Genomic DNA, 72,089 nt, shown 5'->3' with positions numbered 1-72,089 from the left:
GATACATTCTTACTGTAATGTTGTCAAATATTGTTTTACTCTGTATGAAAACAAAAATAGCTTAAAATATGGTTGATCTCCTTTGTGCCAATAATAATAAAATTAACAATACTACACTTTTCAAATCTTAGTTTGGAGCAGTGAAACTGTCCAAAGAAATGTATTTACCTGCAGGGTGTCCTATAAGTTTGGGCTTCCTGCTAATTCGTTGGAAAGCTACTGCAAAGTCAAGTGTTGAAAAGTGACACAAGCGTTAATTTTAAAATTATGGGCACAAAGCAGGGGCGGATCCAGGACGGACTTCTGGGGGGGGGGGGCGGTCGGCGGTAATACTGCTACTTTTAAGAGCTCCAAACTTGTTATGGATGGGTTTATTTATATATAAAATAAGAAAGTTTCCTCTTGTGGGGGGGGGCGATCGCCCCGATCGCCCCCCTCTGGATCCGCCCCTGGCACAAAGGAGGTTAACCATATATTAAACTATTTTCGTTTCCATACAGAGTAAATCAATATGTGATATATTACTGTAAGAATTTATCATATGGTTTGCAGTTAAGTAGTTGCAGCACCTCAATAATAATGCAAAATGCACAGCCTTATACAATCCTATATTCAAACTCAAACAAGATTTACGTACAATCATTTATTAAGCTGTTATCATCCATTGCTTGTACGATATAAAGATTATTTTACCTCATTCTTTTCCTTAATAGTATCTTCTACTAAAGTGCAGTTGTTACCACAAGAGGCCTGAATAGAATTTTCCAGAAATAACTTCTCTGTACATTTTAATTAACAGTTTTTTTTTTTTTTTTAAATGTCGCAATAATTAAAAGTGTGGTGTCAGCCGGAAACGCATTCGCTTACAATATTATTCCTACTCAGTACTCGCCATTAAAAATGAAACACCAAGAAGGAGACTGGGTAGATGCGCCAAAGTTCCCAGGCCGATACCTAATAGTAAGTGCAGAATACTCTTAAACGTTCGCTGTATTCGCTGTGTGACAACGTGGTGACAGCGGAGGCGTTGTGCAGCCATCGACTAAACATATTTATTCTTCCCTGCTATAGACATTCTGCAAATTTGGACTTTCCTGGATGCATCCTTCTTAGTGCAACATTTTAAGGAAAGAGCAATTTAACAGTCTCATACATTGCTTAAAGAAAGAGCAATGATTCTCAGAATTACTCGGAAGATATATATACACAATAATTTAAAACGGTTATTTCAAACTTTGCAATTCAAAGCACGAAAAGAACTATAGATAAAGGAACACTGATTTTAGCCAAATAGTAATTAGTAAACTCAATCACACTCAGTACCATTAGTTGCTTGGTGTTATCCGTAAGTCAGAGATCACGGTATCTCATTTCGTATAGATTTTTGCATTTGTTTAACGCTAAAAATGTATTTTATCGCTAATTGAACCCAGTACCATATATATACCGACAGGACGTACCTTAGTCACAAGGTGACATGAGTGAAACACTAAACTATTCGATTGACACCTGCGGCCTTGTCAACACTAGAGAAAGTTACAAAGTGATTAAGTAAATACGGAACATAGTTCATACAAAGTATAGCGATGTATGAAGTCTCCGTTTCATACGACTTGGATAAAGGATACATCTGAAATAGCAACAAAGAAATATATAAAGATTTCTCTGGATAATTTGGATTAGTCCAGAATTCGAACACACACACGCTGGTAAGTCCAACATTTTTTTTTTTTTTTAACTTCTTTCTTCGGATTCCCAATAAAGTTGACTACTGAAAAGCTGAGTTATAGATTCTGTATTAAAACAACACCTTCGCTAGACATGTTCAGTATACACATTGTCTTACATACAGAACAATACATTAGTTATTAATGCATGTCTGAAATAATAGTGCTTCGTATAGAATTTTACTTCATCCAATCGCAATAGCACAAAGATAAAAAATATTGCTAGGGATAATGTTCTTATTACAGAGAAAAAGAATTAAAATGACTTAACATTAACAATCATTTTCTTTAAACAGAGATAATATTTTATTATAATTTATGGAAGAAAGAAATAATTTGTAGTACAGTATCTTTATTAGGGTTATATATTCGTACAAAATAATGTAAGTACAACTGAGTCTGTCTTCAGAAAGGGCGTACTTTTAGCCACAACCTACACTGCTTCTTTTGACTGTCTTTCAAGCAGAATCCTGGTTTGATGCACGAAATACCTGCAACAAAAATCAGAAAATATTTAAAATGTTATATTCAGTGTGCTTAATTTGGTTGTACTTAACAATACAAAGTATCTTAACATTTTTGAGATTAAATGGACAAAATCTGTTAGGTCAGGTATGGACTTTTGGGTTGCACGTAGAAAAACTATGAAGTGTTTATTGATGCTGAACAACAACTCAAAATGTATTACCATTCAAAAGTAAGTGGGTACCTCAATGGTGTTCGGGCTACCATGGGGTACCTAATGTCTGTATTTTCTAGATATATGAAAATATACGTCTCTAAAATGTAAGGAACTGACATCTGTTTACCGAAAACCTCAACTCGGTAAGCCTTATGGATATCGAGATATGGGAAAATAAAGAGCGACACTACAGAACTGTGGAGTTTGCGTACTAGATGGTGCAGTTTCGGAAACGTAATTACGAGGGCTTACAACAACCTCAAAAGTAGTTTCAATTAAATACACTACACACACGCCCTGATGGGGGTTTTCGGGTACCATGATATTCCCAGAACTCTCATTTCTAAATATTCTAAAATATGTCTTAATAACGTTTTAAAGAACGTTAGAGGTGTGTGTTTACCGAAACCGCAAGTCGGTACGCCTAACAGTTACCGAAATATGGTGAAATAAAAAGCGACACCATAGGTACGTGGAGCTTGCATATTAGACAGTACAATTTAGAAAATTAATTAAAATATGACTATCAAGATATTGTCAAATAAAGGGAGGATCCATATAGTTATGGGGTTTTCGTGTTAGGTGGTAAAATTTCCGAAACCGGTCATGTAAAGTTAATAAGCATCAGTAGCAATTTCATCTTAAAATAATTAGGTATTTCCATGGAGTTTAAGAACATCATGGGGTCTACCAAGATTAAATTTTAAAAGTTTTGTAAAATATATTTTGACATTTGTAAAGAGTATTAGAAATATGTATTTACCTAAAAGTTCCAGCTAGTACATCTAGCAGCTAGAGAGACACCCTACAATAAAAGCGTATTAGATCTTGAAATTTCAGAAAACAATTATTGATCCTAACAAAAGTTAAATAAGATGGTACTTATATGGGTTAAGTGAGAACCTCAGACTCGTCAGTACAATTTCGATCGAAAGATTAATTCAGCTCTAAATTTTCTTTGGACAATTCCAAGCGTTCATCGGGCTCTGAAATAAAGTGAACATTTTTTGTCAATATCTAATATAGCAAGCGAGATATAAGGAATTATGTATTTTATGACGTCGTAAAAATAGAGACCCACATGGATTTGTACTTTTGAGTATTTGCTGTAAGAAGAAGAAATTTCAGAAAACAACCGTATATACCTTAATAGACAATTAAATGGGCGGGGGCACAGTGGCTTAGTGGTAGAGTGCTTACCTCTGGTGTATTGGGTTCTTGGTTCGATCCACGGCCAAGTCAGTTTGTAGTGGACATCGTATTCGTGGGTTTTCTCGGGGTACTCTCCTTCCACCTTTGCATTCCATCAATTCTGTCAACAACATTCACTTGCTTTAATCATAATCTCCCTGAGACTAAAATGCATAATCGTGGGTCGCTACACTGAAATATTTCCTTTTATTTAATTTTAAAATTAAATAGGGAGTTAAGTATGATCGTATTTCTATGGGTTAAGTGAATACTCCAATAGTTTCTGCAAAAAAAAAAAAAAGATTAGTTAAATACCCTACCACTAAGCTACTGTGTCCCCGCCCACTGAATTGTCTATTAAGGTATATACAGTAGTTTTCTGAATTTTTTTCTTTTAGGAAAGACCCAAAAGTACAAATCCATAAAGATCTCTATTTTCACGTCATAAAATATATAATTCCTTATATCATATTTACTATCTTAGATATTGACAGCGAATTTTCATTCTTTTGCACAGCTCGATGAACCCTTGGAATTGCCTGAAGAAAACCTAGGACTGAACTAATCTTTCGATCGAAATTGTACTGAGGTACTGATTTAACCCATAGAAGTACCATCTTATTTAATTTTGTTGCGACCAATAATTGTTTCCGAAATTTCAAGCTTTTATTTCACAGTGTTTCTCCAGATGTTAGATGTACTAGCTGGAAGTTTTGGGTAAATACATATTTCAAATACTGTTTACAAATGTCAGATTATATTTTCAAAAGCTTTTAAAATTTAATTTTGGTAGACTCCATGATGTTCTAACACCCCATGAAGATATCTAATTACTTTAAGATGAAATTGCTACTGGTGTTTATTAACTTTCCATGACCGATTTCGGAAATTTTAGCATCTAACACGAAAACCCCTTAACTGTGTTGGTCCTCCCTTTATTTGACAACATCTTGATAGCCGTTAGTCATATTTTAATTCAATTTCCGAATTGTAGCGTCAAGTATGCAAGCCCCACATACCTATAGTTTATTTTCCCATACCTCGGTATCCATAAGGCTTACCGAGTTGCAGTTTTCAGTAAAAAAAAAAAAAATCAGTTCTTTACATTTTAGAGACATGTATTTCCATATATCTAAAACGCAGAAATTAAGTACCGCATTGGAACTCCATTGGAGTACTCACTTACTTTTGCATAGCAGGGTAAAAACGCCAGTGGTTCTCACTTTAAGGTTGAAAACATACTATTTTGTCTCTTCTCTGAGCATCGTGAATCTGTCGGAGCTGTACAATAGTTGGAAAGACTCACTGATCCTTCCTATAATGACCATGTAGTTAGAATTAAAAAAGGAGTAGCCGTTGGAGGAAAAACAATATTTTAAAATCCTTGCACCAGTAGTCGTCACCTTAAAATCAAAATGTTCCAGTAGTAGTCAGGATTTTCTACCAGTGTTCGTCACTCAAATAACTTGACATAATTTATTCAAAAACGCACTGTGTATCAGTTTAGGGTTAAGAATACAATATAAAGTAGTAAGCTTAATAACTTTGCATCACTTTTAGCACTCAAGAAATAAAATAAAAACGTTTTTACATACTTTTTAAAGCAATTTCAGAGAGAAAAATGTCAACTGAATTCAAAAGTTAACTGTATATCACTTCCACGTTAAGAGTACAATATTAAATACTATGTTTAATAACTACACGTCACTTTAAACTCTCAAGAATGAAAATAAACGTTTGTACATACATTTTAAAAACAATCTGAGAAACAAAATAAGTTAACTGAATTCAAAATTTAATTATACATCACCTTAAGCTTGAGAATACACTATAAAATACAGAGATTAATAAAAAATGAAATCTTTAAGTTTAACGTCCCACGATTATGCCGGTTAGGCTACAGGAGACGGAGATAATGAGAAATGAGTGAAATGGTGGAATGAAGAAAGTGGGAGGAAACGGGAGAACCCCGAGAAAACCCACGAGCACGGTGTTTGTCCACTACAAAGTCCACACGGCGCGAGTTGGGATCGAACCAGGGACCCCAAACACCGGAGGTTAACACTCTACCACTGAGCCACCGCGCCCCCCTGAGATTAATAATAATGCATTACTGAAGAATGAAAACAAAAATCTTTTAGCTACCTATATTGTATTTACATGTTACCGGTATTTCTCATTAACTTTTTTTTTTTTTTTTGATACCTCATGATCAAGTGTAGGGATGCGCAAGAGAAAAGATTTGAGATTGTCTCCTCTCGAAAAGGTGCCGCGAAAGTTATGTCTCGTCTCGAAAACTGGATCCGTTTCTATTGGAAGAGCTCTATCTCGTCTCGAATTTCGTAACAAAAATTCTGTCTCGTCTTGTCTCGTGCGCATCCCTAATCAGGTCCATAGCCAAAAACTTCATTTCGGAGGGGGTTCGATAGGGCTTTGGGATATCCGAATTTAGATATAGATAATCGATATTGACAAACTATCGAAACTTGTTCGAAATATCGAAAAATACAGCAATATCGAAATATAAACAATATCAAAAATCGAAAATATAGAAATATGAAAGAGATCAAAAATATGGATATATCGATCAAAAATGGATATATGATCTTGGAATACGATTTGGTGGAATAATGAGGGAGAAAAATAATCATTGATTAAATATTAAATTGAAAAGAAATAAGAGCCTGACGCTCAAATACTTATCTATCCGGCACCCATCTTGATCCCCATAAAATATCATGAAGTGCTTGATTGATTCTAAACCCAATAATAGTAATAGTAATTTAACAACAAACACAGAATATATAATTTACGCACCTTGAAATGTAGAAATTAATGATTGTAATCCCCAGCTTTCCAATAGACGTTTGATTTCTCCAAATGAAGATTCGGATATCTTGTTTCTTCTCAAGCAATAATGGGTTACAATAATCAGTTGCAGTCCAAAGCCAAGTCACTAAGTTAAGCATGAAAATAAAGAATTCATTAGTTAGATGCATACAAAATCCTACGCATATAAATCCGAATCTACTTGTATTAAATTGTAAATTTAAACAAACTAAATTATACTACTTTGGAAAGCGTCTCCAAATATAATGTTTTCATTCTAAAGTGAAGGAATTTTTAAAATCGGATGACCCGTTTGCGCTGTACACTCGCTATGCGTCCAATGTGAAATGAAAATGCAACATTGCCATTTACCTGGACCCACAACGTAAGTGAGTGAAGTTACTGTCTTTTACGCTAACATGTCGATGGCCAGCCCCCGTTTCAAACAGTAACTTCATTCACTTATGTTGTGGGTCCAGGTAAATGACAACGTTGCATTTTCATTTAAAATTGGGTGCATAAAGAGTATACAGCACAAACATCTCGTCCGATTTTTTTTAAAAAGTGTTCACTTTAGATTGAAAACGTCATATTTCGAGATGTTTTTCCTCTTACATTTTGTTGTAACTCTGATAATAACAGAGTTATCCTATGTCAGGGAACGTTTGAGACATCCTGTATACATCATAAGAAGTTCCTTTCTAAATTCTACACGGATGTGGTTTCATTGAATGTGAGGTGGGTGATACACATTAGGCCTTTTGGGAGTACGTCACACGGACGACCGTAATTTTGTGTTCAAAATTTTTATGAATTGATGGGATATGTGATACATATGGCCACGGACTAGAATTTTCTCAGTATGTCAAATATGCAATCAGATTTCATGCAGCTTAATTTGGTGAAAAGCTATTGCCAATTGAACGTTACATTTACCTCTTTCTTGCAGATGTTGAACCATGCCGTTAGCACGTGAGGAATGGATCGAAATAATCAAACTGTGGGGCGGGAGGAGTATATGTGCAGTGGTTGCCGATTGCAGTCATTCACAATGTGACTCTGTGTCACATGTTTCAGTGTAACAGTAATTAACTAAATTTGAGAAGACGGGGACATTCGTGAACATACATCGTAGCGGTTCAAACTCGCGGAACCTTTTTCCTTCCCCATTTTGAACCGGTACATGAAAATGCCATTTTCTCCATGTTTGCCTGCGCCGATTTTGAAAATTCCTTCACTAATCGATTTCTCTCGTCGAGTACTACAAGAAACAGTTAAAATCTCGCGGGCCCTTTTTTCTTCCCCATTTTGAACTGATACATGAAAATGCCATTTTCTTCATGCTTGCCTGCGCCGATTTTGACAATTCCTTCACTAGTCGATTTCTCTCGTCGAGTATTACAAGAATCAGTTAAAATCTTGCGGCCCTTTTTTCTTCCCCACTTTGAACCGGAAAATGAAAATGAGATTTTCTCTATGTTTGCCTGCGCCGATTTTGAAAATTCCTTCACTGATCGATTTCTCTCGACGAGTACTACAAGAATCAGTTAAAATCTCGCGGAACCTTTTTCCTTCCCCATTTTGAACGGGTACATGAAAATGCCATTTTCTCCATGTTTGCCTGCGCCGATTTTGAAAATTCCTTCACTAATCGATTTCTCTCGTCGAGTATTACAAGAATCAGTTAAAATCTTGCGGCCCTTTTTTCTTCCCCACTTTGAACCGGAAAATGAAAATGAGATTTTCTCTATGTTTGCCTGCGCCGATTTTGAAAATTCCTTCACTAATCGATTTCTCTCGACGAGTACTACAAGAATCAATTAAAATCTCGCGGTCGTCTTTTCTTCCCCATTTTGAACCGGTACATGAAAATGCGATTTTCTGCATGTTTACCTGCGCCGATTTTGAAAATTCTTTCAGTAATTTATTTCTGTTGTCGTTTACTATAAGAATCAGTTAAAATCTCGCGGGCCCTTTTTTCTTCCCCAAGCCAATATTTTTGTATATTTTGAATGTATTCAAGTATGGAACAAAAGTATTATATAATTCCCTTAGTAGGTTTCTCAACTTCATATTTTTCAACTTAAATTTTATTTATTTTAATTATTTATTTTCTTGTGACTCAATATTTAATTGCAATCGTTCATTGGGGAGAAGGGTGGCCATTCTCAAATATATAAATATAGTATTCTTAAAATTTATGTGTTCTCGTACTATTAGTTTCTTCCACTAGACCTGGAAATTGAAAAATTAATACCTGGAAAACCTGGAAAATTCAGGGAAATTGAGTTCCATATTTATATATGAACACTGCTATTTACAATTTTTTTTTTTCGAATAGGGAGAACTGTACAAAAGGGTGTTTTGGGAATGGTATAACAATAGGTTTCTGGGAGTGTTGTTCGAAATGAAATCTTTAAGTTTTACGTCCCACTATTATGCTGGCTAGGCTAAAGATAACGGGGTGTTGTTCGCAGTGTTGAATTCAGACATTTACACCCGGGGGGGAATGTCAACTGCTCGGGGGAGGGTTATTTTTCTGTATTTTTTTCAAGAAAGCAGCATATTTAACAATTCCATTCACATACACATCTTACCTAATATTGAGACTAATTGCTGATAAATATTCAATGAGATTATAATTTTAAGAAAACAATCGTTTGATTTCATCTAAAACATTAAATAAAGACTGGCAAAAATAGTTTAGACTAAACTTTAACTGCTATTTACAGTAACTATTTTTATTATTTCCTATATTCAGTAATTACTGTTTGTTACTAATGTAAAAATTTTTAAAAAGATTTAAATTAACTGAAATATTTTTTCTCCTAAAACAAACATACTTAGGAATATCTTAATAAAAAGTTATCATTCTTTCTCACACTTCTGATTCTAAATCAAACATATTAGCCTTGGTTTCTTCACTGCATATACATCAATAGTTTAGTTGACGAAATCTTCAGTAGGATTAGTGCCGTGTCGTGGAAAATCAGCGCTTGGCGCGAGAGTATACGACGGCATCCCCGTATATATGAGTGAGGTCGACAGACCAGCCGCCAAAGGTGGGAAAATTTTAAAAAGTAAACCCTGCTTTTCCTTGATTTTGAGCACTTTTCATTACTTTTTTCCTTTCATTTTATATATGTCCACATGTATTTCATTCCTCTGTTTTTCTTTCCTTCTTTTTTCTTTTTCCCTCCCGAATTTTTCACCCCTTACTTCGGCGCCCGGGGCCGTCGCCCCGCTTGCCCCTCCCCCATGGAACGGCACTGAGCAGGATCTTGGCCACCTTCAATAGCAATCTTTCACTTATATACTATTATCATATTGATAAATTCTATATAAGTCTCTAATCAAGGAGGGATAACTGTTCCTCCCTGATCCCTCTAAATGACGCCCACTGAATCTCACCCTTTAACTGAATTATTTTTAATTAAAGAAAGATGTGTTTACTTTAACAATCGTAAAACACATTTACGTCTGTTACTTCCGATGCGAGAAATGGGATTTAGGCGCCCTATTTCAAATAATGTAGGAACTGTATATTTTCAAGAACTGAAGTCTGCTGACATGAGAGATTATATGGAATGATCGAAAGATCTTCCCTATCTTTCCTTTCGTATCTCAACCTGTGCTAGTGCTACCTACTAATATATAATATAGGGCGAGAGTATAGTACCTACTAAAATACAAACCTTTCTTCAACAGTTAACAATTTCATGTTCTGCCAAACTCAGTCATAGCGTTAAGAAATACAAGTTTTATTCACTATTTGGTATTCTATCTTAGATGTTACATGTTAACATTTATATAGAATGGGTCTGCGTCATTTGTATGTATATTGAGAGATCGGATTTCGTCTGCATGTACACGGACAGAAAAGCAAATAATTGGGTGAAGTAATTTCTACATTTTGTGACTGAAATTTTGGGAGTTTCTCCGGGGGGGATGAATTTTCTTCGGGGGGGAGATTCCCCCCGGGCTACCCCCTGAATTCAACCCTGGTTGTTCGGTGGGGGTCAATGTTGCCAATTTTGGGTAAAGTCGCTAAATAAGGGGAATTCGACCTCAACGATAGCGTAGGTTGACCATAAAATTTTCAGTTAAAAACGGGACAGGTTCTTGCAACCCTAGACTTTTAGATCTACCTTTGTTCTTATCAGTGCCTTGATATCAGATTTCCTCCTCTCTCTCTTTGTTACAGAACGGGTACTTATGAAAAAGGAAAGACACGTTGAAATTTGTTCAACACACAACCAACTGCTAAAACCTCTGCTGCCTTTCGAGCAGTACTGCGAACTATAGAGTATGTTTAATATAGGGAATTTCAGTTCAATTTTTGCCTCTTTGTTATTATTAATTATTAATACTTTTAAAAGGAGTAAAGATACTGGGTTTGTTATTTACTTCTTTCATTTACATAGAACGGGACGAATACTACTTTTTCCATCTACTGACGGGACGGCCGGGACACGCCACTAAAACGGGACTGTCCCGGTCAAAACGGGACGTATGGTCGCCCTACGATAGCGACAAAAAATATTTTTTTCCGATTGGAGACTTTTTTGGGTGATTTTTAAATGACGATTTACCTACTTACACATTTAGCGACTTTCTGCTCCAAACAAAATGTTCATCTGTAGAGAAGCATTATTAGTTCAAAACAGTTTTTACGTTCTTTTTTTCTGTTTGTTTGTTTTAATCAGCGCAACTGATGAAGAGTTTGGAAATACAGCATACTCACTGCCCCACAATCCTGCATTGTTATGTTACCCTTGCCCTCTAACGAAGAACAACTACAAACTTGATGTCCTTTAGTTCGCAGAGTTTCCGTTGAGAAACACACGTAATACATCATTACCGATAGCAACAAGATTAGCTATAGATTGCGTGAATAAAGGCGAAGAAGATGTTTGTTATATTTGTCCTTTGGGGTCTTTTAATTATTCTGCACTTTTTCTTTTACAAAAAAATGATCCCTGAATTAAAGGATTGGTTGCGCCCTATTTACAAAGATGTGAGTAGAACCAGCGGCGCAAATCTGTCTTCAACATTGGGAGGGGGGGGGGGGTAAGACCGTTACCATACTTTTTTTTGACGATGTCCAAAATACTTATGAAGTTGAAAAACAATGTTGTGGAGGATCAGAGTTGTTTTCAGCGTTGGGAGGCTGCAGATTTGAGGCTTATTCTGGGGGACATCTATTTTATCTCACGTTCCTTTGTAGCAATCGGACAAAAATAATCAAATTTCTCCCAAAAAACACATTTCAAATCGGATTATTGGGGAGAAGTCCCCCTCAGTTCCAAGATTGGAGGGGACATGTATCCGTCATCCCCCCCCCCCACGGATTTGCGCCAGTGAGTAGAACATATTGTTTAGTTTACATCTACAACTTTAAAACAATGCTTATAGACAATGAATTTCTCTATTATTTTTTATAGCGACTTTTCACCCAAAATTGGAGTCGTCATATCCCGTTTCGCAAACTTATTGCCAACATTTTGGAAACTGGTTGCGAAGAGAGCTACAATGGATGAGTCGAGTTATTTCGTCGCTTCCGCTGTGAACCTAAGTACAAGATTCCAAAGAGATTAAGAAAAAATGAAATGAAACCTTTGAGTTTTACGTCCCACAGTTATGCCGGTTAGGCTAAAGGAGACGCTGATGATAAGCAATGAATGAAAGGTGGAATGAAGAAAGTGGAAGGAAACGGGAGAACCCCGAGGAAACCCACGCACAAGGTGTTTGTCCATCACAAAGTTCATTTGACGGGGGCTGGGATCGAACCCGGGACCCCAAGTACCGGAGGTGAACGCTCTACCACTGAGCCACCGCAGCTCTTAAGAGATTAAGAGTCACAAACATAGTCACTTTCAATTTTGTAATATATATAGGTCTATATATTGCATCACTGACTAATAACTAAAATCCTTGGATTGTATATATAAAAGTCGCCCCCTGCCCGTAAAAAGCTTCATTCGAACTCGGAATCGAACAATTGCATCTGTAAAACAGTGCTGATTTGATTTTAACGTTCCTTTCAGCAGCAAGGCTGTATGAGACGTGGACCTACAGATTAACGTGGAATCCGAACCACATAAGCTCCGGCCGGGAATCGAAAAAATGAAATGAAATCTTTGAGTTTTATGTCCTACGGTTATGATGGTTAGGCTAATGGAGACGGTGATGAGTAATGAATTAAATAGTGGAATGAAGAAAGTGGGAGGAAACGGGAGAACCCCGAGAAAACCCACGCACACGGTGTTTGTCCACCACAAGGTTCACTTGGCGGGGCTGGGATCGAACCCGGGACCCCAAGCACCAGAGGTGAACCTTCTACCACTGAGCCACCGCGGCCCCCGGCCGGGAATCGAACCCGGGTGTCCCACGCCAAAGGCGTGTTCACTAACCACTTAGCCACGAGGGAGCTCATCTATAAGGCAGTGTAAGCAAACAAAAAAACGCACACTGGATGTTTGCGCAACTGAGGATCAAAACATTCTCAATGGAGTATGAGAAATAGTTAACGCCAATCAAAGTGTGCTTTTGCTTATTTATTACTTCGTTAATACTTAATTCCTTCTAGAAATAGTGAAACTATACTATGAAGAAACACTAATAAACTAATAACAATTACGTTGTATTTCTTACCACACCACGACCATTTTTACCACCCATAGAATTTGAACCTAGTACTATACTGCATTAGTCACGCCGTAACGAAAGATGAACATCTGGCACTCGTAGCTGTTGAAGCTACCTGTATATCACGCGGCCTGCGTTGGTACTCCTCAACATAAATACCTCACAGCCCAAAGCCAGGAAACATCACAGACAGAAGACAGGGGCACAAGCAGTGCCTGACACTTCACGAACTCTAAACCCGCCAAGACTCAACTCAACATGACCTTCAATTACGTTGTAGAAACCAAACCAATGCTAAGGCACAAACTTACCAACTTCCTATATGAAAACACAAGAAAAAAAATCTAACTTTTTTGGTTCCAAAGTGATGACATAACAATAATACTAAAAAGGTTTTAATTTTCAGTAACCCAAACATTAATTAACTAGGGAACATAACAAAGCAAAAATAAATAAAAATAAAAATAAATTAAATTAAAAAATAAAAATCTGACAAGTAAACTCTCCCTGACTACTTTTTTTTTTTTTTTTAATTTCAGTGAGGCTGTAAAATATGTTAGTATCTTCGTAAAATATATATATTTCAATGTAAACAAGTTCTTTAAACAAAAGAAAGCTTTGTAGTAGAGCGCTTACCTCTGACGCGTTAGGTCCCTGGTTCGATTCCTGCTCCCGACAAATAGCCTTTTGGTGAACACTGTAGGTGTGGTTATTCTTAAGACTTTCCAGTTTCCTTACATTTTCTTGATTCCACCATTATCATGTATCTCATTGTCACCTTCTCTCTTACATTGATGTACAATCATGGGGCGTTAAACTAAAAGCAAAAAAAAAAAAAAAAAAAAAAAAAAAAAATTTTTGCAAATATCCTAGTAAAAATGAGTTTTCTAGACTACACAAGTGGCCCCGCGTAGGGTAGTCGCTAGCGCTCTCGCCTTCGGTGCGAACGGTTCCGGGTTCGATCCCGGGGGAGAACTCGGTCGAAAAAGTATCAAAAGATTTTAAGTCCAGCCATCCTGAATGAGGTTTCCTTGGGTTTTCCTCATTCACAGCAGGCAAATGCCGGAGTGGTACCTAACATATAGGTCCCGGCCGTTTTCTTCCTTCCCCAATCCTTTCTTCCCTTCCTTTCCCCGGATAGTGTACTCGCCGAGGAAAGTCATCCCTCATATGGGGTAACAAGGCCATTGATGCCGAAAGCCCAGAAATCTAAATCCTAAATCTTCACTACACAAGGAAATTTCCGCGCTGAAAACGGTTTATTAGCAATTATGTTAAGCAGTCCTGTAGTAAATCTGCACCAAGTAATAAATCGTCACATATAAAATGGAATGAATAAACACATAACATTCATTTTGCTACCTTGAAACATAATATGTTTCAAAACATTAATATTCAAAGTTTTTTCAAAATTCAGATTCACCCATTCCATTCTCCTCAATCATTTACGAGTTACAATAGTAAGAATTGTAGTCATAAACTACATTACTTACTTAGTACTATATTAAAGCAAGTTACACTAAAAGAATATATAATTAATGGGAATATTTAACTAAAGTAATAGTTAACTATTGTACTTACCCAGGCTTCCCAGGTTTCCTTCCTCTCTTCTGTTCCGTTTGTAAACAACCTCGTTTCGCAAGCAAAAGACGGTAGTTCAATGACGTCAGCCATGGCGAAAGAAAGAGTGTCTATAGGCGGTCTGGATCTTACACACAGATGGACGTATATAACGTATAGCTGAAGTATTTAACATACGTATACGTATGTAAAATACAGAAGATTGTTAGATATCAGACATCCTGCAGAGACATGATGTAATATCTAAGCGGGTAAAAGGCAGTACCTATGTAGTATATGGATAAAGTACGCTCCGTACAGATTTCCTTAGTAAACATAACGAATCCTTGTATTTGTACAATATACCGCTGTCCGGATAATGGATTTTTCTCAGTGTATTTGGGAGGGTTTTTTCTCAATAATGTTTGGATTTAAAAAAAAAAAAAAAATTGTAACATTTATTTAAGAGGAGCTTAAGTTTATGAGTACAGGCATAACAAATATTTCGTTTCGTTTGCATATTCAACTATAATCTTCCAGATACAACCTTGAAGACCATATTATACTGATAATCAGTGGCGGATTTAGAAAAGTATTTTGGAAGGGTTTCTTATTAATGCTTAGTTTTTCTAAAAATTCCTAATTTTTTATTTGAGGACAACTTGAAGTTTATGAGTAAAGGCAAAACAAATATTTAATTTGTTTTAGAAATTCTGTAATTTCGGAGCAGAGGCTTCAATCCGAAAATCATCCCCACCCTAACCCTCTTCGCAAATCCATCACTGCTGGTAATTAATAATAACAAAGATTTAAAAACGATTAGAAAGTAAGTCGGCCAGGACTCACAGTACACGCACTATCTCTACATTCACAGACGGAATTAATTAAGAAAAACTTTTGTCAAAATGGTCGAATGCGAGATTGAATCCCGGACTTCACGACAGAAGCGCGAAAGATAACCACTCACTCATGTTTGTTGTGCACTTGTGCTTAACTTAAATATATTCTCTCTCTCTTTCTCTATGGCCACAAAAGCTCTCCATTGACTTCTGTCCTTATCCAATTCAATCCAGTTTCTACTCTGTATTCCCATTTCTGCTAGGGCCTAGATTTTTCTAATGGACGTTTCCCGATTGTGTTTCCAGTTAAAACTTTGAAAGCGTTCCTACTTTCTTCCATTCTGGCTACATGACCTGCTCACCTGAGCCTCCTAGACTTGATGACTCTAACGTTGTTTGATAAACCGTATAAATTATGTAGTTCCTCCTTATGAAGTTTCCGCCATTCCCCATTCCCGTTCCTCTTGGGTCCAAATATTCGTCTCAGAATTTTATTCTCAAATAATTACAATCTGCGTTCTTCCTTCAGAGTAAGCGACCATGTTTCACAACCATAAAGCATAACAGACAGGAGTATCATTTTATATATTTTAAGACTTAACAGAATTCCTTGACAGAATTCGCGACGACAAAATATTTTGAACTGAATAATAACAAGAATATCCTGATTTTAGTTGACATTTAATTTCATTGTGGGTATGATTTTGGTCTGGCAATACTGATCCAAGATATTTGAAAGTATCCATTGTGTCAAAAGTATTAATTGACATTTTAACGCATTCATAATTTGCCGTAACTACCTTGTATGTAGATTTCTCTGCATTTACTCATGTCCCTGCAAGCGTTTAATAAGGCCTCTGCATTTCTTTCGATCGTTCTATCAGATTTACATCATCAGCATACACCATAACCTAGTGAATACCATTCAACTCTAGGCCCTGGTTCCTATCTTTAATTTTTCTTATAGCGAACAAAGCACAATAATAAGGGCTATAACGCATATCCATGTTTCAGGCCAATCTCGACGTGGAAGCTCGCATTTTTCTACTCGGACTTTACTCTGGAATTCATTTAAACATTTAATAAATCTAGCTCTTTCGGTATTTCAAATTCTGTAAGAATGTTGTACAACGTTTCCCTCCTTACCGAGTCGAAAGCCTTTCTAAAATCAATAAACAGTTAATGTACTGGTAATATATGTCCATTTCTTTTCAAGTATTTGTCGAATGGTAAATATCTGATCGATTTTGACTAAATTCACACTGATAATCTCCAATAATTTCATCTGCGTATGTGGTCAATCTTATTAATAGAATGTTAAGAGAAATACCTCGATAATTATTACAATCAATTTTGTCGTCTTTAAAATAAGATAAAATAAGAACAAATTCGTTTTATTCACAGGTACATTATGGTCATGTACCTTTGAACAGACCCTCTTGTACCTTTGAACAGTGATAATTACAATGTTTCTCTGGCAATAATATAAAAAGAAACCACAAATATTAACAGTTATAAATTGCAATAAAAGGTTTAGTTATAAAAAGCTCCCCAGAATTAAAATTTTATCAATTAAATTAAAAATTGAAGAGAAGTTCTAACAAAAACTTGTGAACAATAAAGTTGAGCATATACAAGTCTTAACATTATGTTATATAATAAGCAAATATATAGAAACTACTTAAAATTATAGTTAATAACTTTATGTCCTAACCTAACCTATATAAAATATATCAATTGTTTTAACTACTTACATTGTGTAGCTTTAAACAGTTATTTATCGTTCAAAGGAACACGATGCATTAATGTTTATAGGTACAAGAGGGTCACCATTACGAAAAAATGTTCTCCACTAGCTTAAATATTGAACAGAAGTTAAAACTAAAACTATTATTTATTCACCAATGATTCTACCCGAAGTTTGGACAAATAAATATTACAAGTTGCGAAAACCGAAGAGCACAAAACTCAAAAGGTAACTACAAAAAATCTTGGTTTTTGGGGTGATAAAATTAAAAGGAACATTACTCGACACAACACTCAGTAAACAACAGCCAAACGCGCTTGTAGTGCTTTTTTTCATTTAATCTTTTAAATGAATTTTAATCATTGCACCTAGATAGCTCTGAATTCGAGAAAAGCACAGATGTTCAAAGGTACATTGTTTCAAAGGTACAACGCCTTCCCCTAACTATATGTTGAATTTTCTTGTTAAAAATTTAGAAACCTTGAGCATTGGATAAACCGTGATGCTGGTTATACATTCTACAGCCTAGGAAACCATACTCTCAGATGAACCGTCTATTACGTATATGATCCATGAACAGAAAATTCGATACTTTCCTGATTCTGAACAAGCTTAAGGAGCAGTCAGTGCATTACAGAATTTGGATCTTTACCGATTTTGCAGATCCGAAGTACCTAATAGGTGGTAACAGATTATTACGTATGTGATCAATCAGTGAAAAATTTGTTCGAAATATTCATACAATGTATATGAAAGATAAAACTTAACTGAAAAATTTCAAGAATGTACAGAACCACCCGAAACGAAGCTCTTAATGTGCTGATTTCTCTCATGTTTTTCTTTATTGTGCTTCAAAAAGAGGGTGTGTGATATTTTGAAGTAAAAATACTACATACAATTTTGCTAGTTATTTGTTATCATTTTTTAAAGTACTTATTGTATATAAGAGGTTAAAATATTATTACATATATTGGCTAATCCCTTGGAATTCGTAATGTAAATATGTTAAGAATTTTAAAAAATCTTTTTGAAATTCACGGTTTATTTTCGAGGCTTCATATTATTAACTGCATCAGCCACTATTTAAATGAGGTTTTTGGTGTAGAGAAGCGAAACAAAGTCTGCTTTATCAGTTTAAAGCAAAATTTTCAAAAAAGCTCAAAATTTCCCAAGCAAAAAAGCGAAGCAGACAAAACCGAGTTTTTTTTTCCAAAAAATCCGTTTTTTTTCCGAGCCCTTGCATCTCTAACGAAAAGTATCGTAAACATTTCTAATTTTATCTCGATTCTCGAAATAGTGTATGTCCATTCTTTAAGTAACAATTGCTCTGTAGAGTGAATCTTATACGCTATTTTGTTACTTTGTATTTCAGAGATCATTGAATTATGGTCTGTGTAGGTATTTTTGTAGCAAAGCTTTTATAATTACCTCTGCATATCCTAAAAGCTAGTTTATTTTAGGCCTTATTGTTCAATAATTTTCAGTTATTTTCCTTAAAACGTACAGTAGAATATTTTCTACATAAAACTTTAATGGAACAATTTTCTTTGTAATTTGGGTTGTTGTAGATACGTGTTTTGTAGGTACGGCTCCCTTCTCCCCGAAATCCGAACTTTTCTGTAAGTTTTACCTAATTTGAGAGCAACTTTAAAAATTTTAATACCATTATTATTATTATCATTATCATTATTACTCAAGTGTTATGAATTTAATGGTACCACCCAGCTCCTGCCCAGTGGGCAATGTGCTTGACAAACGCCGTTTGTGTAGGTTTTCTCGGGGTTCTCCTTCCTCCCGCTTTCTTTATTCTAATATTTCATTCATTCTCACGAAGTCTTTTAGCCAGCATAACCATTACTTAAAAACAAAAGTAATTTTCTTAGGACTCTTGTGAGTTCAGTAGCCCTATTTTCTAGGTGAAATTTGACTGGAAAGTTTCCGTTTGACATTTAGGTAGTTGGAGCGAGGTACGCAGAGGTTATGTCCTGGTGGTCCGGACGCTTCTCTCCAATCCCGACTATATTATAACTTTTGCCTAATGTTATTGGCGATTTTACAGATTTTAATACGATCTGTCCTCATACGGAATTTATTATTATTATTATTATTATTATTATTATTATTATTATTATTATTATTATTATTATTATTATTACTGAAGTTTTGAGACATCAATATTACATCTTTTTCCAATGCAAATAAGTGTACTGAAGTTGATGATGTCCGGAACGAAAAAAGGGACAGTACAAATCATGCTTGTAGACATGTCACGTCATGTTCTTAGTATTTCCCCTGTGAAGAAAGTCGTTCTAACTCTAACTTGTATGACCGAGAGAAATTGAATATTTTAAATGTCATTATACATAAGAAATATCAACATTGTAATTGATAAAAATTTCCGTAATAACCTCAGCGGGAATTAAACCCAGGACCCCTAAATTACGAAATGAATGCTCGAGTCACTACCCTAAGACTGTCCTATTAAGTAAAATTTACAAAACACTCGTGTATATATGAAATTGCACACGTTCACGATTCCAATATATTATTGACGATGAAGCACTCTGATTTTGGTAATGATAAAATACTATAGTTCAGTGAATTTAAATTTAAATTTAAAAAAGACATACAAATACGTAAGAACATATACGGGTAAGTAGTCTTAAGAGTAATCCGAACCCTGAACTGGAACCCGGTGCCTCAGATCACTTTTTCTGATTTACCGAAAATATCTCCGTAACTTGTCTCTATTATACTCGGTTATACTCGTTTCTCAGTTATTTCGAGTAATATTGAACGACAGGGACACGAACACTGATACATCGAGGACATTTACAATTTCAAAGACTCTCCCATCGGGAATCGAACCCGGGAACTAGACCACGTAACTATCTGATAGGAAGGGTACCTGGCTCGTTCCCAAGGCAAATAATCTTGACACGGACAACATTGTGCTCGTGGGTTTTCTCGAAACACTCCCGTTTCCTCCCACTTTCTCATTCCACCAATCCATCCATCATAATTCACTTGCTTTAATAATGGTCTTTTTCAAAATAACAGGCATACTCATGGGATACTAAACGCAAAGATTTCATTTCATTTAATTTTCAAGCGGTTAACGGAAACCAATCGAATCGAAAAACAGTTGTATTTTCTATTTGTCATTAACGTATTCTCACAAAAATATATAGAGAAATAAACATGGAGAATCGTAGTTCTATTCAAAAGTGAAACAGTAGATTCATAATACCTCAGCCTAAAACGAAACCATTACACATCTCTCAGAACTTTTCCATTATATGTATAGATATTCTGGAAAGTGGCAATTTCGCTCAGTTTTGTTTGACAACCGACACTAAATTGCTGTGGACTAGTATCAGAATAAAAACGTTGACAAATTGAGAGAAGGGATGTTTGGAATTGATTCAACCTCCACAGAACATGTTCCATCTTCTCCTTTAACCTTAATTTCAAACCAAACGTAGTAGGAATTAACCATTTTCGGTTTCAACGTTGATGATCATAGGGCAGAAACACGGTTTCAAGTTCATGATCATAGAGCAGAAACGTAGTGTCAATGTTGATGACCATAGAGCAGAAACGCAGTTTCAGCGTTCATAATCATAGAGCAGAAACGCGGTTTGAACGTTGACGATCATAGAGCAGAAACGGTAATAGACAACGAGAAGCAGTTTTTGGTTCAGCGTTGCAAGAGTATATTCAATCTCTACTCTTATCTCTCTCTACTAAAACCGGAAGTGGTAGGAATTCCCTTCCACTTTCGATTTCATTATTGATCTCCACAGAGTGAAAACGGTAACAGATAGCGAGGAACAGTTATTTAAAATCGATTTACAGCCTCAAGAATAGGTTTCATGTTTGACATTTTTCTTCCATGGTAACACTGAGTAGAAATGATAAAAATCAAGTAGAAATTTCGGTTCCAATATACATTCTTATAAAGCAAAAATAGTAAAAGGGAGCAACAATGTTTTGATAAGGATTCAGGATCCTAAGAAAAGAGACTTTATCTGGAAAGAAACTGGAAATAGGAAAAACTTGCAAAATTCCGGTTTCAGTATTCATTCCGGATACGAGTAGTAACATGAGAGTTTCGTAGACGGCAAACGTCTTGTAGGCAACACTATCGGAGATGTTGATTTGAGTTGATTTTAGTTTAGCGTCCCGTTCAGCAGCGAGGCTATATGAGACGTGGACCTACTGATTAACGTGGAATCCGAACCACATGAACTCCCACCACTATCGGAGACGAATTGAGACGCCCAGGGTAAAAATGGATCTGTAGAGGTAAGGGGACGCTTGACGTTACGCCGTCCTCCTTGCCTATCTTTTCCCATTGTAATTTTTATTAAGTGGAGGGACGGCTTAGATAACTTTTAGAAGTGAGGAACGGGCTCCCTCACGATCTCCCTCACTTTTATCCCTGGAGACACCTATAATATAGGTCAGCTTCTTCTCAGGGAGTTTCTGAGAACAGTTGCAGTCTTGGTTTTAGAAACGGAAAATCACCTTTTTAAGCAGACTTAAATGCCAACAAGATATCTTTTGGAATTCAAACAACTACGATGGGGCACTCGATAGTTCGAATATGTAAATATCAACTGTAGTACGTACTAAATACACTAAAATTACACTGACATTACTCTGTAATAGGGGGACTTTTCGGAAATCATGTATGTACAAATACTTAAATTTAGATACAACTTTTTCGCCCATTCGGGAGTCAATATAGTGTTGTGTTATCGAGCTGAACTCTTCTCTCTTTGAACACCGTTTTATCTCTTTTCGTTATCAGAAAAGTCCCTTATTCCATCCAATACACTACTTCCCTGTATTTCCGTGTTTAAATGTTTCACATAAAAGAGTATTACTTTTTCATTTTCCTTAATCGTTCCACCATTTATTTTCGTGATTTTTAGATTAAGTACTAGCCTCGGAGTTCCTGACAGACCGATGGGAAGTTCTGTATATGTGGCACTTCTTTTTTGTTGTTTGCTGATTCCTTTTTATTCTGCTTTGATTAGTTTATTACTTTTCTTCTAATATTTCGTCAGATATTCCTCTTCTGAAAATGTGTTTACGGTATTAATTCAGGAACGTGTTTTAAAAGCTCGTAAGTACTTTTGGACCACAACGAGATACTGTAAGAGAATATAAGAGAAGAGTATCTGGGTCAAGTGTACCGGCACCCAGTATAAATAAAGCATTTCGAGGCACTGTGATGAATAACATATTCTGTGGCATAACTAAGAAAGATATCTTGCTAGAATATGGGCATGGCTCCTTCTCAGCGAAGAAAAGAAAACATTTGAACAAAAACATCTTATTCCAACAGTATTCTTGAAGGCCTGGCCACCTCTGGCTACCATCTAATTACAACTATGATGGCGATCGTCACTATTGTTTTGAATCACTTTTGTAAGTGCTTTTTTTAGTGTATTAACAGTTGGTTGTTTTAAGCCTTCTAACTATTATTGATCTTGGTTCCAGTTTATCAGAGTTCATAATTTAAGTAATTTAGATCTTTAGATGAATGATACGTATACTTAATGTATCTAGCCTACCTATTTTCGGTTTTTGAACTGCGAAGAAGACTCAAATGCAAAAATGACTACGTAATTGCTTTGTTCGACTTTATGTTATGAACGATGATGGTTTAATCAGGAGGGTCTGCATCAATGCTATTTGTATCCCTCACGATAAGACCAAACCCCGATAAATACGGTACATTAAATATTCACAATAACAGATGATATAGTTGAAGTAATAGTACTACAGACTACCCGAATACTTTTTAGGATTGTCGTGTTTCTATCATGAGAGCGGTATTTTACGACAATGTTGCATTATATTGTGATTTCTAGCATAAATTAAGTTCAAATTTCCCAGCCAACTCCAACATTTTATAGTTAAATTTAATTCTAATTTAATGAAAAAGAATTCCAGATTACTTGGATCGTATTTCGTATCTAAATATGGGTCATCTGTCGTTAAGTATTTGAAGTAACGTAGACGCTATTAAAAACCGGCCTCCTTTTTGCTGAATGCTTTGGTTTCGTTGCGTAACTTAATTTTCCTTTTACTAAGGCCAACAGCTAGAGAGTCCCCTATGGAGGGACTGATTAAGAATAATGGCTGTAACCTTCCACTTTCCGACCGTTGAATTTAGCGTTAGTTAACCTCACACGAGCGGAAACAGCAACCGACCTCGTGGCGTACTCGCGGGCTAATCATGGACGACAAACAAAGAGCTTTATGCCACAACCAATATTGTTCTCGAGACAATTGCTCTTCCAGAAAGAAAGGGTTATCGTTAAGAAAGTACTGCATGATGACGTCATAACCACAACACCACGGTTAATGATATCTGTAATCACTTTCAGAATTACCCACAAAACTTTGTTATGTCAAATTAATAACAGTTATTTTTGCTACAACGGCTTTGTCTCCTAAAGAGCACCTAAATGTGTCACGAGTCCTTTACTCAAATAGTAAAACATTGTTTTGATAGAATAGTTGGTGTGGCATTACTTTCACAAACTATTTTTTTCTTACCTTTCTTTTTTTTTCCTATATGTATGTATGGTAATTTTCTAATGTCCAGGTTATCCCTACAAACACCAATGCAATTAAAACTTTATAGAATTGTTAAAAACAAGACCGCACCCAGATAAGCTGAGTTACGAAATTTCTTTGTTTTAAAACAAACGAGTTTCGTTAAACCTGGTGAAACTACGTTAGACTTCAAATTATAAATGTAACCAGGAAGTTCTGTCGCTTTTTCACCCACCACCTTCGAACATCGATATGTCACCTAAGACGTATATGGAAGATCAAAAATAGTCCCCATCAACATCGACGACGTTTTGCCAAATTTCTGGAAGACCATGGTTTCCACTGCGGTAGAATTTCGTTGGTCGTGAACCGAAAAAGGTATCAAATCCATTTAGCACCTCTACTAGGGATCTGAACTGGCGTCCTCTAAGGTGATTCTCCAAGGAATGGATCAGGTGATAATCAGACGGCGCAATGTCCGGGGAGTATGGCGGATGTAATAGTGTTTCCCATCCAAGGCGCATAATGGTATCCCGAGTCATTCTAGCTACGTGGGACTTAACGTTGTCCTGTGCGATCCCTTTGTCATTCAGAAAAACTGGCTCCAGTGTTTTGAGTTTTTCTTTTACATGGCTCAACTGCTGACATTACAGAATTGCATGAATGCTCTGACCAGCTGCTAGCAGTTCCCGATGCACGATATCCCGAGCAGTCCACCAAACACACAGGAGTACCTGTAGTGTGTAGTTCTTTTCTGTAGTTCTGCTTTTGGCTTATTTGGGACCGGTTTATGGGGTGTTAACCAATGATGCTGCAGTTTGGCGTGTGTTTGTTCCACCCTTACTGACTTCTCTACTAGATCTCAGAGCTAGGATCTATCTTGAACAAGTCACACCTGACACGCAGAAGCAGGTTCAGTAAGAAATCAACTTCAGAGGAATGTGTTCCTTATCACCAATGCAAGCCAGAGTAAACCTCTTTAGTTATAAGATTTTTTTAAAAAAAACTGTATTTTGCAACAAAATTGCACCAAAATCATATTTGTAAACTAAATAAATAAATCAATATTTTTCAATATGAGTATGCATTATTAAATGCCAGATTGAATCTATTGTTGTTCCATTTATTCTAATAGTGACACCCATACGCCGACGTACATTCCCAGTAAGATTCACTACTTGTAATATAGAGTAAATGGAAATCAAAGATTTTTTAAAAAAAACATACATAAGGAACAATGTTAGAGCTAGAATGATTATGTGTTTGCATATGAATAAAACGACCCGGACTCAATCCCCAGTACGGCTGGGATTCATAATCCCATTCTACCCTCGTCTAAATGCTACTCTGGGATTCACCCATCATTTGCCAAATTAATAACTAGGAAACATCTGGATGGAAGAAGAGAAAGGAAGAGAAAGGCTGTAGCAGTATGCAGCAGATTAGTGCTTTTAATATTAATCGGCTAATTTTTCTGTTGATGTGCTAATATTCGAATACTAGAACATTTGTTTTCGAATGTTCATTGTTATTCATTATTAAAATTTACTTATTATTGTGACCATAATTAAAGTTGTTCGAATATTCATTTATCGAAAAAAAAAGTATTCGAATAACTTTTCTGCTGTTATTCTAATATTTGAATATTTGAATATTAGTTTCCAATATTCAAATAATTATTAGTTTTATAGTTGGTAATATTTGAATAATAAATTATTTCAATTTTAACAGCACTAACGTTTAACTTTATTAAATCATTCATATATTAAGGTTGTAGATGAAAGTATAGAGCCTTTTGTTTAAACCATAAGTGGGCCATATTGGCATACCTCTACTATTGTGGTGAGGTGGGCATATTGGTGTACATTTATTATTGTGCTAAGGAGGGCATATTGGCGTACGTTTAATATTGTGCTAAGGTGGGCATATTGGCGTACCTTTACTATTGTGCTGAGGTGGGCATATTGGCGTACCTTTACTATTGTGCTGAGGTGGGCATATTGGCATACCTTTACTATTGTGGTGAGGTGGGCATATTGGCATACCTTTACTATTGTGGTGAAATGGGCCATATTGGCGTACTATTGCCCATATTGGCGTATTTTTACTATTGTCGTGAGGTGGGTATATTGGCGTACCTTTAATATTGTGCTAAGATGGGCATATTGGCGTACCTTTACTATTGTGCTAAGGTTTGCATATTGGCGTACCTTTACTATTGTGCTGAGGTGGGCATATTGGCATACCTTTGCTATTGTGGTGAGGTGGGCATATTGGCATACCTTTACTATTGTGGTGAAATGGGCCATATTGGCGTACCTTTACTATTGTGCTGAGTTGCCCATATTGGCGTATTTTTACTATTGTCGTGAGGTGGATCATATTGGTGTACATTAACTATTGTGATGAAATGGATCGTATCGGCGTACCTTTACTATTGTGGTAAGGTGGGCATATTGGCGTACCTTTACTATTGTGCTGAGGTGTGCATATTGGTGTACCTTTTGCTAAGGTTTGCATATTGGCGTACCTTTACTATTGTGCTGAGGTGGTCATATTGGCATACCTTTACTATTGTGGTGAAATGGGCCATATTGGCGTACCTTTACTATCGTGCTGAGTTGCCCATATTGGCGTATTTTTACTATTGTCGTGAGGTGGGTATATTGGCGTACCTTTAATATTGTGCTAAGATGGGCATATTGGCGTACCTTTACTATTGTGCTGAAGTGGGCATATTGGCGTTCCTTTACCATTGTGCTGAGGTGGATCATATTGGTGTACATTAACTATTGTGATGAAATGGATTGTATCGGCGTACCTTTAGTATTGTGGTAAGGTGGGCATATTGGCGTATTTTTACTATTGTGCTGAGGTGTGCATATTGGTGTACCTTTACTATTTTGCTAAGGTTTGCATATTGGCGTACCTTTACTATTGTGGTGAGACGGCATATTGGTGTACTTTTATTATTGTGCTGAGGTGACCATATTGACGTACCTTTACTATTGTGCTAAGGTGGTCCATATTGGCGTACCTTTACTAATGTGCTCAGATTTAAAATAATAATGTGTGTTACTGGTACTATTGTGTGTATCCACTACTGTGAGGAGAGTATATGTCACAATTAGGAGAAATCGAAGAGCAATACATGCACTCTGGTACTTAAGAGTGTACATATTTCAAGTTCAGTATTTAAATAAATAGTATATTCCAGTAGAATAAATAAATAATATATTCCAGCAGTGTAAGTAAATAAATGCTATATCAATTACATCATACCGGCGACGAACGACATAGTTTCTTATTAGTTTTTTCTCGGTTTCTAATAAATTCCACATGAAAATTTAACAAAACAATTAATATTTAAAAGTTAATAATAATTTTGGACTAGAGACCTCTACTTGTATCTGTCCTCTTGCTATTATCATAATGAAAACAATGATTATTGTAGAAGTTAGTATCAGGCTTGGCTATCATACAACACTAAATTTTAGATTTACTAAAAAAATAATAGTCTTTTTAAAAATTCCCCAAAACTACAAAAGAGGTATACGAGGGCTCCTGGAAAAGTTTCTTCAAACTACTACTTACAGTGTCACTACTGTTCCACTATTGTAAAACTCGGAAGAATAGACTTCCATATGTTTTAGTTATCTTTGAGCATTTGTTTAAACCGATTCATTTATTCTTTACAGCAGTGTGAAGAAGAAGTTTTGTGTAAGAAATGGAAATGTTTCATGAGCAATGATTTAGTTAAGATTTCAAATGAAATTTAGCACCGAACGAATGCTTCGAGCGACTTTATTTGTTGCTCTTGTGGGTGAAGTACCATCTAATAGGACTCTGTACAATTGTTTTTTTTTCCGAATTCCAGTGTGGTTACACATTTCTCAGTGGTGAATTTCGAGACGGTCCTCCATCAACGTCTGGTCTTACCAGTAATATTGAAATTCCTCTAAGTGAAATGACAGAGAGAACGCATTTGGCATACCGTGAGATTCAGACTCCTTTGCACATTGACATGAAGGCAATACACAAGGTTTTCAACGGCCACCTGAACATACGGAAACTTTCAAGCCGTTGGATTCCACGCAAAATTGACCGAAGCTCAACATTGTCTCTGTCAATTGGTGAAAAAAAAAAATCTCAAAAATGTCAACCTAGGTAAATTAAATTTGTACTTCATCCTTAGAGGAAACGAAACTTAGATCTATTCATACGAACCTGAAACTAAACAGAGATCCACTGTTTGGGTGTTCAGAAGTCACTCGAAGTCAATGAAAGTTTGTTTCTTCGATAGATACTGACAAACCAAATAATTGCTTGGTTTTTCTGCTACACCGGATAAGTGGCAACCATAGCTTTAGAACTGTAAATGCTGAATGATAGACAACAATTTGTTTGCCAGAGACCATGAATGAATTGCTTAAAACAGATCTAAATCATCACATCATTCTTCACTACCGGTACTACAACGCCAGTTCCCACTCAACACAACAAAATTTTGATTTCGAATAACTGACTCATTGTCCGTACTCACCTGATGTAGCATCTAATTACTTCTGTTCCTACACGTTAAAAAAATAATATGCGCGGTGGACGATGTATATCGCCTGAAGCAGCTATTGACACATTCCAAATAGCGATTTCTGAAATACTTCTTCAAACTGATTTCAAAAATAAACAGATGAACTTGAACCAAGGGCGTCATTTAGGGAGAGCAGGGGCGATTGCCTCTCCTAACTTTGAGAGATCATACTTTTTAATCGATTGTATAGGTCTACTAGTATAGGACGTAATAGAAAATGTGAAATTCTTACGTCGGTGAAGCATCTTGCCCCCTTCCCCCCTGGCAAAACCTAAAATGGCGCTACTGGCTTAAACAAATACATAACCAAAGAAGGTCTATTCTTCCGAATTTTATAATTTTGGAACACTAGCACCAATGTAAGTAGCAATTTGCTAATGGAAGTAGCAACTTCTGCAGCAGCACTTGTAAACTCACCAATATTCCACTATATGAGGTCTATTGATTGCTAGGTATCTCATAAATTGAAAATTTCTTTTCTGTTAGACATTAATAGTAACCTATTTTAGAATTTGAATACAAATTTAAGAAAGAAAAAAAGTGAAAGAAACTCATACACACGGATAATATACTATTATACTTTGAAAAACTGCCATCTTTCTTATACTTTTCGATTTGCATAATCACTTATTTGAGCAGAAACTACTTTAATTGAAGAATACAGTACAAAATGATTGACAAGTGCAATATATTTCAATATTAATTCAAGAAAACGTTTGATCTCTATCGTGTAGGTAAATAGATGGTGTCCTATCTTTTGATGCTTGAGTAGTGCGATAGTTCCAACTGAAAGTAAATTTGGAGAATTTTCTTCTATTCTTAGATACAATTTTTATAATAGGTAATTAGATGAAATTCACTATACTTTTATAACTCAATTCTTGTTCTATTAATTTATTGCCTTTTTATCCCACCTTTATTCGTAAGTATATATTTTTTATATAATTACTTCAATAAATTTTTACATACAGGTTATTACTGTTGCCCTCAATTGTGCTTACTTTTAATTTTATCGTTTCTGTAATTACAGGAAGTTTATAAGTTTTTCTTTCTTTCTTTCGGCCTCCTTGGTCGCCGTCTTCATAGGCTTCGAACGTTTAGTTCCTGGAGCCTTCTCCCTATTTTAGTAAAAAGTTTATGGTATGTAATAGTTCATTATGTTCCTTTTCCAATATTGCAGTCGGAATCTCTGAGATACATATCGTCGATCCAATGCCAAAACCGCGAATGTTCTAAATTTTACTTTGAGCTATAAGAATTTTAATATTGAACTTACCCCGAAAAATCAGTATATAGACTTAGATACATGTTTTAGGAATTGGCGATAACTTCTAATGTACTCATAATTCATAAATGGGACTTTGTTATTGGGTGCACCAAATAACATAAAATTGAACTTAGGTGAAATGAGCAAAATTTGCACATTCATGGTTTTGGTATTGGACCGATGTTTTAGAATACCGTCATTGTAGCTGCTCTATAATTGTTAAAAAAAGGTTACATACGACTGTGTATACATACTGAATACTGTGTTAGCTAGTGGTAATAGCTAATTCCCAGTCATTCCGTTTATTTGATTTTAAGGTGGTTTGTTATTGATTAAATTTTATCTTATCCTTGGTAACAACGATATCTTAGATACAGTAGCTAAATCAATAAATTTTACTTTTGCGTTTCGTGGCATGTAAAAGCAGCGGATTAAATTTCAAAAGAATATGTACACATACGAATGCTCTGCCTGCTTCCGGTTCATACTTGCATATTTAGAAAACACAGATAGAAAAATATCATCTTTATTTTCGTATTTGTTGATTCAAGGTAATATCGTTATTATTACTATAAAATTCAGTTACTAATTACTTTCGAACTTAATGGACAACTACTGCTCACTGTAAGTTTAAAAATTTTCACCATACTGTGGTGTACTTTTCTATTGCGGTGAGATATTTAACTTTGTTAGCCATAACGTCATTAGCAAACGTAATTGAAATATCTTGTTAAGAGCGTTGGCTAACCAAAATGCCTGTCACTGTTAAATAAGATACACCTTTTATTATAATGGAAACAAATTTAAATGATGTTAAAAAGGGTTGTTAGTACATTTAAAATGATTTATTGAAATAGAATGACAATTTAAATGTAGTTACAAAATTAATAACTAATTAAAAAGTGAAAGCTAGTTAATTGAATGTTTATGAATTAGATGGGAGACATTTCCAATTACATGGTAAGAATTTTGAACATTTCCTATTGAGAATTACAATTTAACATTTATCCAAATTATGGGATAAGTAGAAGGATCGCCATAATATTATTCGGCAGAAGAGACCAGAAGTTCCAACCTTTGATGGGCAGGAGAGATCCATCTCTATGTTCTGAATCGATGGAGACTTCTTCAAAACAACCACCTTGCTTCTCCACTGTACCAACTGAACCCCGAAGCAAATTTACGGCAGTCTTTTATATGAATCGTGTAACTGTGGTTAAATTCCTCTTAACCTATTTCTGTTGTGACCCACTCACCTACAGAAGTCACGTAGCATAGAACAATTTTTAGAATTTTTACTGTTAGGTGGAGACTTCTGGTCTCTTCTAACTCAATGAGCATAGAGAAATACATTAATCTCTGGTTTTTCCACCTGTATGAAAAATATTTAAAATATATCACTTTTTTTTCGACTGTGATTTTTTTTTTACCACAATACAAAACCTTTCTTTCTATCTTATTAAATACTTGTTAAGCAAAATATAGTACACCCAGATATAAAAGTGGACCTAAAAAGGTAAGGGGACGGTAGGTAGCAGGATGATGTCACGCCGTACCCTTACCTATCTCTGCCCATTGTAATTTTATAGGAACTTAGGGGGACGCCGTGCATTTTTTTTGGAGGTGAGGGGATGGCGTCTCCCCGTTTCCCCTCACTTTTACCCCTGCGTATACCCTATAAGCTAGTTGTTCCCAATCGATGTATCGCGACACATTAGTGTGTCGCGCAGTCCCATAATATGTGCCGTGAAATTTTAGAATTTAAAAATCATTAAATATTGAATAATTAGTTCAAATCAATTTTCGGACGGATTGGACAAGTCAAGGCCTACAGCATAGTGTAAATTTTCCGGTTAGGCAAACAAGCAACCTGACTAGGGCTGCAGAACTCAGACGGTCCGCAAAAAAAAAAAAAAAAAAAAAAAAAAAAAAAAAAAAAGGAACAGATCTTTTTTTTCTAAATTATTATTGTAACATGTTTTATAATTTGTTTGGTTTGATACATTTCATTATCACTCTAAAATAATAAACTTCAGTACGCAAACATAACTTTTTATACTAAAAAATAAATGTATCGTTAAACATGGATAAAGCAAGACTCTCAAAGATATGCTGAGTCGATTGCGTTAGTGGGAATCTTATCACAGGGTCGATCAGGCCCGTGCTGGCCCACCGGGACACCGGGACGTGTCCCGGAGCGCCCTCCGAAATATCACAGTATAAATAAAAGTACAAGTTTTTAGTAATAAATTCTTACAGTTTTATTGGTAAAGAACCCGTGAAAGGTGCAGTGCGCCCTTTACATTAGGCGCCCTTCCGAGACCACATCAAAGATGAACGACTTTATTTACTCTTCTGTATAGCACAGTTCTGTACAATAAATACACACAGTTACTGTTGGCGAAGAACCCGTGTAAGGTACAGTGCGCCCTTTACATAAGGCGCCCTACGAAACATCACATTATAGATAAGTGGTTTTAGTTAGCCTGTAGACCAGCTTGTGTAATAAATTCAAATACTGACTGGTAGTACAGAACCTGTGAAGAATACGAGGCGCCCTTTACGTAAGATGCCCTGCGAAGTATCACATTATTGTTTTTTATTACTTTATTCTTCTGTATTTCAGTTTTGTATTATGAATTCATACAGTTGCTATTGGCAGAAAACAGGTAAAGAGTATAATCACTTACAAAAATATTATAAAGTTATATATCTATAAAACGAAACAATGTGATACATCAAGAATAGTTTGGATAGTCAAATGTACGATGCATTTATGTAATACTACACTGACACTAGTCTCTAATTTACGATTTTTACTGCATCGAAGCTTTCCCAGTCTTAATATGCATCCATATATCCGAGCATATTGATTGTTCCTGTGTGTTTTAAAGCAGTGTTCGGACAATCAGTACCTGTTGTATTTCTGAAATATAGCTGTATTAATTTCCGTAAAATGTACTCTTCCTGTCGCCACGGCATGGCGCGTCCTCAGGTTGTGGATCGAGGAGAAGGTCTCTACATACAGAGGTTAGCTGCGAATATACTGAGTAAGCAGTCGCGGAGGGGTGATAATCCAGTTTGAAAATTTGGTGTGAGGCTAACAACCTCATACTGTAAAAAAAGGATTGTTCAGATAAGTTCGCAGAATCCTCGAATCAGAACTGATAACTTGGCACGAACTCAGCAAAGTAAAATCGACATGAGATTTGGAACATGGAATATTAGAAGTCTCTATAGGAAAGGCGAGTTAAAATTGTAACGAATGTATTTAGAAATAGAAGATGGACCTAGTGGGATATCAGGAAGTTAGATGAGAAGGAAAAGGAGGAGTCAAGTCGGGAAATTTTACGTTCTTTTACGGGGAACAAATTAAAAATTACCAACTAGAAACAGGGCTTTCCGTTCACAAACGAATACGTAATATCAGCAATTACATAGGTTGAATTTGTTAATGATAGATATTCTTTTACTTCTCTTAAGGGTCGGTGGAGTAATATTATTGTTTTAAACGCGCATGCCCCAGTAGAAAATAAGGATGGCAATAAAAAAATACAGTTTTTATGAAAGAATAGAATGGGTATTTGATCATCTCCTACAATACCATATGAAAATTCTGTTAGGCGGTTTCAATGCGAAGGTAGGACGAGAGGGTATTTTCAAACCGATTATAGGGAACAAATGTTTGCATAAGGAAGGTTGTGGCAACGGCGTTAGACTCGTGAACTGCGCAGTATCCAGAAACCTTATCGTGAAGATTACAAAATTCCAACATCGCGAAATTCATAAATATAATTGGACTTCATCAGATGGAAAAACACATATTAAAACTGATCATGTTTTAGTAGACAGAAAAGAACAGTCTAGCGCAACTGATGTTTGGTCGTTCAGAGGAGTTGATTGTGATAGTAAGAGACAGACTATCGTTGAATAAAGGAAATATTCAATATCTAAAAACGGAGCGGTTTACTTTTTTAAAAATAGAGGAGAATCAGGTGAGAGGGGAGCCAGATTGAAGTGTCGAATAGATTTTCGGTTTTAGAAGGTTCAGAGTGCAATAGTGTTCAATATACTTGGTTGAAATTAGAGATAACATTAAAATTTCAGCAAAAGAAATATTGGGTCACACAGAAATACGTAGGAACAAACCATGGTTCAACAAGGAACGTACTAAAGTAGCAGAGAAGAGAAAACAGAAGAAATAACGTTGGCTACAAAATCCGAACGAAATAACCACATACAATTTCATTGTCATCTGACGGAAAACTTCAGAAACTTTTAGAACAAAGAAACGCGATCTTTGAAAGTTAAAAATAATTAACTTGAAGATAATAGTGAAAACAAAAACATTCGGGACATGTATAAATGCATCAACGAACTTAAGAAAGGCTATCAACTTCGTGTTTATATATTAAAGAAACCTAAAGGAGCAGTTCTCACTGATACAGATAGCATCTTAAATAGATCGACAGATTTCTTTGACGATTTGCTCAACACATAACCAAAAACTAATGTGCGTGGAGAAAGTGAAATGCATGCAGTATAACCGTATATTCCAGAACCTAACCAGACAGAAATAGAAGTCGTTATTTTAAAAAATTAAACACACATCTCCGGGTGTAGACGAAATTCTGGTTGACAACTTTAGCTGGAGGGGAAAAATTGTAGAGCAAGATACACAAACTCATTTTCCTTATCTGGAACAAGGAGGAATTACCACAAGAGTGAAGAGAATCAATCATTGTTCCAGTTCAGAAGAAAAGCAACAAAACATATTTAATAATTATTAAGGCATTTTTCTTCTGTCAACATCCACTAAATCCTCTTAAACATTGTATTAGCAAGATTGATTCCATACGCAGATGAAATTATTGGAGATTATCAGCCCGAATTTAGGTAAAATCGATCAACTATCGACCAGATATTTACCATTCGACTAATACTTGAAAACAAATGAGAATACAATTTCCTGGCACATCAATTAGCCTATTGACTTTAGACTCTGGTAGGAGGGAAACATTGTACATGTTTACAGAATTTGCAATACCGAAAAAGGTAGATTAATTAAGATATGTTTAAATGAATCCCAAAGTAATATTCGAGTAGAGAAATTCTTGTTCACGAGCTTTCATGTTGAGAATGACCTGAAACAAGGAGGTGCGTTGTCGTCATTATTATTTAACTTTGTTCTGGAGAACACTATAAGAAAAATCAAAGACAGCGATCAGGTCCTAGAGCTGAATTGTATTTGCCAGTCTATGGCGTATGCTGATGATGTAAATTTAATAGGGAATGATAGAATAATAGAAAGAAATGCAGAAATCTTAATTAACGCTTCCATTGATATAGGCTTAAAAGTAAATGCAGAGAAAACTAAATAAATGGAAGTTTGTCGGGATCGTAATACTGCATTTTATGAATGCGTTAAAATACCAACTTATATTTTCTTTCGACAAAGTGGATACTTTCAAATATGTAGGATCATTATTAACAGACCAAAAGCATAATCTCTAAAAAATTTGATGTCAGCTGAAAGCAGGGATTTCATGCTATTATTCAGTTAAAAATCTTTTGTTGTCACTAATTCTGTTGAGGAATTTGTAGGTCAAAATATAAAACTATAATCATGCCTGTTGTGCTGTATGGTTGCGAAACATAGTCACTGACTCGGAGGAAAAATCGCAGACTGAAAATATTTGAAAACATGATTCTTAAACCAATATTCGAACTCCAAAAGGAACGGGAATGGGGAAAGGCGGAAACTTCATAAGGAGAAATTGCATAATTTTATACCGTTTACCAACCATTGTTAGGGTCATCAAGTCTAGGAGGCTCAAATGGTCAGGTTATGTAGCCAGAATGGAAAAATTAGAAATACTTTCAAAGTTGTAACTGGAAATCCAAATAGGAAAATGACCGTTAGGAAGACCGAGGCGTAGATGGGAGGACAATATTAAAATGGTTCTCGCAGAGATTGAAATGTAAAGTAGAAACTGGGTTCAGTTGGCTAATGACAGAAATCAATGGAGAGCTTTTGTAAACGCGGCAATGAACCGCCTACGTCCATTGGCGTGCTATATTAAGTTGTCGATACGTTTAGCTTATTTTTGTTTAACAAAAATGTTATTACAGTAATTAAAACGTTTTTCGCTAGTAAAGAGGATTTCGATTGGAGGTTAGCTATTTACGTTAATTTTAAAACAAATTTGGTGGTGATTTTGACGTAAAATGGCACCCATACTTTCAAAGTCTCTCTCTCTCTTATATATATATATATATATATATATATATATATATATATATATATATATATATATATATATATATCCAGTTGTATGGGCGCCCTTTTAGTAGACTTGTCCACCGCCCTCATTAGTATCCCAGCACGGCCCTGGGGTCGATATATAGTTGCAGGCGAGGAGAGACTGTTCGTAAACTGCTTATGGTCGCACGATGGCTAAATCATCCACTGCTCCAATGGCAGCAACAATGCCCAGTACTAGACATTCACTACTGTATACATACTTACAATTTTGCATATTATAATTTATGGAACTAACAATAATCAAACAAATGTGTCGCCAAGCTTTGGACATCCAATAAAGTGTCAAAAAAGATTGGTGAGCACTGCTACAATAAGCCACAAAATATATTTTAATAATTATATTTGCGCCCGCCCATCTCCGGATGGGAATGAAATGCTCCATTTCACTGACTGAGTAAAATAAATTAAGACCACCAATTTTTCCACACAAGCTTGCAATCAAATAAAACAAAAAGTATGCTAGTAAACGTGTAATATGATTAATAACATACCAGAGAACTACATTAATCTCAGTTGTATGCACCAGACGAACGTCAGCAGAATTTTTTCCAAAGGTGGGAGGGAGGGGGAGGAATACGGATACAGAAGTGAAGTTGTAAATGGTACACATAACATTCCATGTAAAAGAATTTATTAATGAAGCACGTTGTATAACTTTGTTGACTTCAGTATAATATATTAAATACTGTAGCTGGTGAATAATCAAATTTGCACTGTACAAATATATTTTGAACGTACTTCGAAGAGTGGAATCCTTTCGAAAATCCAGAGGGAAAAAATGCCGGTCGGGTATGGACTTTTGGGTTTCGGGTAGAACAACGATGAATTTCGAAAAAGTACCTATTCAGGCGTAATAACAATTGAAAATGTATTATTGTGCAAAATTTGGTAGGTACCCCAATGGGGTTCGGGGGTATCATGGGGTACCAAATTTATAAATTTTTAAATATTTTGAAACATATGTGTACGAAATCTTTCAGAGAACGTTACAAATACTAGAAAATCGAAATCCACATTTCGCTACACCTCTTGGTTACCGAAATATGGGGAAATAAACAGTGATACCATAGATGTGTGGGGTTTGAGTACTAGATGGAAAACTTTTGAAAAACTAAACACTCATTCCTAATAACAATCTCAAAAGACGTTTAAATTCAAAACAAACACAAACAGCTGTGGGGTTTTAGGGGTACCATGGGGTCGCAAACCATCCATTTCTATACATTAGCAAAACACGTCTTAACATACTTTTAAAGAACATTACATAAATGTGTTTACCGAAAATACCAAGTCAGTACACCTAACTGTTACCGAAATATAGGGAAATAAAAAACCGGCATCATAGATTAGTGGGGTTCACGTGCTAAAAGTTACAGTTTTGAAAAATTAATTATTCAGGCCTAACAATAATACAAAGAATATTCATAATCCATAAAAAAAACACATACTAATGGGGTTTAGGGGTACAATGGGGTTTGTGAAACCCCACATCTACTTCAGTTTTCAATTTCTTTCGGCTAGCTAAAACACAACCCTCAGCTGGGTCGAATACCGAAAACTGCATGTTAATATCTAAGAAACTAACCGAGATTTTAAGGATAGTATTTTTGATGACGTCATAAATATATAGAATCTTACTTATGGATATGGACTTTTGGGTTTCTACTATAAGGAAGAGAGATTTCACAAAACTAATATATGTGTATTAATATACAATCTAATAGACGTTCTGTAGTAAAATATGGTGGTACCCCTATGGGTTAAGTGAGAACCCCACTATAGTTTTTATAAAAAGATTACTTCACTTACTAATTTCTTTGGGCTACCTTAAACAAGTCAATCAGCTGTGTCGAATACCGAAAACTACATGTCAATATGTAAAAAAGGAACCGAGATTATAAGAATTGTATTTTTGATGACGTCATAAATATAGATTCTTATGTATAGAGGAACTGTACCAAACCCGGGCCCGGGTCCATAAAGCGGGCCCCCTCAATTGCTGCTCCGGGTATTGGCGTAGAATGCTAGAAATAAGCTGAATTGTAGTTTACCGTTACTGTTGCATGCAGCGCTAGTTCCTGTGTTGATCAGTTAATCCTTTGTTCTGCAATGAACATCTGACGAGTTTTCATGCAGTGGAAAGTTTTGAAGCTCCGACGAGCAAGCATTGTTTTCCATAGTTAGTAAAGAGATAATTGAATCAACTATTTATTTATTTAATCTTAATGGTAAGAGGTATGTTCTATGTAATTAGCTAGTAATTTAGACGTAGGAGTGACAAATTATTTGCAGCGAAAGTAGAAACATGTATGGTCGTAAAGTGGGCCCCCTTGTCAATCCTAAAGCGAGCCCCTACTATGTTGTGCAAAATTGAAAGATATGTTTCATACCAAATTCTCATGATTCGTGCAATTTATTTACAATCTTCAAGAGGTCCAAAATGCCCAAAACAAAGCCGAAACTAATTACTCAATATCGGCCGAGGACATGGTAGTGTCAAGTCATTATCAAGATCCTATGATCCAGGAAAGTAAAAGATACCGCTGAAGGTGAAAGGAAGAGCCAAGGAAGACGATTCTAATTGTGGCTTAATCTCTGATATAAGGAAGCATCAACAATATTTTCAACTTTAAACGTTCCACCGGGAAAAACATCGTCCACAAATGACGATGCCACCTGCACCTTCTGCACTGAAACTTTTTTGAGTGATACGAGAGTTGAACTCTGGGTCCATTGTATCATGTGCTTTTAGTGGGCCCATGTAGATTGTGAGGAGACTGCCAAAGTCGTTTATATTTGTGACTTTCGCCAGTAGAAATCTTAACTTTGTGAAACATTTCATTTATCACGTTTAATTTGGAAGTTTTGGTTCTGAAGTTTGAGGAATTTTTTTTTAATGCCAAATAAGTAGGTTGCAGAAAGAGAGATGTTTAGATCTCTTATTTCTACCAGTAGAATATTGAATATTTCAGTTTTGAAAGTTTCAGTCAAGTTTAGTCTATTTGAAAGATTGTTCTAGAGATTAAAAAAGAAAAAAGTCTTTTTGATCTGCTATTTCCGCCAGTAAAATGTGGAATATTTAAGTTTAGACATTTTCAGTTTACAAGTTTAATCTAGAGTGGAGGTTGTGCTGGAGTTAAGAAAAAGACTCTTAGACTGCATTTCGGCCACTAGAATGTAGAATATTTAAGATTTAAGTTCATTTTTAGTGTGTTTTTTACTTTTCGGAATTTGTTTCAATTTCTTCTAATAAAGTCTTTTAAACATTCATATTTCATTTTATTTTAATCCCCAGTGTTTAGGATGTTGTTTTTAGCTTAAATGCGTAACTCATTTAAGTAATACAGGTTTTCGTTTTGTATAATTTATCTAAATTTAAAGGGGCCCGGTTTTGGAACAGTTTTTTCGAATGCCGAAAATGCAGTCCATATGAAAATCCATTTTTTCCCAACCTATTTTTTTCTTGATTGTTATGGGAAGAAACAAGCAAAGCAATTACATATCGTATTATTTTCAGCCTGAATATCATTTTTTTCTGATCGATATTTTCTTAGATATATGGAAAAAACAAAATGGGGGCCCACTTTTGGTACAGTTCCTCTATGGACTTTTGGGTTTCTACTATAAGGAGTAGAAATTTCACAAAACTAATATATGTGCATTAATATACAATCTAATGCACGTTTTTTAGTAAAATATTATGGTATCCCTATGGGTTAAGTGAGAACCCCACTATAGTTTCTATAAAAAGATTGCAACATTTACTAATTTCTTTCAGCTACCTTAAACAATACATGCAGCTGAGTCGAATACCGAAAACTGCATGTCAATATCTAAAAAAGGAACCGAGATTTTAAGAATTGTATTTTTGATGACGTCATAAATATAGAGATTCTTATGGATATGGACTTTTGGGTTTCTACTACAAGGAGGAGAGATTTCACAAAACTAACGTATGTGCATTAATATACAATTTAATGGACGTTCTGTAGTAAAATATGGTGGTACCCCTATGGGTTAAGTGAGAACCCCACTATAGTTTTTATAAAAACATTACTTCATTTACTAATTTCTTTCGGCTACCTTAAACAATGCGCTCAGCTGTGTCGAATACCGAAAACTGCATGTCAATATCTAAAAAAGGAACCGAGATTTTAAGAATTGTATTTTTTTATGACGTCATAAATATAGATTCTTATAGATATGGATTTTTGGGTTTCTACTATAAGGAGAAGAGATTTCTTATGGATATACGTTAGTTTTGTGAAATCTCTTCTCCTTATAGTAGAAACCCAAAAATCCATATCTATAAGAATCTATATTTATGACGTCATAAAAAAATACAATTCTTAAAATCTCGGTTCCTTTTTTAGATATTGACATGCAGTTTTCGGTATTCGACTCAGCTGCATGTATTGTTTAAGGTAGCCGAAAGAAATTAGTAAATGTTGCAATCTTTTTATAGAAACTATAGTGGGGTTCTCACTTAACCCATAGGGGTACCATCATATTTTACAACAGAATGTCTATCAGATGGAATATATATTCACATATATTAGTTTTGTGAAATTTCTACTCCTTATAGTAGAAACCCAAAAGTCCATATCCATAAGAATCTCTATATTTATGACGTCATCAAAAATACAATTCTTAAAATCTCGGTTCCTTTTTTAGATATTGACATGCAGTTTTCAGTATTCGACACAGCTGATTGAATTGTTTAAGGTAGCCGAAAGAAATTAGTAAGTGAAGTAATATTTTTATAAAAACTATAGTGGGGTTCTCACTTAACCCATAGGGGTACCATCATATTTTACTACAGAATGTCTATTAGATTGTATATTAATGCACATATATTAGTTTTGTGAAATTTCTCCTCCTTACAGTAGAAACCCAAAAGTCCATATCCATAAATATCTATATATTTATGACGTCATCAAAAATACTATCCTTAAAATCTCGGTTAGTTTCTTAGATATTAACATGCAGTTTTCGGTATTCGACCCAGCTGAGGATTGTGTTTATGCTAGCCGAAAGAAATTGAAAACTGACGTAGATGTGGGGGTTTCAGAAACCTCATGGTACCCCTAAACCCCATTAGTATGTGTTTTTTTATGGATTATGAATATTCTTTGTATTATTGTTAGGCCTGAATAATTAATTTTTCAAAACTGTAACTTTTAGCACGTGAACCCCACTAATCTATGATGCCGGTTTTTTTATTTCCCTATATTTCGGTAACAGTTAGGTGTACTGACTTGGTATTTTCGGTAAATACATCTATGTAATGATCTTTAAAAGTATGTTTAGACGTGTTTTGCTAATGTTTAGAAATGGATGGTTTGCGACCCCATGGTACCCCTAAAACCCCACAGCTGTTTGTGTTTGTTTTGAATTTAAACGTCTTTTGAGATTGTTATTAGGAATGAGTGTTTAGTTTTCGAATTTTTTCCATCTAGTATGCAAACCCCAAACATCTATGGTATCACTGTTTATTTCCCCATATTTCGGTAACCAAGAGGTGTAGCGAAATGTGGTTTTCGAATATCTAGTATTTGTAACGTTCTCTGAAAGATTTCGTACACATATGTTTCAAAATATTTAAAAATTTATTGCCTTTCGCTGTGGGCGTCATGTGCACCAGCACCGCCTCGTACTTGTTTCTTTTTTTCGATGCGCTTTTATGTTTTGTCAAATATTCCTTTTCTTTTCTGCCCGCTCCTCGATCACAAGGGGTAATAGAAGAAACTGAGTTAAGCGGAAAAATGTTTAACTGCTATGTTAAGTATACTGATCAGTGTTTCTTTCAGAAACAATGTTTCGGGGGGGGGGGGGGCACACTTGTATTCCGGGAGGCACTGCTGGTACTACTCTATTTATTATTATACTGCAATTGATACTACTTGTCCCTTCTGACAGCTCGCTGCGCGCATGTGGTGCTCAATGCTGTGTTGCCAGCTTTTGCGTCTGGTCTTGAAACACAAAATTATGCATTGCAAAGAAAATCTCAGTTTTATAAAATTAAATGACACAAAAGATAACTAAAAAAGAATTCTCTCAATAACCAGAAGGTCCACTAGTCAAGTTGACATTCGACTGAAACAATGTGCTTTTGTTTTTCAAATTGGCAACGTGCGCAAAGGGTAGAATGTTTACTATTGCAGAGCGAGAGAAGTGAACCACTACAATTGGCTGAACGTGCTGTTGCCATAGAAACAGTTCTTCTTGCCTGATTGTTATGACCTCGTGCAGGAAAGAAAAAGCAGAGGAAAGCAACTGTCAGAAGGAACAAGTTGTATCAAATGGACTGTTTATTAAAGACGTTATATTTTGGTCTAATCGGGGGGCAGTGCCCCCTCTCAAAAAAAAAAACATGTCTGGAAGAAACACTGATACTGATAGTTGCCGAATGAATGCAACCACTTATCGATAATACAACAATACACGAGTGATACAAGTAGTGCAGTGGTGCCATTCAGTCAGTTAGCACCGGTTCCCCGAACCGATTATTATTACTTATTATTATTTTATTGTCCGGAACAGGTAGTTAAAATCGCATCTTCACTTCAAGATCTAGTAATTACGAAAATAATAATAATGCTTCTCATAATAATATTTTAGAGAACCTGGTACATAACGCTATTTCTCGCCCTTCCCCGTTTCCAGTTTTTAAAGACACAATTAAGACAAAATATGCTGCCATTTAGACAACATGCTATAATTTGCTACCATATCTTATCAATGGAAATGTACGATGTAATTCTGCAGATACAGTTCATTTCTGGAATATGCTTTTAATTTCCTGTCAGATACGCTAATTTTGCATGAAGCTGTAGCAAACCGACACGAAACGAGGTCTCTGATTTATTCTTGTTTTGATATAATAATAATATGTAAGTACTAAATAATTAGCAGTTCTCAATGTGGGCGTTAACGCCCGTCGGGAGACGTTCTCGTTTCCAAAGGAGGAACTGCAATAAAATGAGGCAATAGAATATTTTAGAGGGCATTGAGATTTCATGAAATGTTAGGATTTTTTATTATTGGACAAAAGCCAATATACATTTTACAAATTATAAAAAGTTCAGACTGCTTTTTTACAAATGTTAATGTTGATTCTTCTAGGCTGATTTTAAGAGTTGAAACGTTTTTTTGGTTGTTACAAGTAAAGGGTCCAAATGGATGAACCGAGTTGCAGGATGAGACATAGTGCACCTGATGGAGGATGTAAAAATATGTGTATGTGCAAAGTTATAGAAGCTGAGCGTCATAAGAAACGGAAGGGGAGGGGGTCAAAAGTGGTAGGATAAGGGCTATGCTATATTATAGAAATACAGCAAATAAACTATTGAATTGTAAAAGTAGTGAAAGATGACACTGCAAACGGTGATACTTTCTCAAATTGGCAAACCAAGAATGGACAGAGATCATCACGAACCTTCGCCGCTATCTTGAAATCCGCCATTTTGAAATATGTGATTTTTTTTAATGGAAAGGTAGGCATGTGATACATCAATTAGGGCTAGCATGTTCTCAAAATGCAATTATGAACTTTCGTGATCGTTATCTGTACTCATTTGGAAGATTTAGGATCATCTTTATAGTTATTTTCGAAACTCTAGGAGACTGGTACTCGTATGTTGAAAATTTGGATTATCACGAAAACACATGTAAGTTAAACATATCTGCAAGCCAAGAAAACTAACAGTGAAATTCTTTTCGTGGCGGGGAAGGCACATATGAGGAGCTGCTGCTTTATTACGAACAACTATCTTCTACAGCTTCAATGGATGATTCTAATTTAGAAACATCTTGCTCTTCTACATCATTAACGGTATTATCAACATCATCACCATTTTTATTCGGTTCCAAGTCACCAACGTTTGTATCTAATTAACTACACTCTCGTTTTCTTCCAACAACTTTTTAATTCTTTCAAATACACTGTATTCCTCCGACGATGGATCATCATTGCAAGTCCCGAACTCGCGAACCAACATTGTCACAATAATCGAAGGCTTCATGTTTCAAATAAACTGATCAAACATAATGCAACACGATATACACTCGAGAAAGCCATCTCAACCGATAAGTTATTTTACGCCATAACTTCATTGCTGTAGTCCAATTTTCATCCAGATATCACATGCTACCCTCGTCCCGAGTTGCTGTTGCTTACGAAGGTGGACAAAGAAAGTTAAGTGAAAAATATAGCAAGTGGTTTACGTGCAGTACGGTATAATTGCATGGCAATCAGATTTTATTGTTATGGTCTATATTTGTAAGTGCTTATGCCATTTAACAAAAGGCAGCTACATAAACTCCAAATTGTTTTTGACCAACAGCGCAAAAAACGAAAGCGGTTCTCCAGAGTGAAACGATTCTCTTCGGCACTATATGAACACAATTGGAAGTAATGTTATAAATAATAATTTAATAATATACAACCTGGGTATCAAATTTCAATGCTAATTTTCTTGGCTTGTAGATAAGTTTAACTTACATGTACAACGACTTATCAAAAAGATAGTCGTAAACCTGGTTCGTTTGCTGAGATAAAAATCCGAAGTGGTAGTAATTCTTTGACATAAAAATATTAGCTTCGATATTTAAATACCATTAATCTCACCTTTTTAATAAAACTGACAACGTCTATAAACGATGTTAAACTGGTTTATTATTTGATATAACTTATAATATCCTTTTCTTAAAACTGTTAAGTACACAAACTCACTGACTAGGTAACCATAAAACATGTCCATATCATCAACTATCCCATAATAATCACTTACATATATTAAAAACATTCTTCTTTTGTTAATATGAAATGAACATTCTACTAAGTATAGTGCATATGTATGAGTACTTTCTGCCCAAGGTACAGGTAAATATTACACAAACCAAAGTATTTTGTTGTATAAAATGTCGCTCGACAAAGGGACTGAATATAAAAGTCATGAGTAGGCTTGGCTTTTATCTTCAAGAACCACTGGTCCGTTTACATTAGTGTTCTTTACATTACATATGCCCATCATATTTTAATCGCACCTTGTATATCTATTCATTATATTTCACATATACATATATATATATAAATACATTCATAACAATTCTTTCATTTCATCAATATTTATCTTTAATTACATTAATTATATTTATTTTATTATTATCCACTATATTATTAATATATTTCCTTATTAAAATATCGTCGCTTATTTAATTAATCGTCGACGGGTGCGATTTCAAAAAATGTAAAGGACAAACGTGGGTAACAAATAATATTAATCTTTACGGGCGCATTAAATAACAAATAAGTCGGATGTTGCATTTAAAGGTATACATAGTAGCACTAAGATGTTATAATAAAGAAGAATTTCTTTCAAGGTAGTCGTTGGATAATTGATTTTATAGAATAGAGCTTCTTTTTAACATAATCTTTGACAATTAAGTTTTCAACACAAATCAATCTAGTATAAATAATCTTTGCTTTTAATTGCTTATAAATCGCATTATAATTCCTCATATTAACAAGAAAGAATAAAAATCATTTGAAAATTAATTTTCCAGTCTACCTAAAACTCTATTTAAGCATTTCAAGTATTTTTAAGAATCGTTTTCATTATTGATATTAACACATAAACTTAAAATGAAAATTTACAAGAATCTACAACTAACATGAATTTAACCTAATTTCAGTAACGGTAATCAGGTTACATTCGAACTTGCATACGGTTCTAATAAAGTACACTGTACTGCGCTATCATGATTAGGTTCTACATTGTGTTGTACATGTCTTTCATCGTGATTCTGACTTTGGTATGAAGTCCCATCTCTTGATCTCCAATTACGTCTATCCACGTAGTTCGCTGCATTTCTGGAATTTCGCTCAGTACTTCGATTATTTTTATATCTACTGCTGTTGAGTGATCTGACATCATAATTACCATGATTAGTTAGGTTAAGCGGATTCCCTACATAACCTTGTCTATTTTGCTCATTTGGATTGCTAGAGTATACTCGGCTTAGGTTAGGTCCTGTATTATTCACACTCCGAATATTTAAATTCCGAACAGGCACCAAATGATCTGAATTATTCTTATTTTTACCCATTCCTGATTGTGGGTTCATGGCATGGTATTGAGTTTCGTAGCATTGGACAAGCATCAATAAATGGCTGAAACTCATACACTGTGTGGAAAATAAGATCTGTTGCAGTTTAAATGGAAGCAAATTTCGAATCGATGCTATTATTCTCGATTCCGATTGCAAAGGATTAACGACCTTTAATTCGTTGTAGACATTTACAACAAACTCTACAAGAGATTTGTGCAATCGAGGATTGAAGTGTTGATTTCTAAGGGTGGCATCTCTATTTGCCAGCAAAAAGTCATTTTCATAATTTGCGATCAATGCCGCTTTGAATTCCTCATAGGTACTAATGTGATCACGTATTGCTTTAAACCATAAGGAACAAGGTGGGAGTAATACATGGGGTATTAATTTCATATATTGTGATCGATCGATAGACATTATATTGCATTCGTCTTGGAATTTCTCTAAGAAAGAAGTAGCATTCTCATTACACTTACCACTGAATTTGCTCATAGCTCTAATTTCACTCATCTTAACACTTAATTTTACCTTCTTTTTCTCATTCCTTGTTCTTGTTGAGTGATAGATCCTATCCGTGACGTGCTGTGTCATGACACCATCTATGTTTCGCTCATCAGTGCTCTTCGGACAACTTTCTTCTAGTATAATATCCTCATCAGATCCGGGCGAAGGCGAGTTCATCTCTGGTGAGTGGGGCAACTCAAAGCGATCACTACCCAAGTTATTACGGTAAATGTTGTCTTTAGCCTGTAACGTTCTAATCTCTTCCTGAATAGTAGCTAACAACTGTGTATTTACACGTATGTTATTAGAGTTGTTGCTGACCTGGATCTTTTGCTGTTTAATGGAAGATTCTATTACTTCTAAATCTTTTTTTACAGCACTAATTTCTTGGTTTTGTTGATTGTGCTTTTCTTGACAATCATCGGATATCCTTTTTAACTTTTCCTCGAACTGTGAGGAAATGTCGTTCACCACCTGGACAATTGTCTGTTTCGTTTCATCTGATTTCTGTTCTATCCGTCTACTTAATTCCTCATATTGCTTGTTAGCTTCGTCAAACTTCAGTTCTATCTTATGTTCCATGGTCTTGTTAGATTCGTTGAATTTCTGTTCCATGGTCTGCTTTAATTCTTCATTTTGTTTGTGAGCTTCGTTGAACTTCTGTTCCATGGTCTGCTTTATCTCGGTAGACATCTGCATTATTTGTCGCTGTAAAGCTAACAAGATATCTTTCGATGCCAATCCTGGTGTTACACTAGTCTCATCGCTGTCACTAGTATTTGATTCCTGCTGCATTGTTTCGTTGTCCATTTTTCTTATGATTACCTTACCACTTCGCAATATAGTTAAGTTCGTATTCATTAACTGTAATATGAAAGTAAATTCAGCCTTACTCTTCTTCGGGAATTGAATTTACAAAGTCCCGGGTTTCGGCACCAAATTTTTACAACGACTTATCAAAAAGATAGTCGTAAACCTGGTTCGTTTGCTGAGATAAAAATCCGAAGTGGTAGTAATTCTTTGACATAAAAATATTAGCTTCGATATTTAAATACCATTAATCTCACCTTTTTAATAAAACTGACAACGTCTATAAACGATGTTAAACTGGTTTATTATTTGATATAACTTATAATATCCTTTTCTTAAAACTGTTAAGTACACAAACTCACTGACTAGGTAACCATAAAACATGTCCATATCATCAACTATCCCATAATAATCACTTACATATATTAAAAACATTCTTCTTTTGTTAATATGAAATGAACATTCTACTAAGTATAGTGCATATGTATGAGTACTTTCTGCCCAAGGTACAGGTAAATATTACACAAACCAAAGTATTTTGTTGTACATGTGTTTTTGTTGTAATCCAAATTTTCAACATACGAGTACCAGTCTTCTAGATTTTCGTAAATAACTATAAAGATGATCCTAAATCTTTCAAATGAGTACAGATAACGATCACAAAAGTTCATAATTGCAATTTTGAGAACATACTGGCTCTAATTGACGTATCACATGACTACCTTTCCATTTCAAAAAATATCACAATTTCAAAATGGCGGATTTCAAGATGGCGGTGGAGCTTCTACTCTGTCCATTCATTTTTTGACAAATTGTGAAACTACCACCATTTGCAGTGTCTATCTTTCACTACTTTTACAATTCAACAGTTTATTTGCTGTTTTTCTATAATATAGCATAGCCCTTTCCCACCAACTTCGACCCCTTCCCCCTCCGTTTCTTATGGCGCTCAGCCGCTATAACTTTCCACATACACATATTTTCACATCCTCTATCAGGCGCACTATGTCTTATCCCACAACTCGATTCATCCATTTGGATCCTTTACTTGTTAGACTGCCACGTCAACTCTTATGATGAAGCAGTCAGGACAATTGCATTCACCCAAGGAGGCCCTAAGCTCAAAAAGGTTGCGAACCACTGTACTAAATATACTGGTCACTGAATCTGTTGCTAAATGACACGAATGGATGTAGACATAAAACAGCTTTATCAAGTTAAGAAATGGAAGCACTCTGATATATCCTCGATGTTGTTGGATGCAGTTGCGACGCTCAAGCCATTATAAACGTAAACGTTTTCCTTCTTTTTCTAGGATTTTATTTTTATATGAATCCTTGGGAGATACATCAATATTGCCACTATGTTGAAGAAGATAAGTTTTGTGGGAGAAGAAGTCAAAAGAAAACTGAAACATATTATTTATCTATATAATCTCCCTACATTCCTACGTACTTTTCCCAACGTTTCACAAGTTTTTGATTCCGTCCGGAAAAAAAAGTTTATCGGTTGTACTTGTAACCAATTTTGCACCGCATCAATGACTACTTGATGGTTGACGTTTAAATTTCTTAACTTGTGGTGATGATTTCGTCCACTGTGATTCGTCTGTTTCTTGTCACCATACCCTCAACGATTTTCAATTTGTCCTCAGTCATTGACGTCGATGGCCAGCTCGATTTTTCCTAATCACATAAAGAAGTTCTTCCCTGTTTGAAACGCTCTATAAATTCGTAGATCTTGCTTCGCGATAAATAGCTGTCACCATATTGCGCTTGCATTCGATGAACAATTTTCACAAGTTTATGACCTTCGGCAAACAAAAAGCGAATCACTGCCCTCATTTCCTCCTTGGTGCAGATTGACAATAGAGCTGCCATGTTTAACGGTCTGCTACACTCCAACGAATGACACGGGACTAAGAGTGACACGTTGCATAGAAGTGTTGCAGACGACACTAATTTAGCGCTGGATACTAGCAGTGTTGCCAAACTCTAGTGCAAGAAATTGGAACTTTTTGACTTTTCCTCGTATTTACTCGAACTTTTTTCAAAGTTAGGAAGAAGGCTTTTGCTGCACAACTATGCAACTTATTGCAGCAACCGCGGCTGAAATTTTACCTTGTCATTAGTTAAAACGTTTTTTATGAAGTTAGATGAATAACTTTTGTACTGTCTTTAATTTTAAATGTATATATTTCATACAACCTCTAGTTTCCATTGTTTTTACGTACTTCAGTACATTTTTATGTAAACATTAATTTTTTGCATATATAGTAAAAATTCTAACTGGAACTAGAGTGAAATTTTTATTATCATTAATCACAATAACAATAAAACCAACCTCACATTCTTGCCATACTTAAACCAACATTTTTAAAATGAATTTCCCTCTATTTCTGCCACAGAAAGCCACACGTTTTCATCATAGAACGCAGGCGGGTGTTGCCAGGAGAGAAAAAGCTGTAAACAAGAACGTTTTCCTTACCAGCGTTCATTTGTCAGTGACGCAAATTCTAATCTATGTGACAGAGTCACGTGTCAACGTTATATAGAGCTCGGCCTCTCCATCTTTCCTCCTAGCTATCTCTAGGTCTTCCTACCAATACTGCTATTACTACTACTACTTTATCACTATTAATATTGTTACTAGTATTTGCATCATCCACTTTTTCTAGGACTCTTTTTCTTCGACCATTTTATGTCCGAGAGCACCATTTAAAAAATAGGAAATGACGTTTTTTTGAGCATCACTAAGATAAATGGGAATATTCATAATTACGAAGGAAAAAAAGGTAAATATCCGTCAAACGATTAAAAGAGAATTTGAAAGGTACTTTTAAGGATTAAGATAAACAAATTTGTTATTATCAATTTGCGAATATAATTACGTGCTTTTCATTTATATTTCCATTAGACTGGTTATCTCAATCAATCGATATACATGCCTTAAAGCGTCTGAGTTTTGCCAAGTGAGTGAGTTTTCAGCTTTAAGTTATTAGATGAAAACTAGTATTTGATGTGCTGAATTCATTAAAGAGCATAGCGAAAAGGACAATGGACTAATATAATACATTAAGACTTTTCTGTGGTAAATATCAGGGCAGGATTAACCCATCTGGAGGCATGGGGCTAAATAAAACTATGGGGCCCCTGCTGACTTCACCTAATAAAATACCGTAGAAAAGTTAAGGGAATATGTTTTATATTTCTGATCATATTTTATTTTGTGTTGATCATTGTATCTTCATGATTCTTTTTAGACAGCCAGTTGAGATTTTGAGCAGAGTAGAGGCCCCTGTCCACCTGGAGACCCGGGGCTATAGCCCCCCCTAAGCCCTTTTAATCCGACCCTGGTGTACATGTATGTCCGTGAGCGACAAATCCAGTGTGGAAAGGCGGATTTTGTTACACAAAAGAAGTGTGAGTTTAGTCACTCATTTAATTTAACCATTGCTATTTATAAATTTGAAACAAAATAATAATCTACTCTTATCTTGATTTCCAGAGAGAGAGAGAGAGATTAACATTAAACTGTTAGAAAGGACATGGGATCAATAGACCTCCCTTCACGCACTTACGTTTATCCCTTTCGGGATCCTGAGTTTTTGGGGTATTTTTTAGACTTTCAGTCAAGCAGCTACTGCATCGTCACTATTTATCCTAGGATCATGGTTCATACCTCATTCTCTTCAGAATGAAGCTGGCTTTCAAATGGTACCACTTGCATGCCCATATCATATACCAGGAGAGGGGAAAGTGATGTCAAAGAGAAAATTTCGGGGGAATTTTTTTTCACACTTTGGGCTCCTCTGGAGCGGCCCTGTGCGAATGTAGAAATCTAAAAAAAAATCTGATAAATAGTACTTGCTAGACTGAATGGGTTTGCCAAATTTCAAGTTTCTATCTTGAATACTAAAGGCGGGAGAAATTTTATCAGGAATTCCCACAATGCCCCTAAATTACCGCATAAGACCATGATCTCAGGTAAAAAAATTTCTGAGACATCCCTAATCACCCTAGGGTCATGTTTCGCCCATCCTTCTCTTTATAATAGAACTGTCTTTCAGACGGTATGACTCACGTGTCTCCATCATGTATCTAAGGCGGGAAAATCCCGAAGAAAGGGATTTTTGGTCTAAATATAACTTTTTTGAACTTTTGTCCCGCTGGACCCCCCCCCTTTTTTAACGCAGAAATCTGAAAAAATCTGTTAAATACTACTCGGTGGACTGAATGTTTGTGCACAATTTCAATCTTCTAACTGCAAAAATAAGCCCGCAAAAAATACCGGAAATGTCCAATATTCCCCTATACAGAAGTATATTTTGATAAAAATTCCCTGAGACATCCCTAATTACCCTAGAGTCATGTTTCGCACATCATTCTCTTTATAATAGAACTGCCTTTCAGAAGGTATGACTCACGTGTCTCCATCATGTATCTAAGGGGGGGAAATCTCGAAGAAAGGGATTTTTTGGTTAAAATATCCCTTTTTCAGCTCTTTGCCCCTCTGGATCCCTCCTGTTTTAACGCAGAAATCTGAAAAAAATCTGGTAAATAGTACTCGGAGGACTGAATGTTTGTGCAAAATTTCAATCTTCTACGTGCAAAAATAAGCCCGCCAAAAATAATGAACATGAAGAGAAATTATATATTTTAAAATTATGACATCACCTCCTATGTCTCGACGCAGGAAGGTGTGAAACCATACGTAAGGTCTTCTAGAATGTCTCTGGACTTGAAAAACAAAACAAAAAAACCGGACGAAAAAGCTCAAATAGAAGAGTTATAACGCAATGTACCATGAAACACCCGTATGGTACAAATTGTACCATAGGATCCCCAAAGGATCTTCTACTTCCACTCAGTATCAAGAGTTTGAGGTATTTCCTAAAGCGAAAGCGTCGTATTCGAATACACTATCAGTGTAAGGGAAACATGTAAAACTTAAAATCATTTATGAAACAAGCATCTTCCTTTAAAATACAGTAAAAGATTATTTCTTTTAATAATAATAATAATAAAAAAGACAAGACTAACATATGAAGTTAAAACTCTAACATATAAGAAATAAAACAAATATTTACTAAAATCAGAAAACAAACCTTGAAGCAAAATTTGATTAGCTCGTCAAACCAACCAAGCCACAAATAATGGGAAAAATAATTCAAATAGTTCAGCTTGTATTTCTGTTGTGAATGTGTGTGTTTGTACGGAAATAAATAAATAATTGCAAACCAAAGAAACTAGATTAATTCAATTTTTTATTTAATGAAAACGAAAGAAGAGGAAAACAGATCTTGAGGGTAGAAAATGCATTATTTTTCTTTCGTTTTCATTGTTCCTGAAGAGCGAACTTAGAAAAGTGGGCGACCACTGAAAACAAAAAAAAAAAAAAAACTTTAAAAAGATAGGGAGTTATTTTCTATAACTTCATTCCGACTGAAAATAAAAAGGTGAACTGAAAAGACAATTGGCAAAAAGAGGAAAAACGAAATGAAAGTATAATTTACTTTTTTTGTTTCCATCCCTCAAGCACTCCTCTCGAAAAAGACATTCAGACAAAGGGAACTCAATTTTCATTGTCTTAACAAAACTTCCACCCTCCATGAATTATATTTAACTTTTCAATTTGACGTATCTCTCTCGAGTAAGTAAGTAAACTTTATATCTGAAAACGAATCTTTATCTAGTCTACGAACGTCTAGTTTCGAAAAGAACAGAATAGGGTGCTTCAAAAGTTAGCGATATACCATGATACTTATAAAATACAACTGGCAGAACTATACAAAAGGTTTGTTTTGACTTAAACGCTTTATCTCCTATAGGGATGCGCACGAGACGAGTCGAGACAGGATTTTCCTAACAAAATTCGAGTCGAGACACGGCTCTTCCAATAGTAAAATATACATTTTTCGAGTCGAGACATCACTTTTACAGCACATTTTCGAGACGAGACAGCCACAAATCTTGTCTCGTGCGCATCCCTAATCTCCTAACTAGGCTTTCTTCCAGAAATATTTGTTCGGGGGAGTTGAACAGGGACAATATGAAAATATGATAGTGGCTGCACTGGAACAATATTTGCTCAAGGACGTACCGTGTATAAGAGTGGAATGTAATCATAATTTGATTTACGAAGGCCATTTCGTAAATATTGCACACTAATTTTTTTGTGACACACACGTTTATTATTTGGAGATAATCTCTCTACAGACTTCAATATAATGTTTCATCTTAGCAATGACGGAATCCCAACGTCCGGTTAACTTTTCTATTCCACCAAGAACGCCTTTCTTTTTGAAGCTGTCGAATGGTTCGAGTAAGGTTGCAAAAAGCTCTTCCAGACATGGAAACCGACGTCCACGTATACGTTGTTTCAATTTTGGGAACAGGTCGTAGACTGGTGGACTCATGTCCGGTCTTAGGGACCATGATGTAACATTTCCCAACCGTATTTGTGAAGCTTTTACTGTCTGCGTCTGTTCAGCAGTTAAGAAGTGGAGGAACCATTGGGCAGAAATTTTCCCTTGCGTAAGTCACTTGTCAGAATTCTGTATACTGACGCAGATAAAAATCCCTGTGATGTTAGAAAATTCCTCACATGTCACACGGCGATCTTGTTCAGGTGCATCTGTCACAGGTTGGATACTTCTTTCATCGGTTGATAATTTCGGCCTTCCTTGTCTTACATCATCCTTTATGCTCACACGACAACTACGGAAGCGATTGATTGATTGATTGATTTTGAGTTTATCGTCCCGTTCAGCAGCGAGGCTATATGAGACGTGGACCTACTGATTAACGTGGAATCCGAACCACATGAGCTCCCGCCGGGAATCGAACCCGGGTCTCCCGCGCCAAAGGCGCGTACGCTAACCGCTTAGCCAAGGAGGAGCTCTAACTACGGAAGCGAGTAGCCCAAAGAGAAACTGTACTACAGTCCACTGTTGTCTCACTAGAAACTGCATGTAAGGCACCGTGAATTTCTGTTTGATTTTCTTTTTTTCTTTGTTTTTTCTTTTTCCTTTTCTTTCTTTTTTCTTTTTCTTTCTTTCTTTTTTTTTTGTTTGTTTTGCACGTAAAGTTTAAATCTTTATGTGCAACCTCTGATCTTCAATCGACACGTTACCCGAAACACCTGCCGCCTGCATTTGCAACACTTACAGTTACACTGTATTCACTAGGGAGCTCGCAAGCACATGTCATGCTGCCTCAAGACCTCACCCTCAGCTTCAACTGACGAATTGTTTACCTCGATCCACTTCGCAGTGTTGCCATAGAGTGCATTATTTATGAAGTGACCCGGGCAGGCGGTTAAGCTTACCAGGAAGTACGCCGTGAAGAAATCCCGTTCCTAGTTTATTCTTTAGGTAAGTTCCATTGAAAAAAAAAAAAGTTTGTCACTTCTTTTCCTTTTTCGTGTGATTATATCAGTGGCGTGCGCAAGGAGGTGTTATAAATTTGAAACCCCTCTTCAAAAATGTGTTAAGAGAAACAGTAGAAAATAAAATATAAATGTTTTTAAAAGCATGCAAATATGTTCTCCTTAAAAATAAATAACAAACAAAAGAAAACAAATCGTGAAAAGCAAAAGAATGATTCTGTTTTCGAGAAAACTACTTTCAAAAAATTACATTTAAGAGTGACTAAAAATAAAAGAATGGGGAGCGGTCTCATGTGCAATCAATTTATAAATTCAAATTGGGTCAAACTGAAAATTCTAAAGAAAGTTATACGGATCTATAAGATCTACGAATTTAGATCTGGAAAAAGAAAACTGTAGTAAAATGGAACATAAAATATGCTACACATTCGGTAGGAGTGTAATAAATAGGAGGACAAAACAGTGATTATTTAATTAAATTTATGAGCGGTAATTAACCATTCCAGGATATTCAAAAACTGGTATACACAATGAGGCACTCGGTTATTGAGGCCAATAATGGCTAAATATAGGTCTATGATGCATTGGGAGAAGAATTTAGTGGCAGTTCAGAGACTATTTGACAACATTTCTCCAATTTAGGAAACAGTATAAAATGGGACCATAAAATAAGTATGATATGAGATAACTGTGTGTCAGAAAGCGATATAAGCAAATGTCTTCGTCTATTTTTATTATCTCGTCAAGGAACGGATCCGTTATTAAAGTAGGTGCTGATGTACAACGGAAAATGGGTTCTTTAGGATACTCCAGGAAGCGTCATCAATGGTTGTCACCACATCAATCAATTCCAAACGCTATCAATCATGGAAGCCACATGAAATCCATTTCAAGAGAGAAAAAAAAGAAAGAAAAAAAGAATAAAAGAAAAGAAAGCATCAGCAGAAGATGCTGTTTGATTAGGGTATCGTGCACCGCAAATTGTTACCACCGGCCAGTCATTCAATGCAATTGGATATTCAAAGTTAGGTTGAAAATTGGAATGTATGAAAAACCATGAAACCAGTGCTAATGAATTTCAGAGATGTGTGTTATTGTAAGTCACTAAAATCGTATGTGACATCATCATCTGATTCTGTTTAAAAACTGAATTGTATCCCTCATATTCCTCAAACATAGCACCCTGTCTGATATATGATGTAGGAGCACCGTTTTACAATGTAATTAAACAGGTGTAGCCGAAATATCAATGATGTGATAAGCTATGGGTCATTTACGGGTAAGGGTCATCTGGGTCTGGGTCTCGTTTCTCAGATCCGGACTGAACCGGTTGTCCAGGCAGACCTGGAAACACGGAAGCAGATGAAACATCAACTCTGCAGCTGCTTCTGGGAGAATTTTATAGTTCAGTACTCGAGCTTGAAAATTCGCTTGTTTGTGACACCTAATCAAGATACCATATCTTGAATATTTCAAATATAATTTCTTGTTTATTTATTTTCCCATACTTAAAAATAACAGAAATTTTTGAATATAGAATAAACGGAAAATTTTAACAATGGTTAGGCTCAGTGGCAATTTTTGTATTCCGAACGACAAATTTTACAGCTACACTGGATTAAACTTGATCTTTCATACGAAAACATGTAGCTTATCTTTTCTTTGATTCTGACGCTTTTATGCTCTGATAAACCTTGTAGTTATCTTTTAGTGCAACACTTTGACACACATAAATGCAAACAGCAGCGAGAAAGAAAATTGTAATATAATGAGAAGACAGAGAGAGAAGAGAGAGAGAGAAAGATGAAAGAGTATTTTTCTGTTACAATTACATTAGCAGCCTAACAATATATCGCATGTGTGTGAAAATGTTTTGGTGTCTTCCGATATGTGCAGCTCACTTCAGATCATGGGTCTGGTGGTCATAAATCTGACTGTCACTGGGTACGCCAGGTCAGGATCGCAAAATTCCAATATAAAAAGTGTTTATCGCACTCTCTTTCTCTTTTCACTATATGAGAATTAATATTTAAAATTGGAAGTAGTTGTAAAATTTGACTTTGCCCGGTTTTAGTAGAAATAAGGGCGAAATTTGAGCCTATTCCAACATGATAAAAATCTGTCAAAGGAAATATTTATGTAATTTAGTAATTTTTTCTATTTCTGTAATAAATTTATGGTTATTCACTTCTGCTGTAAGTGAATTACACGAACCTTAGGATACCAACACAGAAACAAAATCACAGTCAAATTATTTAAACACGAGACATAAGTTAACTAAAAAACAAGTCGCAATACGTAGTTTGCCAAGCCGGAGAAGTAAGGGCATCTTCCCACTAAGACTTTAAAAAAAAAGGAAAAAAGAAAAGAAAGAACTTTAACTGCAATAAAGCGGAAGAACAACAGGCCATCGGCACCGGAACAGGACATTCGCAGATGGACTAGTAAGGGAGCAAAGAGAATTTTTTTTTTCAATTTGTGACAGCAACATCGATTTCATGGCCTTTATTAGCAATTCTTAAGATTGGTGATAGGTACAAATTTCCGTCCGATATGAGACGATGTACTAGACTTGACATGTTTGACTCACATCTCATTCATTATATATATATATATATATATATATATATATCAAGTTCTCGTTTTTTAAAACACGTATTATCTACAATACACTGAGACATCAGCACTAGGTTGGAATGTCAGCTGATCTAATATTTACTGTTTTATTTTCTCATAATTACATTCTGATCTCAATTTCCTACACTGGGGGGGGGGAAGCACGGTGGCTCAGTGGTAGAGCGCTTATCTCTGGTACGTGGGCTCCCTGGTTCGAACCCCAGCCAAGTAAGTTTTTCGGTGACAACATCGTGTCCGTGGGTTTACTCGGGATATTCCTGTTTCCTCTTACTTTCTCATTCCACTAATTTCTCTCCATCATCATTCACTTGGTTTAATCATCGTCTCCCTTAGCCTCGCAGGCATAGGTTAAACTGAAAGACTTCATTTCATATCATTTCAAATTTCCTACACTAATTTATTTTAGTATCTAAAACTCGACTCTGAGTGACCTATAACGCCCAAACGATAGATTTTAAACACCAAGATCTGAGCTACTCAAAATCACATTTCCGATATTTTTGCAATCCTAATCCTAAATCCTAATCACAAAAACCTATATAGGGCCTATATTACATATTACCATTATACAGGGTGTAACATAAATGCATGGCCAAAAGTGACGAGGTGATTGCGGACATCCAAATAACTAAAACTGTTCCTATAAACAAAGGTCCGATGCCGCTTCGTTTCCGAGATACAGGGTGTTCAAATCTCGAATCACTCCAATGGCTCAATGTGGGAAAGTGAATGGAAATGTTCAATATTACAGGAATAACATCACAATCAAGTCGAATTATGCCTGTGCAAATACATTTACACTAACATAGAGAATGAAAGTAATCAACATTTGAGGTTATTGGGTTGTCAGTGTTGCCAACCTGGTACAAAGTCTTATGTTTTCAAATAGCACTAGACGTCCACACGTTAACATATGATTGCAGACATCAAAACGTTCCTATAAATGAGGCAATTCCACTTCGTTTTCGAAAGACAAAGCGTCCAAGTGTGATGTCAATTAACGGTGCACAATAGGAAACAACGCTTCATAGATCACAACTCTTAGACGGAAGTGTTACTGTATCGTTACAAATGAATGCACATGAGAATAACTTACGTATCAAGCCACAAAGTAATTAAATGTTAAAAGCCACAAAGCAATGTTATTGGATAACAATATTACCCACATCGTGTGGTCGTCTAGTGCTATTTGAAAACATCTTATTTGGAGACGTCAGAGAACATACCAGTCCATAAGAGTAAATACCTGAGAACCAGAGCTGTCATATCAGACTTCGCCTGACGGAGCAAGAGCACCATCGAGATAAGATTTTCATATTTTGTACTAGTATATTAGAGACAATCGATTAAAGTATATGTATTCCTGAAACTCTTGAGGCGGGGGGGGGGGAGGAATTGCTCCCTTTTCCCCTAAATGACGTCTCTGCTTTAACATTTCTCGCTCTTTCTATTACAGTGTCTTTTCTGGTTCCTGTCGACAAACAGATATTGCAGTTTTAGAAGATTCTCCATACTTTGGCATAGCATCTAATAAAATAAAATGAAGTGAAATCTTTGAGTTTTACGTCCCACGGATATGCCTGTTAGACTAAAGGAGATGGTGATTATGAGAAATGAATGAAATGAAGAAAGTGGGAGGAAAAGGGAAAACCCCTAGAAAACCCACAAGCACGCTGTTTGTCTACAACAAAGTCCACACGGCGCCAGCTGGGATCGAACCAGGGACCTCAAGCACCAAAGGTAAATGCTATACCACTGAGCTACCTCGCCCTCTTCTAATAAAACAAGGAGAAAGTTTGATCATATATATTCACAAGACTTTCTCATTGAGTAATTTACTTTAAATTTGAAAGATATCTTTTTCTCAACAAAACTTCTTCAAACCAATCAAAAATGTATTCTTCAAGAGAAACCAATTCCTTCAACTAATAATTTATGTGATTACGTGTCACACATCCAAGTTGTAACGTTTCTTCTCCTAAGAGATTTGCCAAAAAGAATCTTCAAGTTTACTTGATAATATAGACACACAAAAAGCGTGAGGGTAACTGGATATTTCTTATTACTAATATTATTTTCAAATTTTCATGGAACGATTGAAATTTAGTCATTTTATTCTTTTAATGCCTTTTGTTTGTAATACTGTAGCTTAGTAATTTCAATTGTAATAAGGAGTGGCAGTGGGTGAATTTATTCCATCTCGAAAAGTGTTCAAAGATAAAATTACCAAATTTTCATATGAAACATGAATGCGTTTTCTTTAGAGGCTTGGGCAAAAAGACGAATTACTCCTAATTAAGAAAAAATATTTTATTGTGAAAATTCGATTTTCATTATAAACTAGAAGAATGCCCGTTCTTCTTAAGTCACAAACTTGATTAAATCACTTTCATTTTTATTTACTTTTATATGAGGCGGCTAGTATAAAAAACCGCCAAAACCATTTTTTACCAAAATTGAGTTATATATCGCTTGTTATATGTTTGATCTAAAGGAATTCCATGGAAACATAATTTTGTTTAAAAGTTTAATATTTCATACTAAAAAAAAAAAAAAAAAAGTTTCAAACATTGGACTTTGTACGCGTGTATATGGAGATTCGCTCCACGTTTTGGAAGATTACATGAAAGTAAGCGAAATGGATGTGGAGGATTTTGATACTATTCGCCTTATATATTTCCTCCTCTCCCCTTCCTGTAAGTTGCACAGCCAAAGTGAAATGACAAAAACAATCCCAGGCCCGAACCATATATGTGGCAAATTTGATCGAGATCGGTCACGTAGTTAATGAGTTATTAAGTTTTATTTATTTTTATATATTTCCCCTCCCCCTTACTTTGTACCGTCAATTTGAAATGATAAAAAAACATCCCAGGTCCAAACCTCATGTATGTTGAAAATTTGATGGAGATCAGTCGGGTGGTTCAAGAGCTATGAGGTCACAAACATGGTCACTTTCATTTACAATTTATCTGGAACTTCCGTGATAACGGGGAAATCAAAAGAGGGAGAAAAACGAAACTTTGCACGAAGCAATTATAAGGAGGGGGACATCGTTTTACGTATTAAACAACACCCAGTCAACAGTGTTGCCATCCCAGGATAAAGTTTTTTTCAAAGGGCACTACGTCAGATTAATACATATTTCAAATCAACATGTCAAACAAAAACTCAAAATACCACATTTATTATTCAGTGCTGTAGACTAAGGATGTTATAATGTCACAAACATCCAAAATTTTGAAGCCTCTATCAAATATACAGCACAACGGAGATGGACAAGACAGTGTACATCGGAAGTACCTTAGCGTTGGCTACTGTGGTCATGGTATGACTTGTTTTGAATGAATAGCAACGAAGTTACAAGGACTTGAAAATTTGATTTTTTTGAGAGGCTTTATTTCGAAAACATGCTTAGGTAAGTATCATATCTAATTACTTGTGTGGTTTGCAATCGGCAAACAAATCATTTTGCGTTTACACCACTTCGATATCTTAAACCGTTGCGAAGATATGACAAACATTGGTAAAGTTCGAAACACTGCTTAAAATGGCGTATTTCTGGACAATATTTAAACTGATTGTTGTTTTCCGTCTCTTTTATAGCATTTCCGCAATAATTTTTAGTAGGTATAATTACAACAATTCTTCGCAATTACATGATTTAAGGAGTGTTGCATGCTTCGGTAATGTTTATCATATCTCCGGAACAGCTTGAGATATCGAAGTGCTATAAACGATCAAATAATTTATACATCTATTGCAAACACACAAAAAAACTAGATATGATACTTACCTAAGCAGGTTTTTGAAATAAATCCTTTCAAAAATTTTTAAATTTTCAAGCCCTTGTAACTTCGTTGCTATTCATTCAAAACAAGTCATACCATGACCATAGTATCCAACGCTAAGGTACTTTCGATGTGCACTGTCTTGTCCATCTCCGTTGTGCTGTATATTTGATAGAGGCTTCCCAATTTTTGATGTTTGTGATACTATAACATCCTTAGTTTGCAACACTGAATAATAAATGTAGTATTTTAGGTGTAATAATCTGACGTAGTGCCATTTGAAAAAATATAACTTTATCCTGGGATGACAACACTGTTGACTGGGTAGTGTTGTTTAATATGTAAAACAATGTCCCCCTCCATATAGTTGCTTTATGCAAAGTTTCGTTTTTCTCCCTCTTCTGGTCCTCCTTGTATAGATTACCACCCTCCTGATCGACAGTATATAATGAAGTATTCGATTTCAGAAAACTAAAACTTGTACGTAAGTTACGTTTGATTTTTCACCCGTTAGTGTAAGATTTGTGTAGATCTAAGATAATTGTTGGAATAGTTTTCGCTAAGTATTCGGCAGTTTGTTCGTTTCCTTAATTTGTGGACACCCTATATAATAGTACAATTAGTGTGCAACATAATTTCTCTATATAACGTCTTACACTGAAGAAAATCTTCGACGTATCATCGAATGCTCTTAGAACGATTCGTCTTTTTATTTCATAGCTTCTAACGTTCCATGACGTCATCGAGAGCTGAAATAGGGCACCCTAGGGCTTATTTTATAGCCGATTTGAGCTTCATTTTTATCGCGCTCTTAATCTTTCCTCCTCTTTTAATTCTTCTAATGCACGCCCAGAGAGTCCAAGGGATTTTCTGCGCTCTATCATCTGCTACTAGACGGAAATTCTCACTTCTGTTTTTCTCTCTTAAGTCTTCATAACAGATTATACAGGGCGTTCCAATTAATCATTTTTAAGTGATTATATACAGTTATGACTACATTTTGTTATTTATTTTTAAGTATTAAGTTCATCACTGTCACGACGATATGTGTCACAATTGGGATGATGTGCATCACTGTTAGAACTATGAGCGTCACTGTTAGTATTATGAGTGTCACTGTTAGGAATATGTTTGTCACTGTTAAGATTATGTTTGTCACTGTTAGAAGTGTTTGTCACTGTTAGTATTATTTTTGTCACTGTTAGGATTATGAGTGTCACTGTTAGGATTATGTTTGTCACTGTTAGAAATATGTTTGTGACTGTTATGAGTATGTGCATCATTGTTGGGAATATGTGCGTCACTCTTAGGATTGAGTGTCACTGTTAGGATTATGTTTGGCACTATTAGGAGTATGTTTGTCACTGTTAGGATTGTTTGTCACTGTTAGGACTATGTGCGTTACTGTTAGAACCATGTCTGTCACTATTAGGACTATATGCGACACGCTTAACCCTTTTAGGATTTCCACTTTTTGAGGTAAATTTTAGACTTCAACCCAAACAGCCTCTGCTTCCTTACTGTTTATCGTAGGATCATGGTTCATAACTTGTTTGTGTCAGGATAAAGCATAGTTTCCAACGGTACCACTCGCTTCTCCGCATTATACACCAGAAACGGGAAAATCGAGAAAATCCGGGAGATTTTTCGAAAAAAAAATCGAAATTTTTGCGCCCCTCCGGCTCGGGCCTGGGTTCATGTAGAGATCTGAATTTTTTTTAAGGAAAATACGTTATTACGTTCATAATAAGTGTGCAAAACTTCAATCTTGTGTCTTGAAAACTAAGGTCAAGAGAAATTTTTGGAAGTCTAAAGGTAATCCATTTTACATATATAATATGGTAGCCTGAGGGGGCAGCCAAAACCCAGACTATGATAGGTATATCACGAGTTTACCATAAATTTTCAAAAATATATAAGTAATAGCTTAAGTTATGATTGTTCTAAAAAAAAAAAAACAAAAACAGGGGGCCTAGGCCCTCGGCACCGAACTAGATCTCCCACTGAAGAAAGTTGAGCATCATTGTTTCCTTTATACTAGCATTATTCAGTATTTATTCAGAAAAAAAGTAATTCGGAAGAACTTGCATAGCGAAGCTTGGATTTCGGTGACAGATAGAATATATCACTGTTGTATTTACTTTGCAGATAACACGAATCTTTTAGCTTAATAAGAAAAGGACCGATTGGATACCAAGTGCCTTAACTCGAAACAAAAGAAATGCCTAAATTTTCACTCACTTCTACAGATGGGTACATTTTTAAAATATATTTGTAAACAGTAAATTATTCAACTGGAAACTCCAAAGTTATGGTTTTGTAACCAACATAACGGAGATATGAATTGTTCATGAGATATTGAAGTTCAAATTTCACTTCTAAAAAATTTCAGTTTTGGAGATAGACATCTTAGCATCCAAGTGGTCCAAATGAAAGTTAACAAAACGTTAGGCTGCGAAGAATATGATATGAAACTAAATGTTAATGTAGATCGATTAGCAGTAGAAATTTCAAATGTGATCGGCAAGTAATTTTAAAGATAGACATCAGAAGAAAACCTTATTTTGAGGGTTGGTGAGTGCAATTATAGAATGAGGTGAATTGTATTAATTTTTTTTGTTGTGGAATACTGCATTTTATACAGCAGAAATTTGGATATTACTAAAAAGCAATGAAAAATGATTGCAAGTGTTCAGGGCTGCAACTAGGAGAGAGCAAGAGGGGCACGTACCCCCGGGTACATGGTTAATGGAGTATCTAAAAAAAAAAAAATGAATACCGAATTTCGTGTTTGCCTCGGGGACACAAAAGCTAGTTGCGGGCATGCAAATGTTGAAAATTTGATTTATAAAGAAAAATGAATGTCAAGTTAGGTTGATAGAACGAAAAACAAAAAGGAAAGTGTTAGGAAAGTGTTAGTGAAGGAAAGAACTTTGCTAGCGGTAGTTCAGTAGAAGGAAGTGTGTAGGACGTTATTTGCGAACATCATCATCACCATCATAGCTTTTCTGTCTCATTGACAGGTCACTTGCTGCAACTAAGAAGCTTCCATGCTCCACAGTCTTCTCCTAACCTCTTCATCTTTACGTATGACTTTTCTATTTTGATATTGTCCATCAATTGGAGCCTCTTTCGTCCTCTCCCTCTCTTTCCTGCCATCATACTCTTTTGCACGTCCCTCATGATACAATTCCTTCTTAGCCAATGCCCCAGCCAGTTTCTTTTCCTGTTTTTAATAATACGGTATATAATCTTAGAGCTGTTGTTTTAGAATTATATTTTCATTCTGATTATTTAGTATTTCAATCCAAAAATGTTACCTATCACTCCATAAAAGATAATGTGCGTTCAAAGAAATGATGAACAAATGATTTTTATTTTGTTTTCCAAATTTTGATTTGTTTTTTCTCAAGAAAACATACTTTTTTTTTTTTTTTGGAAGCAAGTTTGAAATTTCTAGAAATTTTTACGTGTTTCTATAGTTTCAACGAACTGTTTAAACATTGATTTGATATATACATAGTGCCGTTGTCATAGTAATCACTTCGCTAAAGTCTATTTGCTAATAGTGAAGCTGTCTATATTTAGCATTGTTGAATAATTGAATTTCACTTTAAAGGGGAAAAAAGTTCTAACTCAAACGATATCATTTTAACGCACGTAATGTGTTTTAGAGGAGAAATTGAAATCATGAAGATCCCCTCCCCCCCAAAAAAACTATGACCCAGAGGAAGTTTTTTATTATTATTATTAATCGTGTTTATAACGTAATTCATATTCGCTGACAATTGAAACTTCTCGCTGAATTATTAGTATAAATATGAGCCTTAGGCACTTATTTCTTGTTTAACAAATTATACATGTGTATACGTGTATATGCAATTAGGTTCATAATATATAGGTCGTTAATTGTGAATACTGGTATATTTGTCGTATTGAAGGTGGGGTTTAATCCTTGTTATGTTTAAGTCTAGTAGCGATATCCTTGTATTACCAAGATCAATGGCGTTAATAACGGCCCAGTAGGTCTTTGTGCAAAGAAGGTCGACTTTTTGGGGTCTATCAGTGATTGGTTTCATACTACGCATGTTCATTATGGAATCTTTGTCCACCCATATTTGCTATACACGTTTAACGATGATATTCTTTTTAATAATTTCGATAGGAGTTCAAACCTGTCTCGAAATTTTTAACGCTTCTACATTAAAAGCAGAAAACACTGTGAATAATAAGTTTCCAGCATTGTAACCACTTTTAAAATTAAGCATACTCCGTACCAGATATACACATAGAACTATGTCAAACGACCCTCAGAACATTTTATTTCAAGACTTCGCTTCAAAGTTTTATAAAGGTAACCAAGAAACTTCTGTCGCTTTTTGTGGAGGTCTGTGTTCAATTGGCCCTCATACCGTGAGTTGAATGCGAATCGAGATAAGGCGAAGGTCAGTTGTTGGTGTGGGTACTACCTGGTTGTGGCAGTTCAGTTATACTGTGAACTTGCGTAAGGACAGAGTCAAGATGGGACCTCCACAGAGTGTCATAAGGGCGTGTATACTATACGAATTCAAACTGAAGTCAAATCCCGCTGCAGCGGGGAGGAAGATACGCCAGGCTTTTGGTGAGGTTGTCGTGACTACGCGGACAGTGCAGTGGTGATTTAACAAGTTTAAGGACGGTGACGAAATACTCGAAGACACACTTCGGGCCGGAAGACCAACACATGTACAAAATGATGATATTCAGGCAGCAATTGAGGCAGACAGTGGCCAGGCATGTGAGGAACTGGGACTACAATTTAATGTGAGGAAAGAAACCATTCGGCAGCACCTCCATCAACTTGGGAAGCACTACAAGTTGGGTCGATGGATCCCATATGATTTGACCCCGGGCCAGAAGACAACGCGAACAGACACATGTGTTTCTTTCCTGTCTCGTCTGAGGAAGGAGCCATTTCTGGAGAGGATGTTGACACGTGACGAAAAGTGCGTCCTGTACGATAATTGGTTAGCATCCCATGAACCTGTTCTAAAACAGCCGAAATCAGAGTTCACCAAAAGAAGGTCCTCCTGTGTGTTTGGTGGACTGCTCGAGGCATCGTGTATCGGGAAGTGCTACCAGCTGGTCAGAGCATCAATGCAATTGTGAACTGTCAGCAGTTGAGCAGTGTTCAAGAAAAAACTCTGGAGCCAGCACTTCTGAATCGCAAAGGGGTCCTACTGTTACAGGACAACGCTCGAGACACCATTCTAAGCCTTGGATGGGAAACACTATTGCATCCGCCATACTCCCCGGACGTTGCGCCGTCCGATTATTACCTGTTCCATTCCTTGGACAATCACCTTAGAGAATGCCAATTCAAATCCCTAGTAGAGGTGCAAAATGCACTTGGTATCTTCTTCGCTTCACGGTCCACCAAGTTCTACCATGATGGAATCTCCATGGCCTTCCAGAACGTTGACAGCAGGTCGTCGATGCTGATGGGGACTATTTGTGATATTCCAGGTACGTCTTAGGTGACATATAGATGTTCGAAGGTGTTGAGTGAAAAAGTGACAGAACTTTGGTTACCTATATAATAAAGTAAGCTATTAACAACCTCCACATTGATCGCAGTAAAATGGAGTGAATTCAAGTTATTGGTTATGAATTTATTAGCTACATCGTGATTTAAAAGAATAGTTTTCTCTTTGAACGGGAAAGGAAAATGGAAAATACGAGGGGTGCTCCTTCCCATTACTTGAGCTGTACATGTTTGTAACCCATAATCAAAAAGCTAGGTTTAATGGACCTAATTTTGCTGCAAGAAGATGGCGGGTTGGCAAGTGGAGTTCAATAATGTAGAAACTAGAGTAGTCATCAAGTCTTCGAATACCATTCATAATGAGATACTACAAATGATGGGATTCCACGCCCCGTGCAAAAACACTATTAAGAACTGGATTGTCATATTTAGGACATGAGATTTGGGCACTCAAGATGAACCCCGCCCTGGAAATCTCTCCGTAGTGATTGCGCCCGAAACAATTGAAAAGATGCATAGAATAATTCTCTCAGACCAACGCATTTCTGCTTTAAAAAAAAAAAACAGCGAATGCGTGAACGCGTTAGTGTCATTATTGGTGATCATTTTGATATGTGAAAAGTTTTCCACCAAATAGGTGTTTAAATGTTTCTTCGAGAGCCGTTTAGAGTAGGGCCTAGGATGCCACTAACTTCATTGCACATTTGGTCCCAAAAGATCAAACATGGATGTTTTTGCATGATCCAGAGGCAAAATAAAAACCAAAAGAACGGCATCACTGTGGTTGTCCGAGGCCGAAGAGAGTTCCTTCACGGCTAAGCTTTTAGCATATGTGTCTTTGGGGTGGGAGACCATGGTTCGATTCCCGGCGGGAGCTCATGTGGTTCGGATCCCACGTCTTATAGAGCCTCGCTGCTGAAAGGGACGTTAAACTCAAAATCAACTCAACGCAACGCGAGGCCAAAGAATTTTCGGGTCCAAAAGACCAGACTAAAGGTTCTTGTTAGTGTTTTCTGGGATCACGAAGAGGTTGATTATCTACAACAACGTCATATCATGACCAGGGTTTACCATCCAGCATTACTACGAGATAGGCCTCACTTAGAGCTGAAAAACACGCCTTGGAAAGTTGTCCCAAAAAGCTGTCTACCTCCATGACAAAGCATCCCGTCACAAGACAATGTTGCAAAGAAGAAATTGGCTACATTAAGGTTTGAAACCTTAAATCAAACATCCTATTCACCTGACCTGGTTCCATCTAACTAACACTGCACCAAACGGATAAAAATTCAACACCACTTATGAAACGATTGCAACTGAAAATCGCATATAAACGGTTTAAAATAAAGGATTAAGCAAACTGCAAGGATAGCAAAATGCATAGAATTGAAGGAGGGAACATGTTAAATAAATTCATCATAAAACTTTGACTTTGACTTACTTTTCTTAGGAAAGCTAAAGACTTATCAGCATCCCCTCGTATTTTACAAGCGATACATTAAAAGAGTATTAAAATGGCTCGGATGCTAGTTAACATTAGGGTATAAGAACATAACTTGTAGTTTCTTTCCAAATACTGACTTACATCGTTGGATTGCGCTGTTAGGCGTAACCAGTGATTATTCAAGATTTTCTTCAGGGGGGGGATTTCCATACATTGGGGGTGAAAATAGTGTTACGACAATACTAGAAATCTACATTGAACATTTGAACACGATAATATATGGGGGAAGATTCTCGCCAGACCACCCCTGAAAGCATCAGCACTCATAACTAAAATATATATACCTAGGTATAATGTCCATTAGTATAATTTCTTTTCTTTATTGTAAAAGCGGGGAAAATGGATGTACTGGAGAAACAAAAGAAGAAAACGTATAATGTAAAAACATGCCAGAAAAACATAAGATCTGGCAACACTAACTCCAGGCAATAGGTTTGTTTTCCTAAGCCTGGCAGGATTCATTAAAATCGGATACATTTTACGATTATTTTCACGAAATACATGTTTAAACAGAATGGTAAAAGTTTGTTTACAAGCTCGCGTCAGTCAACATTTCTATTACGCTTATAAAACTTACAAAAACGCAATACATAGTTGGATATTGTAATCGACTTAGAAACTTTTCAGTACCTAATATCTCAGAAACTAAAATAACAGCATGCCTTGTAGACATAATTTTACTTATATTTAATGGATTTTTCCACAGAAAACTTGGTGTTTAAATAGGCTTTCAGACGTGAAAAACAAACAAAAATAAAAAAAGAAAGAAAGAAAAAGAAAAAGTAGAAAGTTGCCAAAGTTCGTTTCGTATTATGGAGTGGCGATCTAATGGGCAAGACATAAAAAGACTGAATACCTGAATTCTCGCCATTGGAAAACTGCCAACGCTTACTCAAAGTCAGTGCCAATTTTCTGGAAAACCGCGAATCACCTACGCTCTCTAAAAGATGATGATATTTTCGCCCACAAACAAGAATGAAATATTGATCTATCATGCACGGAGTTAAGTTTGGTTGGAGTTAACATTCCACTCGAGTGAACTTGGTATTGATTTTTAGCTTTACTGATCTGTTTATTTCGTGTTCAATTTCTGGATTTCTTAGCAGTTTTTTTTTATATTAGCTAAATTAAAACGCCTGCACACGATAAAGATCGCCAAATATCGGAAATATTTTACAAGTAGTGTAGGCGTCGCTGATAGGACTGTGTGCGATATTATTAGGACAATGTTACTTTTAAACCTTTTGGTTGCACTGTGAGCAGAAAGAACCAACAATGGGTACACTTTCGTACTTCACAGTGTACGTTTTTCATACATAGCATACGAATAAGTCATCTGTTCCATTGGAACAGAGGCACACCCACATGAAGTCCACCGGGTCCAGACCAGGGGCGGATCCATGACCGACTTCTGGGGGTGGCGGTAGGTTGTCATACTGCTACTTTTAAGGGCTCCAAACTTTGGGATAGGTTATATATATATATATATATATATATATATATATATATATATATATATATATATATATATATATATATATATATATAAATAAGAAAGTTTCTTTTTCTGGTGGGGGCAATCGCCCCGATCGCCCCCCCTTGATCCACCACTGGCCAAACCTATCCTAAAACTTCGAAAGTCGGCGTACATTTGTATACTTTCTTAACGAAGTTACATTTGTTTAACAAATAGTTTGTTGATGTAGCGTAAAGATACAGGGGCGTACCCACGGGGATCCTCCGAGTCCTGACTCCCCCCCCCCAAAAAAAAAATATTCGTATCTCAACATACATTTGTACAGTTTCTTAATAGAACTATACTTATTTAACAGGGAAATTATTGATGTAGCATGAAAATTTGATCTTACATTTTATCTGTAATCTTTCTCATAAAAACAATCTAGTTCTATCATTTTTTCCCTAGAAAATATAGGTGGAATTATTTTACAATTCCTTATCGGGTTTTCGGACGCAGAATAATACCCGTACAATACTACATAGATGTAGTAGCTTTTAGTATTGGACCGCTTCTCAAATGGGGCTAAAGATATGATCTTCCACATCAACTGTGCTATTTCTTTTCTTATAAACTCAATTTAGTTTTATAATTCTTTTTAAAAAGTAAATATGTATGGCAGTACTTAACAGTTACTTAATAATAATGTCACTAGATTCTAGAATCTTCGGTTATAAGTGTGTAACTAGCCATGCTCCACTTTTACTACTCTACTGGCTTTATTTTTGGTTTCTCATGTTGAATATTGTACTGATTAAATCAGTTTCAGTGACAGATGGTGGTCGGAATTTTATTTAATCTTTTCTGTAAAAGCCACTTTTCGTTATGCTTTTGTTCTTGTGTCTTTCCAAAAACAAGTAGGTATATTAACTTTACTACAAATAAACGTAACACTGTTTCTGGGATTACGTTGTTTCCTGTCTTTTCAAATTCCTGCTTAACACCTAAATGCACACATATACAGTAGCTTTTACCCTTATATAAATGAAATAAAATTCTGAAAGCAAATAATAATAATAATAATAATAATAATAATAATAATAATAATAATAATAAAATAAATTTAAGTTTTACGTCCCACGATTATGCCGATTACGCTAAAGGAGACGGTGATGATGAGTAATGAATGAAATGGTGGAATGAAGAAAGTGGGAGGAAACGGAAGAACCACGAGGAAATCCACGCAGACGGTGTTTGTCCACCACAAAGTTCACTTGGCGGGGGCTGGGTCACCCCAAGCACCAAAGGTGAACGCTCTACCACTGAGCCACCGCGGCCCCAAAATTCTGAAAGCGTCACTGCATGGAGCTAACATGATATTTTGCTTCCTATAATACGTTAATTTATTTTGTTCATGTTAGTAATAATACAAATGCATTATTTATTCTTTCTTGCAAAGAAAAAACTTCAACTTTGCAAATCTTAGTTTTATAACATCTAACTGTTCGTGTCTATTTGTATATACAGATATTGATATTATCATTTTGGTGTTCTTTATATAGACTTCATGATGTCCGCTTGTATTAAATTTATTAGAAACCCAGAAATAACTCTAAATATAAAGTAATCTCATAATCTCTCCATATAACACAAGAAGTCCTGACAGATTAGGCAACACTAGAGAGCAAGGCCGCCGATCCTCATGTGGCCAAAGCTCATGTGGCCCCCTTACTATATTTGTAAAATTACAATATTTAGCATAATTTGAATGCAATTTGTTTTAAAATCCTCATATATGATTTCTTCATGTGAATGCCCCCCCCCCTCTTCCAAATTTACAGAGAAATCGGGGCCTAGCTAGAGAGAACCTAGGCAAAACTGCTTAGGCTAGAAACTTAAAATTTAGTCAGCAAATAGGTTTATTGACGCAAGATAGCGCTAACGAAGGATTTTTGAAAATGTAAAAGAGGGCAAATGGAGGATTACAATTGTTATAACAAAGACTCCATACCTCGTAATCTCTTAAGGTTAGAAATATGAAATTTTGTGTCTAATGTTTTCGTTTAAAATAATTATTCGAGTGTTTTTCGTTTTTCCATAGTTTGTCCTCGAGGGGAAGGAAAACTGTTACAGAAGAAACAGGTCGGTGTTGCAATTCTTATAATAAACTGTCCATATCCAGTGGCGAATCTAGCCTCCTGACGCCCAGAGGAAATCGCCTACATGAAGTAGGAGAAATGTTAACTGCTGTCCAATTGCACAACATAAGACGCTTCTGCTATTGTTTGTGTGCCGAAGCAAAATTTGAAGTGTAGAAATTACCCTACAAAAGGTTTCCACTCGGCAAAGCTCCAGATATCCGCAGGAACGAACGAGCAA

Source organism: Thermobia domestica, chromosome 1 (genome assembly GCF_964235325.1).
Source record: "Thermobia domestica chromosome 1, izTheDome1.hap1.1, whole genome shotgun sequence".
NCBI classification, from domain to species: domain Eukaryota; kingdom Metazoa; phylum Arthropoda; class Insecta; order Zygentoma; family Lepismatidae; genus Thermobia; species Thermobia domestica.
This window is presented reverse-complemented; position numbering follows the sequence as displayed.